General features: G+C 46.3%; 1 protein-coding gene across 1 annotated transcript; it reads right to left on the bottom strand.

The window, feature by feature from the left end:
* Positions 1-13,054: 13,054 nt before the first annotated feature.
* On the bottom strand, positions 13,055-55,244 carry LOC144180044 (ATP-binding cassette sub-family A member 2-like). Its single transcript, XM_077708451.1, has 7 exons — positions 54,764-55,244; positions 38,438-38,683; positions 36,660-37,135; positions 34,502-34,689; positions 28,149-28,322; positions 27,005-27,218; positions 13,055-13,234 (listed from the first exon to the last, which is right to left on the bottom strand). The coding sequence occupies exons 1-7, from the start codon at positions 55,242-55,244 to the stop codon at positions 13,055-13,057; spliced, it is 1,959 nt and encodes a 652-aa protein (XP_077564577.1).
* Positions 55,245-72,089: the final 16,845 nt, after the last annotated feature.

Here is a 72,089-nt window from a genome sequence, read left to right as displayed (position 1 = left end):
CGGCAATCTGGTCCCCTCACCAAAACTGCCTAATCGTCCAGCTGGAATCTATTCAAAACAGAGCCAGATTTATTACACGCAAGTACGACCGTCATCTTAGCGTTACCCAAATCAAACAAGAGTTATTACTTCAGCCGCTAGATACCCGTCGCACTATTGCGCTATTATGCCTTTTTCATAAATACATAGTTCGCGTCACACCTAACCCGCTTCCTCTTAACGCCCCAGTACGTACGTCACGACGCCTTCATAATAGTCATAGTTTCACGCGAATTTTTGGCAAGACGCTTGCTTTCAATTCATCTGCATTGCCTCGAGGAATCATGCACTGGAATGATCTTCCTGACCAAATTGCATCCATACTTAGTCAAGATAGCTTTAGCGAAAATCTGCACCGACATTTTTCTAGTAATTGTTTAATGATGAATTGCTAGAATATTATTGTTACTGTTTATGGGTGTTTCCCCCTTGTATTTGTGTTTTTGTGATGTTTTTTATTCCACAAAAACCCTGTGCGTTTGTGATCATTGTCTGTTAGAAACGTGTATGACGTGTTTCATTTACGTCTGTAAGCCGATTACCCAAACTCTATATTGTGTACTTGTCTTTTCTTCTTTTTCCCCACTATTTTTTTTGTGTTCTTTCAAAAATGTAACCCCCCTTACTAAATGCTCTGCAATGCGCCTGTAAGGTATAATAAATAATAGAAATAGGGCAGTCGATAGCGTCCCCAATGGCTGTCAAAATGGCTGCACAGTTTTCGCCTTTGGTGACTGGAACACCCTTGATTTCGACATTAGCGAGTCGAGAGTATTGTTCCAGGTTAGCGACACGCTTTTCCAGTGGTCAATTTGTAGCCATGAGTTCTTTGTTAGACGCCACGGGCGCCTTGTAGGACGCCGACTCATCCCGTTCCTTCACCATGTTGTTGAACTGTTCCCTCATGAATTTTATACTCTCCCGCAAATCAGCGACTTCATCAACATCTTCATCTTTGTCTTGTGTTTTCTCCTCAAATTTTGAAGCGAGGTCTCTAACCAAAGTATCAAGCTCTTCAATTTTCTGTGCAAGTTCAGCGTTAGTGCGTATTTTGCAGTTCATCAAGGTTAATAGAAAAAATTTGATGGGGCAGCAGTTGCGGCGGGGGAAAGGCCAAAACGTAGACTATGCAGTACCGAACAACTAACCTGCAAAAATGCAGCACGAAGATTAGGTGGCGTTCAACCGCCGTAAATGCGCTGCAAACTGTCGATCTTGGGCCTTTTTGTCTCCTCAGGTGAGGTCACGTGCCGGCCACGCAACCGCAAGGGACGCTGAGGAAAGGGTCCCGTGGCGGGCTGGGTGGGGATGCTGGCGACAAATCCACATAGCTAGATCAAGGCACACCGGTGACAGCCTGCAAAAATGCAGCGCGAAGATTAGGTGGTGTTCAACCGCTGCAACTGCGCTGCCAACTCATATTTTGTACTATCACGAGTTTGAGAAATCTAACTTCTGCGTGTGTGTTCCCTCGTGTGTTCAGCTTGAATAAAGAGCGGGATTATTGCTCTCGTTCCTTTGGCTCTCCTGATATACCAACCGCCATAAATTCTCACCATCTATTATGGAGGGCGATTGCGTTATCATTGATTATTTTTTCATTACCTTGCTGATATCAGCGGCCGATGAAAGTGGTGCAATTGCGCCTTGTACAACCCCAAGAACATCGATTCTTGGTATCAACGCTGTGAAGTTTTAACGGCACCTGGTAGCTAAGTGGCTCAAATTGATGGAAGGCCTGTCCGCTTCTTGTACGCTATAAAACGTTCACGAGTCATCTGAAAGCTAGGTTTGCGATTTCGGTAGCTTAGTTTTTGGTTGCTTAGTTTTTCGGTAGCTTATTTTTTCAGTCTGAATAATGTTTGGTGAGCCCTGATGTTGTACAATTCCACTAGCCAGAAAGGGAATCAGGTCAGAAAATGATTACTTATAAATGCATCTCCGGAGCTCTTGTGCCCTGGAAAATTCACACGTAACGGGCAGTATGACCACTTCAAATGAACTGCCTACTTTAAACCAACATTCAAGAGATATTTCAGACTCACAAAACACCCAATTAATGTGAATACGGTACCTTTGGATAACGCTTGCGCGCCTCCTGGCGTTTTCGGCGGCTGAAAGGCGAACCTCTAAAACTGGCACCATAGCTTCAGCCGTGGTGGCACCTTCCAATCGGATGAAGCCCGATTTGAACTACTTTTCGTTTCGCGGATCCCAGTATACATCCGCCGGCGTAAGCTTCCGGGCTCGTTTGTTAGCCGTGGGTGGTCGAGGAGCATTCTGTGGATAAGGGGTTTGACTTACATCCGGAACCTTGCGAGGTCCAGGTCTTCGAGTTTTTGGACCCATGTCGGTGACTGTTTAAGGACGCAGCTTCTTGTTCGATGATTGCGTGACAGCACGAGTTAGCTCACGCATTGATTGCAAACTAATTACCAATAACCCAAAACAAATATTTCATTCTGCTCCTCACTGCATGACAAAAAACACCCATAAAACTTAAGAAAGCGAGGGTGCTGGAAATTCGCACCGGAACTAAATGATTTCTGCAAATTGGTTTACCGATGAGACTCCATTTGTGCCTGGTTATAACATTTTTTGCTCGCTACAAAGAGTTCTTGAAGTGCGAGAATTTTGTTGAACACACCAGTTTAATTTGGTGACATAAAAATGTTCAATGAAAATGCGGGATGTGTGTGGCAAACGTTGCCTATAAAAACAAGACGAGGTATTTATTTTTTCCACCGTCATAATACTAGCGTTCCTAGTTCTCGGGCTTTTTAAAGAAATGCTTTAATGAGATTGAGAATCGTTTATCTAAAACCGCATCAGAATAAGACTGAGGCGTGATCTACTGAGTGTTGTTCTTCCTTTCTTTCTCTGCGTGTTTTTCTATATTTTGCGATTAATGGTGTTGGCATGAGTGTTGTCGGTTATGACCGAAAATATGAATATTTTAATGCTCGACACTGCGGCTGTGGTTCGTGGACCCTGATTACTAGTGCTTTAAAGACAGGTTTGGGAGTAAGGTTATGTCATAAAGTCATGCCACATTTTATTACCACCACAATCGCCTATTTACTCAGCTTCGACTGGAACGGTCGCCCTCAAGGAATTGAGGCCTGTCACGTGACTACGACGAAGTAGACGGTGGCTCATAGCGGGTTCGACTGGAACGGTCGCCCTCAAAGAATGGAGGCCTGTCACGTGGCAACGACGAAGTAGACGGTGGCTCATAGCGCTTCCACCTTCCCCCGATAATGAAAACGACAGGAGTGGCACACAGCCTAATTGGGACTGACGTGGCCACTTGTACATAGTTCACATCACCTTGTAGATACATCTGCCATTCACCACCTGCAGTGTTTCATGCGAGCTGCATCGTTCCTCCAGGTAATTATTTATTTATTTATTTATTTATTTATTTATTTATTTATTTATTTATTTATTTATTAGTAATACCCTCATTGCCAATGGCATTATAGAGGGGAGTGGTTATATTAATAAGTATAACAAAAAGTAAACAGAAACCGCGAAGGAAAAGCATATCGAATATACATTTTTATGCCAAATTTAGCAAAACAATAAAAAACGCAGCAAGCACGCATAACTGCACACAACAAAACATTATTTACACAATGATGACTATGGTGTCACGTGACGGATGATGAGGTTGTGTTGACCAGCTCAGAGAGACGGACGCAGGGAAGCCGTTGACCGGTTTAACAAAACGCACATTTAATGCACGCTTGGAAACACCCTAAAGCAAACCACTTGATAAATTATTGCACTCAAACCCCTAACTAAATATCCCAACATACAATTCAAACCAAAACCCAAAAGTCTCTACAACAAAGTTCATAGTCCAATCCAGGGACCCCTTTCCTGGCGTTACTAATTGATCATCATGTCTCTAGTACTCTCTATAACTAGTCCCTAGTTGTGTCCTAATCACTTGGTCCTTATTGGATCACCCTACCCCGCTCGTCGGTGCTGACGTGTCGCACCATTGCGCGACCGCGACTCTGTGGCAGCCGTCGTCGCCGCCTGTTTATGCCGGCATTCGATGCGCGTGGTGGTTCCTTGAACGGCGTGGGCTCCGCGCGTCCTGACGTTTCTCGGCAAGGTAGGTCTCGGTACGAACGTAGGTCTCGGCACGAACGTAGGTCTCGGCACGAACGTAGCCTTTGGGGGCCGTCGAAGCGATGGTCGGCGGAGCGTAGACGCTGGCCGCAGGCGCCCGACTGCCGTCGCTGTGGCCATGAACACAGGTTCGTGCTGCGCTTAGGATGCCGCAGCCGATGCGAAGTCCGCCCGCTCCCGCCCAGGCGTGGTAGGGATAGTCGGTGGCGTGGCTGCGCCCCCCTGGCTCGTTCCTTGAAGCTCACGTGCTCGTACCGCCTACTGCTTTCTGGCCTCCTTCTACTTCTTTTGCCCCCGTCTTTTAACCACCCTCGGCTTGATCGCGGCACACTCTCATTTCTCCTTGCCGTTTCGTGTCCATATATGGTCATCACGCCACTTGCCTCCTGCGCGCGGTCTCTGATTGACTGACCAGTGCGCTGCCATATATGACTATGATGCCTCGGGGTTTCGGAGAGGCGCTCGTTCATTGGTGCGCTTATCGCGGGCCGTTCAAAGTGGCGTTTCCTTGTTTCTCCCCCTTTTATTTCCTTTTTCGGCAATTTTCGATGCATCCCCTCTCTGGAGGTGCCCTGACACATCATACATGGCATTTTCGAAAAGCGTGTGATTTACAACGGTTGTTGTAGGCAAGGGGAGGAGATTTTATTCTAATGACGTACGGGGAATAAACGACTGAAAAAAAGCGTTCGTTCGACTTGATGCTATGCCGACTTTGTGAGCATGATCAAGGAGGGAAGAAGCGTGAAATGGAGGCAAAATTAGTTCGTCATGCAGGTGTTGGTGCTGAAATATTTTTTGAAACAACGAAAGTCGGGAAAGTTTACGTCGAACTGCTAAGGATTAAAGGTTGTTACGCAGAAGCTGACGGTTCTGTTATAGTTAGGCGAAACGAAACGTGCGGAATGTTTTTGCATCATTTTCAGTGTGTTGATAAGGTTGTGTAAAGAAGGATCCCAAACAGAAGAGGTGTATTCTAATTTAGACCGAATAATTGTTTTGTACAACAGCAGTTTAAGGGAAGATGGTTCCTTAGCAAGATCACGCGTACGGTAAGCCAGCATGCGATTTGCATTGTTAAAAATATGTTCAATGCGAACGTTCCAGGTGAGATTGCCTGTGATGTTAACACCGAGATATTTAAAAGATTGCGCAAAGTCTAGGGCGATGCTATCAAGGTAGTAAACAGGTAATGTGTTAAATTTTTCTAGATACACACATAAATTCACTCTTACTAACATGGAGTTCGATGCGCAACTTTAAGCACCATGACAATATAGAATTTAGGTCACTTTGAAGGGTGCATGGTGAAGTCATCGTCACAGATTTTTTCCCGGAACCATACGCAATCATCGGTAAATAAATTCATATCAGTTGACAATCACGACTTTAAATCGTTAATACATATTAGAAAAAGCAGAGGGCCGAGAATAGAACCTTGTGGCACAGAAGATTGGACAAATGTACTATTAAAATTTTGGTTGTTAATCAAAACCAACTGCGACCGATTAGTTGGAAAAATATCAAGCCAATGTTAAGCTGATGTAACTTGTATAGTACTAATTATTGGCACACATTGTCGAATGCTTTTGAAAAGTCAAAATATATCGGATCAGTGATCGAGCATGGGCGATCAATGAGCGATCGAGTATGGCATGAAGCTTGAGCGGGAAGGATACCAACTGTGCTTCACATGAGTAACGTTTGCAAAACCCATGCTGTGACCGCGTGCAAAATGAATTTGATTGCAACAAACTATCAAGGTGGGAAAAAGAATATGTTCGATTATTTTACAAGGGATGCTAGTAAGTTAAATGTGCCGGTAATTGAGGAGTGAATTTTCGCTTCCTGATTTATGAAGAGGAATCACCGTCCCTACCGTCCATTCCGAAGGCAAATAACTTGTTACGTGACTGCTGAAAATTTTTTGTTAAAATGAATGATGAATATGCACAAGTGCTCTGCAAGATTTCAGGGCTGATGTCGTCCCAACCAGAAGCGGAAGAAACTTTGAGTGATTTGATTGCTTTAACAATTCAACTTAGTTCAATAAGTATTGGAAACATATCAAGGTCGGTAAAGGTTTCGATAGGTGGCATGCAAACGTTTTCGTGCAAGGAAAATTACGCACAAAGGTTTCATTAAAAGTGTTAGAACACTCCTCCGGAGGAATTGCGACACCATCGGTGTCCGTTATATGAACGCCATTATTTTCACGAGGACTGATGGTGCTCCAAAACGTTTTAGTGTCAGCAACTAGCATAGCGGATAATACGGTACGAAGAAGTTTTATGTGGATGACCTTAGCGCCACAATATAGTTATCACTAGCCAGTTTGTAAGCCGCCCAATGCGCATCATTCCTAGACAGTTTTGCTGATTTTTACAGGCGCTTTTTCTTGTTAAATAAGCGTTTAAGATTGCTTGTACGTCAGGGAGCATTACGGCTCGAAGAGATAAAGTGAATAGGAATGTATTTGTTCGTAAGCTCATTTTTTCGTGAACAAGTTCCAGCTAGTTCCCACTGTGCGATTGTACAAACTGTCTAAAAAAGCGTCCAAAATCTGCATATGTCGTTGTTAATTGCTTGGAAATTAGCACAGTTATAGTTGCGGATAGGTTTACTTAGTATTATTTTTGGACGCAATAAATTTTGACTAAACGTGAGTAAAGAATGCTAGCTCAAACATGGTGGATATACAAGGTTAGAAACAAAATCAGGTATGGTTATAAGTACTAGATCTAGAGTGTTAACTGTACCATTCGTTATTCTTGTCGGTTCCTTGACTAACTCAGTTAGCGAAAAAAGAGCACAAGCACACCAGATCCTTAACTCCACGTTTCTTTCCCTCTCCAAGAACTACAGGAAGTCCTTGCCAGCCTCACTCAAAACACAAAATCTCGTTAACACCACATCACCAACAAAATTTCCAGAATTGCGAATCCATCGGATACGTAATTTTTTAACTGATCGCCACCAATTTGTACACTGCGGCAACAATCATTCCGATCTGGCTCGAGTTGTTTAAGGAGTCCCCCGAGGTTCTGTATTAGCTCATTTGTTGCTTTTAATTTTCATCAATGACTTAGCTTACCAAGTAGATGTTGCAATAAGACTCTTTCTAGAAGAGTGCATCCTCTATAAGCAAGTAAAGCACGCTCAAGACCAGTGGAATCTGAATAAATCGTTAAAAAAGGTAGCCTAGTGGTGCGACGACTGGCAAATGAAGATCAATATCGAGAAAACAGTCTGCGTGCCAATTACTAAGAAACTTTCAAAATATATTTCTTGTACAATTTTAACAATGTGACAATTCAGAGTGTAAACCACTATAAATACTTAGGCGGAACCATATTTCCCGATCGTGGCTGGACGAAGCCTGTCTGTCACGTCACAAAGAAAGCATTAAACAAAATATTTTTTTATCCAGAGGGCACTTTATTTTTCCACCCATGAAACCAAACTTCCGGCATACGTTGTGTTTTCGCGGCCTCTCTTGGAATATGCAACTGTTGTGTGGTTCCTTCACACCGCGTCCAACATTACAACTCTGGGGAGGGTTCAATGCAAAGCAGTGCGCTTTATATACTACAGATAGGTTACAGCGCACTGACTCGCCAACTGAACTATTACGTTGGGCTGGGCTTTCAAGCCGCGCACAGCTTCTGTGATTGCAGTTTCTATGTCAGGTAATTCACAAGCCATTGATAATAAACCCCGGTTCCTTCTTGACCTTTTGCGACGCTAGACCGAGAGGGCAACGCCATTTTTTGGAATTGGAAGAGTATTAATTTAATTACAAAACCTATTCTTTATTTCCACGCAGCTTTCGGGAATGGGATGCATTAGGCCCTGTTACCACTCAACAGGCAACCACTGAAAAATTTCTACAGCTTGCTGAAGAAAGTGTGATAGGCTGTGTATCTTGAGGGATAGTGTTCGTACTTACCTTGTATGTATTTGGTGTGCGTTATTACTGTGTGAATTTCCCAAATACATTTAAATCTATCGACTGTGATGCTTGTACGCATCCTGGTGTCTGTAGTGTTTGATTACGCATACTTGTTCTTCTTACAGTATTGTTCTGATTATGACTACTCTGAATGTGCACTGTAGTACTGCGATAATAATTGGCACTTTGCTGAGCAAGTTCCGTATCTTTTCTGTAACATTGAATATATATGCTCACTTCTGTAATAATCCCCTTTGGGGATTGACAGTACTGTGTAAATAAATAAATAAATAAATAAATAAATAAATAAATAAATAAATAAATAAATAACTGAATAAAAATAAATAAATAAACAAATAAATAAATATTAACACCAATTACATAGGTTGCTCGCAACGTTCTTAACAAGCATTGAGAGTCTGTGAAACCAATCTGAAAATAAAAACACGGTGACACCGCTCTCATTGCAGAGCCCCACAAGCTTGTTTCCGCTGACAAATGGCGACTGATATCACTCGCCTACCATCATAGGAACCCGTTCCGACAACTTATGTATGCTAGCGTAATGGCATACCTTAAACACTCCGCCCTTAGCCCCTTTCTCATTATTGGCCTTAAGCAAATTTATCAACACAGAACGTGATCATCCAGATCAAAGAACAATTATTGTTTACCTTATCAAAAGTAATCTCAGTAATATCCTCAACCGAGCAACATCCTCGCACTGGACGTGCAAGGGCATCCAACACCATTGTTCACGATGCAGTCTTGCAAAGCTTCCAAACGTTTGCAGGCCAGCTTCGTCCAGCTTCGTACAAGCCTTGCTACACACGAAACAGCTAGTATACATGGTATTAGCATGAATCTTAGCTGTCAGGTCATTCTATTGGGAACACTATGAGCTATCACCGTGCCCGCCGTGTCAGTCCATGCGTCCGAACCTCGTAGAAAAAAAACCGCCCCAGGCGACCGTCGTTTGCGGCACTACGACCCGCTTCAGGGTCGTGGTGTCTACATGTAAAATAGAGAGCCGGGCTAGTTGGTCAACATAAATTGTTGAAATGTAGGCCCGAACAGGACATGGACAAGAGGGGGGGTGGGGGGGAAGTTGACTGGGCGCCTGCTATCAACTCAAGTTTATTAAAAAAACACATTTATGTACCTCCTCAGATTCTACCAGCCAAGCCTCTCTCAGTATCTATGAAAACCAACGACACTTCTTATATAAAGAGGGTAGATGGCGGGGTGAGCGCCGTTTTGGCCTCTCTCTCTCGTATGCGCATGTGTAGCGGAGTACATGTCTTCTGAGAAGGTGTGTGTGTTTTAAAGCAAATCTTTCTACCTCTACCTGCCAACGATTCTTTCGCGGCGTACGGGACTATAAACTCCCAACGAAGCGGAGGTGGTAGCGGGGGTGGGGGTTCACTCATGCAGCACACTGTAGATGGCGCGGCGAATTTACCCAGCGGGCCCAGCGGTCCCTGCTCGGCGGCGGGCGCGTCGGCTGTACTACTTTGTTGTCTGCTTTCACGACGGTTGTTTTGGGCCTGTTTTGGCGCAGCGTCGGGTCCATTGCGTGCTTTGTTTGCACGGCTTAACTTGTTCGACGGCACCTCCTGCGTAACAGGAACCCGACGCAATGAAGTGGTCGTACGGCAAAGATACATTAAAGATTGGTTTGCAGGGCTGGAAAAGAAAAGTTAGAGACCGCCAGGTAAAGACTACCATTGCCGCCAGACATCTTGCCGCCAGGTAAAAACTACCATTTGGGCAGGCTTTGCCAAGAATGGGACTCCCTTTTCTAAATTGGCGAATACCAATTCGGTGGTGTTTTACGAGGTATTACAAAAGGCGAAAGGAGCCACTGCTTCTGCTAAATGGCGTCTATAAAAGTTCCGTCACCTTTCTTGCAATTCTCAAACGTACTAAACTAACTCGTTTTAATCGGCATAAATGGGAATAACTAATCTCACATGCCGAATCCTTTGGGTGTCTGCGCTTGTGTCGCGCGGTGGTGTAGCCCCGAGCTAGCACATCAGGATGGCTAGGTTCCACTGTCTCACCGTTTTCTTTCTGTCGACACACGGCCGGGCTACAGCGGCGGCGTCCGCCCCTCTAGTACGGCGGTTGCCGACGATGCGGCGTTCGGGACTCGAATCTCCGGTAACGGCTGGCAGAATCTCTGGTTTCACTCTCTGTAGAGCCATGTGCGTGAATTCAAGTGACACCGCATGGGCAATGATTGTGGGTGTCGTTTAAAGCTTTGCTTTTCCATCACATTCAGAGCGTGGAGTGGCGCCAATTTTTTTCTTTGAGAATAAACGTCAGTTGATAAGTAAAAGGCGGAGTCGTTCCCTCTCCTGTCCCTAGCGTGTTCGCACTTAATATTTCGATGTCAACAGGTAGGAAAATTCGAAGTGACATTTTGAGGGGACACCCTACGTGCCCTTGAGAAGTCGCCACCAACCGGTAAATGGGGCCGGGATTGCGAAAAAAAAGTGTCACGGCGCACAAAATACCTTCGCTACAGCCTTGTTTCTTGGGAACACGTATATTGGCACAATTGCAACCTCACTAAGCCCACGGCAACGTCTTTCTGTACAAAAGCCAGACCATGCTGCCGAAGAAATTCCTAGCACTCTGCCGGGCGCTGATTGGGATAAAACGTTAGCGTGGAAGTGAGTAGATTGTTAGCCGGTATATTAGACACATCTATCGGCATGTATCCGAGCGGCCGAAGGGGAAGGCACTCGGCGAGGGCTGAACAATCTGCATCCGATACCAAAACGCCGCAGCTGTCAATCGGCTGATTTGTGACGACGACTTCACTCCTGTCTTCCCACAGGCAGGCTGTTGGACGCTCGGGCAAACAGTAATTGGCGTGGATGTAATGGTATTTAGCTCGGTGGGACACAATACTGCTGCAGCTGCTGCCTGCCCAAAAGCTGTCGCACAACAGCGCTATTATGACGGTCTCTTTGCAGCGTTTGACGCACGACCAACTTGCACTCGCAGGTACGGAAGTTTGGGTTGACTTGCCACAGAATGTTCTCACACCTATGAACTGACGAACGTTAACCCGGCACAGCCTCCGGTATATAGTCACTCGAATACGCTTTGTGGAAAAAAAAACAGTGTGCAGCCAGACAGACATGGGGGAGTAGCGGCCGCCAGCGTTGTGCTCGGGCATACAACGACGCTATAGCAAGGGGGACGCGAAGGCGCTGGAATGGCTGCACAGACAAATGTTTGACGGCATGGGCACCACGCAAGTGTGCACAACCCATAGGCTTCCCGACATTTTGTTGAGGATTTTTCTTGCTCGGCGACATTTCCTTAGCAAGAAACGCTCAAAGGCTCCGCCAATTTTCACGCCTTGCCCAACACTGCTCTGATCTAATTCTTCCCTAACGCACCATCTGTATTTGAAACACCTGTCACCCGTTACCCATGTTGCGGCACCCGATTGAGCTTAATCGATAAACCGGTTCGCAGGAAGTTTTGTTATTTAATTTTGCGTGTCGCATTTCTGCCACATGCGATGTTGATGATTTGTCGCTTGGTGTCGATTATTTCAATGCTGAATAAATTAGGTACACATAGTAACGCCTGTGGCTTCAAAATAGTGTGTTGAGTGGGTGGGCAGTATAGTCAGGATGGCAATGTGGTTTCTTCACGCAAGAACGAGTCAAGGAAAGAGAGCGCTTTGCCATAGTTTGTTATATTTTTAAAATTGGAGTCAGGGCTAACGCATTTGTCTGAACTCAGTATCTGGAGTACCGCCCGGTGATATTTGAATATCTAAGGTTAGGATTGAGCATGGCTATGAGTCTTCCGTTGTGGTAAACAGATTCCACCTAGACGAGTCCGGCTTTTGCCTCCTTTATATTTGTTAGATCTTAACAATCAAGTGTAAATTTCTGGGTTAGCTTGGCATTAGTTTTTTCAAGCTAATATTTTTCAGAAGGTTAAATTAGCTTTGTTTACGTTAGGAAACGGCGGTGGACGTCGCATTAATGAAGTGTTAACAGTGCCGTCTGATGGATCTCTATAGAAGAAGCCTTGCCTTAAACATGCCTACTAGCTACAGTTCAATTCGGCTTGTATACCACGTTCACTACGGAAACTTTGGATACTTCGCATTGGATTCAGTGTTGCTCTCAGCCAAGAAAGTAATCCAGCGTAAAATACGCACGAGTATGCGGGCATTCGGCGAGAACTTGCCGTTGAAAAAAATTGTGCACTTCTCACGACCAACCTAATAGTTCAATTTTTCGGACGATTACCCAACCAAATGAACGAAAACATTGAGAGCCCACCGGCTCATGGAACTAAGCTTAAGAGAAAAACTTACAAATAGAAAAAAGTGTTCTATGGCAGCGGAGCCGGTTAACGTTGAAGGCACATCATGCTCAAACTAAAATAAGTGTACTTGAAGAGGGGATGTCCGGACAAAAGCGGGGCCACTTCAGGTTAATGGAACAGTGCAAACAAAGAAACTTAAAGCAGGCAAAGACATTTGCTTCATGGATACACTAAATATGAAAAAATAGTTGCAAAACGTTACTCTTGTTTGAGACTAGGCAGCTGAAGGTCTATTGAAGAGGACGTATAATCGCTGTGTACACAGTTAATCAGAATATAATAGTGCACAGGTCACCCGTTGTGTTCACTTTATTACACTTTATTAAGAACGTTTTTGTAGGAAAGAAACTTTTCAAAAAACGACGGCCTTCATAGAGTGTTTATTTTTGGTAAATTCTCATGAAATTTGCTTTTTTGGACCTACAAATGAACAAATTATCGACACATACCTCAAGACGATACCCCTGGATATGTCTAATGTACGCTGCGATAGTGGGAGTAATCAGGGACCAACAATTGATATTCGCTGATGAGCATAATTGTGTTACTGGGCAGTCAGTCCTTAATCTCCAGTTCAGCCTCTTCCCGAGCCTTCTTGGCGAAGCCGAGGAACAGCTCTTCGAGGTTGGTGTCCGTGACGATGATATGTTCAAATTGAAATTCCTTCTGTAGTGCTGACACCCTGCCGAAGAGCGCACTCCAGGCGGGTCTCTGGTCCAAGAAGTATTCAAGCCTCTGAAAGGAGCATTTTTTTGGAAAAAACAGAAAGAAGTGACAAATCATAGTCTCTCTTAGCACGTTTCCCACGCACTACGGGTATGAAATACACTGCGCTTCAAAGACATCTTTAATCGAAATCACTGAAAACGCATGGCTTGCGTATTGAGACAACTGCACATCACATGTGATTTATACAAATGCCCGTGGTCGCTATGTGTGAAGTGGAAACACTTATTTACGTTTTAACAGCAAATACGTTCTACCAGCAGACCTGCTTTGGCCGACACATATCCGTCCGTTATAGAGAGTAACCTTGAAGCCTAAAGAAAAAATGCGGTCAAAGAGGTCCCGTGAATCCAACCTTGGACCTGTACGCCATGAAACCGGCAACCTAACCACTGGGACAAATCAACTTTTTCCTCTAATGCTGGGCCAGACCAAACGCCTGACAGTTACGGGTTAGGAGCAGTGGGAAACAAAAAAAAAATTCCCGCGCCTTCCCGCGAGGGGAACACGAGTAAATGCAGAGCATTGGGGCCTCAGTACTCATTGAAGGCAGTGTTGCTTCCATCGCTTCTTCCGTGATGCTGGAGTAGCAGACACGAGTAAACGTGGGCACGAGCGTCAACCAAGGAAGGAAGGAGCAACGCAGTGACTGAAACACGAGCGACCGCTAGCCGCCATATTTTCAGCGCGCGCAGTAGAGGGAGAGCAGTACGGGGGGGAGAGCGCGCATGCTCAAGCAGCGCGCGCCCTTCCACGACCCACCGCGCTGCTATCACGCACCTGTTAGGCCGAGACCGCGACGGAGCGAACGGGCTGACTACGACGCATGCGCGCGCCAGCTGCTGTTGAGAGAGAGGAGGGAAGGAGAGGCGCACCTGCTGTGGACGCGAAACTGTTGACACCGTCCGACGCAGGAACAGGCGAGGCAAAGAAATGCTCTGCATTTAAAACATGTGAAGCCAAACGAAAAGAAAAAAAAAAAAAACTTCGCTTTGTAGGAATCGAACCCGGGTTCCTCGCGTTACGAAAACGGCGTCTGTCCAATTAAGCTATCACCGCATCCCTGGCGTATACATTTCCATTGGGTTCGTAGCGCGGGCGTTGGCTTCGGAATTGGCCGCGGGTTCTAGAGCGTCGCGACAAAACGATCAGGGCCTGCTACGTTCAGCGGCAAGTTCAGAAAAAAACCTGCGGTTGATTCCTCTGTCATAGACATCGGTAAAGCACGGAAGTGAAATATGCAGCGAATTCTGCAGCTGAGCATGATTTGCGGGTCGGTGGCTGTCTTGTGGGTGTGCTTGGCGAGCGACGTCCTTCTGGCAGGTCGCTTCGGCAAAAGTGTACTGACGCTATTTCCAAGGCGGATATGAGGTCAGTGAAATCTTGGTGTATCCAGGCATAAAACAGTTCCGTGTTAAAATATAAAACGCGAAAACCAACAACCCCAAGTGCAACCTACTCTTTAGTACTAAAGGTTGCTTTCCCGCAATAACCAATGTGTGCAGGGGTGCACCCTTTACAGCCAGCTTGCTTTGTTGTACTGGCGTCACTTCCGTGACGGATATGACGTAAGAGAAATCCTTCTGAATTCCGGAATAAAACACTTTCGTATTAAAAATGTGAGGTGAGGACACAAGGAGCGGATGCTTGGCACCTTACTAAACAACTGGATAGCAAATGTAGGTCATCTCAACGGACCAGGGAAGGAATAATGTGGATCAGAGGAAACGAGCTTTGTTGATAACAGAACAAACTAAAGTAAAAGATATACTTCAAGTAAAGAAAGCACGAAATCGGGCTCTGACCCCGTAATGAAGTGAAATTAAAATTTGTGGGCTACCAGGGTGACAGAGAAGACACCCAGATACGCGTTTAAAAACAGGAAAACGAATTACTCGATGGAGGGACGAAATAAGACACTTTGGAAGCAAAACAACGTATTGGAACGAGCTAGCTGTTACCCCATTTGTAACAACGTTAAGCACATGAACGAAGACGAATGACGTAGGAGACAAGGACCGGAGCTACTCACAACAGAATTTTAATAGCGACAAAGGCCCATATAAATAAAAAAGAAGGACACGCTCACAGGACCATTTAAGTTCATCACACCACTGCGCAGCACGCATGTGTCAAAAACATCCATCCTATTACACCAGCTCTTTCGAGGACAAAAATAGGGGCGTTGTGTTTACGCAGTCAGTAACCCGCTGCATTTCCGCGGCTTCAACATTCTCTCAAACGCGCTCATAAGCGTCTTAAAATATGATGGGGCACGCATGGTAAAGAGGCTCACAGTCGTCGCGCTCTTGACATGGTTCGCCAAATTATCATGTTTGTCGTCTTGTACGTTGCTCAAATGCTCCCGTAAGCGAGTATTCATGCACCGCCCCGTCCGGCCAACATATGCTCCTTTGTAATAAAGGGGCCACTTTTCATGATGCCTTCCGCGGAACGCACGCACTGGCTCTGGAAAGTAACGAGTGAGGCATTTGTTCTTTTTCCCTTTCTCAAGAGGCACGTTTTCCTGCGAAGCCTAGTTATTTTAGTAAGGGCCGATATGACTACTTTGACGCCCGACCTTAAACAAACAAGCCATGCAAACCAAATACAAGTCTGTGTTATTCGAAATATTTCGTTTTTTGTGCAGCTCATTGCTTTTCCGGTAGCAAAAGATGCTTTAATCACTGATGAAGATATCAATTTAGGTAAAAAATTTAATTCTACCACCAAATCTTGGGTTTCGTCACGTCTTACAAAACGCCACGTGGACGGGGTTTCAAGCGGACTTCAAGTGCGCTCTTCAGCCTGCAGCGGGCTGCGAAGTCTTGTTTACCGTCAGGCCTCCTGGATGACACAACCATACTGCTCCGCACCGCTATTCGCTTTTGCGCTGCTTTTGACCGTATTTGCACCTGTCTTGTAATTGTTTCGCGAAACATGTGTTATGCACGACGAATAGGGTCACATACGACATGTCGACATGTCGCTTTCGCTAATCGGCCAATGTCGGCTGAGACATCCGCAAAGCGCGACAATGCTGTGCAGCTATAACAAGCACAGTGCGCGCAGTACGAAGAGCAGTACGCACTGGTACTTCCACATTTGCGTGTAATTTGGTAACTCCCATTTCTTCACCCCACCATTCTTACCTATAAAATGAATGTACATTACACTTATGCGAAAACAGCTCGTTATGTCAGCTTATAAGCCCTGCCTGACTTGCATTTGCTTTTGTCGCTTTCAGCTAATCGCACGACTCTGCATATGACGTCCTATGTATTGCGGAAAGTGACCTAAAGAGTCGCATAGCAATTCCATTTTTTCCTAATTATGTAGCTTATTCGAACAGAGTTTACGTTAATAGTGGTGCAGTAGGATTCCAACGAGGCAAGCTTTCGAATGAACCAAACGTGTTTTGTCTGCATGGCCCCCTTACGGATGTGCGATATGCGATGCATATCGCATATCGCACAACTTTATGCATATACGGGATGCACATACGAGATGACCGCTACCCTTTTGTCCTTTTGTGCCACATGGCTATTTTCCTCTTTCGGATATTGGCGCGTTTTTTTTTCCTTCGTGCGAATCGAATCGGCCAAAGCCAGGATTATACTTTCCCGATATCCTGCTAATGTATTGCGCAACACCTGAGAGTCAAAACTGAAGTTCAAGAGGTGTTTGCACGATTTATTCAGCGCGTTTCTGAGACAGCTGCTGGCGATGCTTCTCCTTACTAGCTTAGTGTACGGCGACGCTGACGGTAATAATGATTTCTGGCTACCGGGATCGTACAACACACACACATGCATACATACATACCATACATACATGCAGGCATACATACATACATACATAAACACATATATACATACATACACGCATACATATATGCATACGTGCATACGTGCATACATACATACATACATGCATACGTGCATGCATCCTTACAAGCATACGTGCATACACCCTTCCATCCATACATATATACATACATCATGATCATCATCTTTACCATACATATATACATATCATCATCACCGTCATCACCACCAGCCTATCTGTGCTAGAGTGTACTAGAAGTTTTAGAGTCGCCCGCCCGGCCGCCCGGAGAGATACTGGTTTCGCACAGAAAATAGCGGTAGCGCTGTAGTCAACCACCATTGAAAGCCGAGGCTGGGCGCGCTCACGGCCGCACGCCCGGTGGGGCCAGGAAACGCTGCTACTTTACCCGCAGAGCGCTGGAAATTTGTTTTGTGGCCGTCCAATTGCCTAAATATACTGTAGGTACAGTGAACTGTGGGTAACGAAAGGAAAAATAAAAGCTGCAGCTCATTTTGCGTTAGTTTTGCATTTCCTGCTCGATAAAAACGAAAAAATTACGGGTTTTCCTTTGGTGCGGCATTCGTAGCGGATTGTAAAAACAGTAATTGCAGCGACATTTTCGCTATTCCAACTTTCAATCGAAAAGTATTTTACGTGAAATTGCCGGATATGAACCAGTTCATGATTATTTTATGATTGTGCCCTTATTGTGCTGTTTGATGGACATAATTGGTCGACACAAATGGCATGAAAAAATATGAGGCCTGGGATGATGGCCGTCTTTCCCTTCATTCGTATCGCCTGGACCCCTGGCCATGCCTCCCTTGCTGGTAATGAGCACACGCTCGCCCGCGAAATAGCCCACCGGGCATCAGGGGAAGCGGATAGACAGATCCAGGGTGACTCCACGACATCAGCTTCCATCATCCCATCCCACAAACCTCTCAACATACACTCACACTCGCCTACTCCCGCTCACAAAGAAAAACACTACCTCCACCCCCACTCCCTATCCGGCGACCACGCCACGCCATGGCGGCAGCTCCAGACACACACGTTCCCAAGCTTACACCCAACACACCCCTTCTTTCCCAAACAATCCTCCAGCAACTGCCCGGATTGCAAGAGCCGCACTTCCAACCTCTACCACTCTGTATGGGAGCGTCCGCGTCCACCAGACGGGCTCACCCCTATACGCATCCCCATTCTCTGCTCTTGGAAGGCTGCTCTGTCCAGCACTGCCCCGCAAGACCAGCAACGGCTGATCGAGCGGGCCCGCCGGACAGCGTCCGCCATTGGAGTGCTGGACTGAGGACCCCACTCATCGAGGCTGCTCTCCGGCCAACAAATGAGTTCAATAAATGTTTTCACCACCACCCCCTTGCCATGCCGGAAGCAGTAGTTGGTCCTGCAGACTTGGCACTCCGTTTACAGTACACACTTCCTTACCGAGTGCCTGTGACATAGTAGGTTAATAAAATGAGAAAGCCCACTAACGACAGTACAAGCATCAACGGTAGGTGTATCCCAGAAGAAGGCAGTTGGTATTTTTGTTCCAAATAGAAACGTAATAAAACAGTAAACTTTTCGGAGCATATAGAATGTGCGCCCCGCTGCTTTTGCTTCATGCGCAGAGTGAAGAAGGGGAAGAAAAAACATTCCTGGTGCTTGCCCGTCAAATTAATCCCTCGTTAACTCGAACTCTGCTATCTCAAAATATCTTCTCGAAACTTTTTCTCGTCGTGTGTTTACCTTGAATAGGCTCTACGGATTTCCCCGCTTTATCTCGAAATGTTTTTTTTCGGAGGACCACGGATATCTCGAAATACTGGGAGACAGGACACAAGGCAAAGTCCGCTAAAGTCAGCTGATAAGGTCCCCGTTCGAATGATTACTTCCACTACACGCCCAACGCGGTAGTGAAGTGCAAGTTTACGCGGACTACGCGTCCCCGTTACCGGAATTCTGTCTCGCACGCACATCACTGAGATAGCTGTGAACGACGCAGCTGATTATGTGGACGAGGAGGAGCCCCCAAAAGTGCTTACAATAGCAGAAACAACATACATGCTGCGTCTGCTTCGTAACAATTAAGGTAGAAAGTAGCGGTGGCGACCACCAATTCATGCGATGCATAGAGAAGCTCGAGTACGCTTTTCTGGGATGTAGATGCGAACGCGAAACAGACGAGCACAAGACAGTTCTTTCTTCTGCAATAACAAAATGTTCTTTTTCCTGCGAATTATTTTGCCTTTATCACAAAATCTCCCCGTGTGCAATAGTGCTGTTGTTAGCAGCAGTAGCTGTTATTTCAGGGACCTGGCGATAAATTTTCTGCATTTGACTTAACTCGAAAGAGCGCGCTTATCTCGAAATTTTCAGCTAACTTTACGACTTTGAGTTAACGAGAGAATACTGTATACCGACAACGTTTTTAGAATACGCACCAAAAATTGAGAAAGCATCTTTGCGGGAAGGGGGGTTGGGGGGGGGGGGGGGGGGGGGCTCGTACTCGACTGTTGAATGTTTGCTGAAGCGGAGTCGTGACGTTCTGCGTCTATTTTCTAAATCAGCTGACCACAGGCGCGGGCTCGATTCCCGGCCGCGGCGGCCGCTTTTGTGATGAAGGATAAAAGCTGAAAAGCCCGTGTCTTCGAGATTTCGGCGCACGTTAACGATCCCCAGGAGGTCAAGATTATTCGGGAGCCATCCACTACCGCTTGCCTCATCGCCTGTGTAGTGCCGGTTCGTTAAACCTCATAATCCAAAATAAATCAGCTGCGCAAGCGCAAAACACCTCAGCGAGTAACGCAAATCTTACCGCGCGCAGGCTGGGAGCTGGTGCCTGGGGGCCGGCTGTTAAGTGGTCGACGACGGCAGCGCCACCGCTATACCGGTTTTATTTTCTGCGCGAAAGTCGACCTGGCGGAACAATGGGAGATGCCGCCGCTCCGGCCACTCTAAAACTTCTAGTAGACTCTATCGGCGCCCACTGCAGGGCAAAGGCCACTCCCATTAACCTCCGATTACCCCGGTACTGTGCTAACTGCGACCAATTTATCACCGCACATTTCTTGATCTCATCTGCCCATCTAACGTTCTGCAACCCCCTGCAGCGCTCGCCTTGTCTAGGGATCCACTCTGTTACCCTTAATGACCCACGGTTATCTTGCCTTCGAATTACATGCCCTGCTCACGTCCATTTCTTCTTCTTAATTTCTACTAAGATGTCTTTAACACCAGTTTGCTGCCTGACCCACTTTGCTCTCTTCTTGTCCCTTAATGTTACACACCTATCTTCTTCCGCTCCATTGACCGCTGAGTCGTTCTTAATTTAAGTTGAACCCTCTTAGTGAGCTCCAAGTTTCTGCCCCGTAGGTGAGTACCGGTAAGATGCAGCTGTCATAAACTTTCTTCTTCAGCGACAATGATAGGCTACTATTCATTATCTGAGAATGTCTGCCATACGCACCCCACCCCATTCTGATCCTTCTATCTCTGCCTCATGGTTGGGATCCGGGGTCACAACTTGACCTAAGTAGATATATTCGCTTACCACTTCAACTACCTCCCGCCATCCCAAACCGCTGTGCTCTCCTGAGGTTATTGATCATTACTTTGGTTTTCTGCATATTAATTTTGAGGCCCACGGTTCTATTCTGTTCATCCACTACGGAAAGCGTGCTTTGCAATTCGTCCCCGGAGTTACGTAGCAAGGAAACATCACCAGCAAATCTTAGGTTACTGAGTTAACCCTTCTTCCCCCCTGCTCCCAATCCTACGTTCTGAATACTTCTAGTAAACATGCTGTGAATAACATTGAAGAGATTGTGTCGCCTTGTCTGACGCCCTTATTTTATAGGTATTTCACTTTTCTCCTTATGGACGGCGATGGGAGCTGTGGACCCATTCTAGATATCCTCTAGTATTCTTGCGTAATTGTCATCTACCCCTGGTTCCGTAATGCCTGAATGACTGCTGAGGTTTCGACCGAGTCAAATGCTTTCTCATAATCTATGAAGGCTATATATGGGGGTTCAGTATACTCAGCGCACTTCTCTGTTACCTGATTTATCGTGTAAATATGGTCCATTGTTCAATAGCCTTTACGGAACCCTGCTTGTTCTTTAGGTTGACTGAAATCTACGGTTGCAGAAAATCGGTTAGCGATTACCTTGGTAAGTACCTTGTAGACGACTGACAGTAAGCTGATTGGCCTGTGATTTTTGAAGTCCTTCATGTCACCTTTCTTATGGATTACGATGATGTGCGCGTTCTTCCAAGCTTCCGGTGCACTTGCGGTCATCAGGCTTACGTATACAGGTTTGCCAGTTTTTCAAGTAAAATTTCTCCGCCATCCTTCAAGAGGTCTGCTGTTATCTGATCCTCACCAGGTGCTTTGCCCCCTTTAATTTTTTTCAGAGCCTTCTTTACTTCTTCGGTCATTACTGGTGGGATGTCTATCTCCTCTGAATTACTTTCTCGTTCGGCATTATCCTGTATGTGCCGGCTACTGTACAGATACCTATAGAACTCCTCGGCTACTGTTACTATTTTATCCCTATTTGTGATGACATTGCCTTGCTTGTCTTTAAGTGCATACATCTTATTTTCCCCCACGCCAAGACGCCTCTTCACTGCTTTCAGGCTACCTCCGTTCTTTACAGCGTATTCGATCCTCTCCATATTATACTTCCGTATGTCAGCTGTCTTAAGCTTATTGATTAACTTCGAGAGGTCGGCTAGTTCTATTGTGTCAGCTGCGGTAGAGATTCTCATGGTTTGCCGTTTCCTGATTAGATCTTTCGTCTCCTGTGAAAGTTTACCAGTATCCTGTCTAGCCATAGTGCCCCCTACTTCTACTGCACACTCCGTGATAATGCGTGTAAGGTTGTCGCTGGGTTCGCAGCGACAACCTTACAGAAAATAAGAGTTCGCAGTCAAGAAAACCTCGGATAGCAAAAGGGAGGTTGTGGTGGATCATAGCAACAGATGAAGATTTTTTTTTGAGTCAGAAATAAAGTAGTGAAAAAATGCCCGCTGGGTGGGATCCGAACCCACGACCTCCAGAATACCGGTCTGGTGCGATAACCACTACACTACCGGCGGGGCTGTTTCCCCGGCACTTTCTCGGATATTTAGGTTGAGCTATTTTTTGTTTCCTGCACTTGGGGGTGGTAGCCAGCTCCACTCGGACTACTCGGGGTGAAGGGGACCTTCTTTTTAATCCCCGGGCCGTGACTTGAGTGTCTACAACATGTCGAGAGTGGTCGGACCAGCATTGAACCCTCTTAAGCCACCTTTGGTACAGAGACTTGCAGAACAGAGGCCCTCGCTAAGCAAGTAGCGAATCAGAAAATGGGAAATGAGGGCCTCGGTGAAATAAGACAGAAAATAAGGGTTGGCAGACAGGAAAACCTCGCTACATACATACATACATACATACATACATACATACATACATACATACATACATACATACATACATACATACATACATACATACATACATACAGACATACATACATACATACATACATACATACATACATACATACATACATACATATAGAAAGAAAAAACTTCGAACACGGTATAGATTGTTGACAACGTTCCAGCAAACAGGCTCGCCTTCGCCAAGCCAAACCTTCGCCTCGATGGCACGATTTATATATGGGTAGGTCCCCCGGAGAGAAGGAAATGGAATCTAGTAACGGGATTGGTATGGGAGTTTGCAGGGGGAGATATTGAGGAGGAAGTAAGGTTGTATAGTCTTAGCAGTGAAGTCGGTAAGAGGGAAGTCAGGTGTGGTGGATATTCTGTGAAATTCTTGTAGGGAAAGGGTGAGAGGGTGTTTGTTGCCATGCCGCTAGGCCTACAGAAAGGTTTTCAGAAAAGGCGGAAGAAGAACAGGTAGTGAGAGAAGTTCATATCAGAAGGTACCTGCAAGCCCCTGGTCAAAAGAAAAGGAACAAAAGGTGGAAAATAAAGGGAAAGTAACAAGTTAAGGAAAAACACACACACACGCACAACACACACGCCGAAAAGCAATAACTTGGCAACGGAAATGGCACGTGTCGCCAGCAGACATATTCTTGAAACAGGCCTTTTCTGGAATTCAAAAACAAAAAGTTTAAATTAAAAGCACGTAGGGGGCACAAGAAAAGGGGAGAAAAAGGCTGCAAAAATAAAAATAAAAATAAAATGAAATACATACATACATACATACATACATACATACATACATACATACATACATACATACATACATACATACATACATACATACATACATACATACATACATACATACATACATACATACATACATACATACATACATACATACAAATAATTTTAAACACAAATCCTAAACTACAGATCGTCCGTTTCAGGCACATCATGAGTGACCTCAAAAGAGCTATGGTATTCCTTGAAAATCCCCGGTGTACTCACTACCCCAAAGGGAAGGCTTCCTCATTACTCTTCATGAGCACCAAAAAGTCATCGACATTCCTAAAACGTTTTTGACTCCTGTGCCCTTTAAATTTTCCTCGAAATTCCTGTTGATGTGAGCCATAAGGAGGCCACTCAGTGCGGGAGCAACGCAGGGCCGAATACATACTCCTTTCGTGTGTAGTAACCACCCTCTTTCCACTGAATTACGTGGAACTCACGTAGGATTTAAACGAATACAAAACACTTGAAGACTGACTGCACATTCATTCGAAAAACGCACAGGACGAAACCCCAAAATCGAATCTTCAACACTCGAAAACATCTCGATAGGAAAACTCGATAGCACATAAACAACTGGTGTGGTTTTCGACTCAGAATTCGTAGGAGGCGTTCAAAACCATTAAGTGGATGTAAAAGGCATGTACTACACACTCCCTCACGAGCTGATGCTATCGAGTGTTGAAGATGTGATTTTGCGGTTTGCTCCTCTGGTTTTTTTTTTAATAAATGTGGTGTCTCTGTTTATGGGTTTTTGGATTTGTTATAATTCTATCCGATTTCAACGCACGTACCACGGCGTGAGGTTGTGGCCATACATAAGAAGGGAATGTGTGTTGGGTCCTACGTTGCTCCGGCACTGAGTAGCCTAATCCTTGCCTCACTTATTCAGGACTCTTGGAGGCACGTTAAAGGGTACAAGAGTCATAAAAGTGTTTCTGTATGTCACTGAGTTTTTTTTGTTGCTTAAGAGTAACGAGGAAGCCTTCCCTGTGGACGTGGCCGTACACTGTGGTTTTTATAGGAATGCCTTAGCCCTTTTCAGGTCGCTTACGAGGTGAACAACGGGTAGATGTATATGACAAGCGCAAGGGTTTCACAAGTTTCGAATGGTTATGACTATTTAAACAGCTTAGTTTTCGAAGCCTCTGCGGGACGCCCTACGACAGAACGCCGGACTCTACTTCGGTCCGTTATCTCGTGGCACCGCCTGATTCTGGCAGTCGTGTGACATCGACCGTTGCAGCGAGCTACGACGACAAGGCAAGCCCCTGAAACCGCTCACAGATCCACAAGAGGATGATCAGGTGACCGAAAAGTGCAAAAAAAGTAGTGGTCATCCGGTATATGCATCGCATATCGCTCAGCCTTAAAAGGACTGGTTAAATATTGGTCGTGAACGTTGTCATATCGGCCCCTGATAAGCTATCTGGACTTTGTCGCAAAAGGTGCGCTGGGAGAAAGGGAAAAAGTGAATGCCTCATCAATCACCTGAACTAGTACGTGCATTGCGCAGAAGATATTGTCTACAAGGTGTGCTTTTGTTGCCAAAAAGTGTACGTATACGGGAACATCTCAACAAAGTATAGACAGGCAATGAGGCTAATTTGGCTAATAAACGCGCAGAGTGTGACGACTGTGAACCTCTATACGATGCTTGCACGGTCATACTTCGAGACTCTGATCAGTGCACGAGTGAGATATTTGATGCCACGGGAATACAGCGGGCTTCCGACTGTGTCAGCACGACGTCTCTATCTTTGACATCGAAAGAGGTGCCTTTTTTAGATGGACGTTCTTGACACATCCATGCGTGATGGGGTGCGTTGTGGGGTGGACAGTGGCGGGATGAACGCCTGTGTCCTATGAGCGTGTTCTCATTTTTAAGTGCGAATGCACTTCTTAAGCGAGCCTGAAGCGTCCGCCGCCGTCCGCATAGCAACAGCTGCGGGTGCGCGCGCTCCTGGTCTTCCTTGGCAACGGTGGGAGATGGGCGCGCGCTGCCTGGCCGCTGACACGGCACATACCCACGTGGGGGATTGGCCAGGAATCTCCTTGTCTTCCTTGGCCACGGGGGGAGATGGGCGCGCGCTGCCTGGCCGCTGACATGGCACATACCCACGTGGGGGATTGGCCAAGAATCGGGCGTGAGAAGGGCTAATGCACCCGCTTAAAGGAGTACTGACACGAAATTTCAAAGCTGAGATCCGCTCTAGCAATCAAGTACAACGACAACACAAATAGGTGTCTGTGAATAAATGCATCTTTCTTTCTTTGTAGTTGTGTGTGTGTGTGTGATCTCTCTTTCGCGAACATTACCGAACCGCGCAAATTCAACTCGTGCATTCGCACTTTCACATTCTTCCCCTCGGGGAAATGCGGGGAAATTTTTTCTATTTATATGTCCGTTCAATGCTATTAACATTCAGTTGTAAGTAGCGCCGGTCCTTGTCTTCTACATGCTTCGTCTTCTTTGCTGCGTTTAATGGTGTTATAATCTGAGGCTAAGAATGGATTCTAGCGGCGCAAGACATGGGAATTGTTGGAGGTCGATGGGAGATTTCCAGCTGAAGGGTACCTCGTGGACGTTTACTCAATGTGATAATGCAACAGCCGGTTCTCCGACGAAGGGACAGGGCCCACCAGCTCTGCTGTTTCTCCATCCTTGCACCAGTAATGCACGCTGCGCCAATGTTTTGTGAAATTCTTTAACCACTCCATTTCAAAAATCAAGGACATCTATACGTAGCGTAGGAGTTCTACTTACATATATTGGGGCAGATAGGGTTCCTGAATCTCAATGCGGTGGGGCTACTGAAGTTGGACTACCGGTAAATGGTTAGTAATATAAGATTAATGGGTTAGATACACCCTATTTTACCGTATTTTTTTCATGGGTCCCAGTTTTCGAGTTTTTCTGCGGACGTACAGGACCCCAAGGGTGTCTATACAGAAAAAAATGCCACACCCTACGGCGTAGCTCATATATATCGTCTAGCTTCACCATGTTGCTCTGTCCCTTAAACCTCCTGCAACGCGAATGAAATGAAGTGGGGATGTTGCGCTCCTGTCTTCGCGTAGAAGTTCTTGCCGCCTACCAACGCCGCTTTATCGCCTCCGTGCAGATCTGTGGGTTGCCACCGCGAATGCGCAAGTACTTCAAAGGCCCCATCAACGACGTGCTCTTCATGAAACACGGCGGTGCCTCCTGGTGCAGGAATAGCGGTGATCATTTCATGAACTGACTGTTTTACCAATCCCACTGATAGTCGTCTGAAACAATGTATTTGCGAACCAGCATGACATTCCCTCCTGTGTTGCGTTCTTGAAAGTGTGCCCATCTTTTGAGCCTCTAGTCGTACCAGCGTTAAGTCGTTACCCTGCTCATATTATGTACGGCGAAAATTGTGTTTTTTTAACGTGAGCTGGGAGGCTTTTTTTCTTTCTGGTCAATGTCGGAACTATTATTTAAAAGCGCCTTATAAAAGCAAATGTGGGCGAAGCGCCTTATTCAAGCATTCAAACAAATATGGTGCTTTTATATTTCGTGGCTATTTATGCTAGCCTAACTGCTTCATCTCAATCCTGATTAGTTATGTTGGTCTTATGTTATCAAGGTACAATAAGAGGAAAAGGAGATTATTTCGAACATTCGTTGGAGCTTTTTAGAGGCCATGACCAGGTTTCAATTTCTTGTTTTAAAACAGCCCTCACGTGTTCAGCGTCCAGTTGCTTCGCTCCAGGAATTGCAGCGCTGACGGCCTTGTTGAGGTCCGCTGGGTTGACTTCTGAGCCCAGAGGAACGACAAATTGTATGGTGATGCCTTTGCCAAACTTGGTCTTCAAATGCTGCAATGTCCCAATGCACGTCATCTGACCCTTGACCATTATGCCGATGCGGTCGCAGGACAGCTCGCATTCCGCCATGCTGCAACCATGGAAGGAGGCGGGAGATTGCACCTTTGCGCCTTTTACAGATTATTGATTCTATATCTGTGTGTTATTTTTAGCCTGCCGTTTTTAAAATCACGAGTAAAGTCCATTCGCACTGAAAAAAAGAGGTTCGTGTGGTAGCGTGTCATATCGTAAGGCGTAAAATTGTTCCATATTATGGGCCCCTCGTTTCGCGAGCCACAAATTGTCGAATTTCATTCCTTACGTGGTTATTGCTGCTGTAGTTGACGCATATATGGAATCCGATTGAAGCGTGTTGCGAATTCGACTTCGGCATCTGCTGGGAATGCTTCCTTATTTTAGTGTGAGAAATTATATATCATTTTGATGTTCAACGTACATTTGCGTACATAAGAACTGCAAGACAAGTCTGTCCAGGATACCTGCAAGCGGTAATCTGGTTATAATGGCTGAAAGTGAGAATGGTCGCAGACACTGATTGTGCTGTTTTCTAGCCCTACGGAGAACTTTTCTGTCTTTGTAGTGCCGGCATGGGTGGGTGTCTTCGTGCCACCAAACAAAAATTACCAAATTGTTATTGTTTGATGACCAAGCTAATAAATAACGGTGTGATTCCTCAGTGCACCTGCTTTATTATTCTCGTTTGTTATCGCGAACCACAATGATCATTGTACACCCCTAAACACTCAAACCACATTCTTCAAAGCAGTCCATTTGCAGTACACCCAGAAAACACTCGTGCGACAATCCAGGTCTTCACAAAGTACTAGGCACGTGGTAGTGACGCTAACGTTGTTGAATTAATTTGGTACGGATGAACGTGTTGTATAGTTTGTATATGGCTCAGTAGGCGTTTTGATGTGTTCACGACGTATTGTTACTGACAGCGACCTCAACTTGCACTTATAGAAATTGAGAGGCAAAAGGAAAGGTCAGCCCTCACTTGTGCGAGGTAAGCACAATCGAAGTGTTGGTGGACTCCTTGAGCTCATTCATGGTTTCCCGCATGTTGTTCCGCGATATGACGTCCACACCGGCGTACGGCTCATCCAGGAACACCACCGAGGGGAAACCCATCAAGGCCACAGCGATGCACAGCTTCCTCTTTTGGCCACCGCTGGGATGAGGTAGAAGGTAGAGAAGAGTGCAATTTTAAATCGCTGTGCTATAGGTATTATTCACTTTTGTTGGTTCATCAATAGAGTTGTTCATATTGGCTTGAATGTCCTCGTAGTTTCGGTTCGCTCACCCTATCCGGTTTTTAGAACTTCCTCATTTACTAAGACAAACGTTTTCAAGCAGTCACTTGCATGCGTTCAGGCTTGATAAAGCTATTTTTGCCGTACAGTAACCAATGATAATGTAGGTACAGGGAGGTTCTCCGGTATTCCGCTGCCAGTAGTTAGAAAATAGCATGGATTGTTCATTTAGGACACTGCCATATCAGAACGACAATGATTTGAATTGATAATATATTCCGGTCGCGCGGCATAAAACAACGAAAAAAATAAAAACTCGATTCAGCAGACACTTGGGCGCACTTCGCTGAAACTTCATAAAAACCAGTGTTTGTGACGGGGAGCCGCCAAAACAAGCTAGTGCCATTACAAATTAGGCAATATAAAAAGAAAATAAAGTGACAGGCGAATACCTATTTTCTTCGCAATGCCTCCATAGCGTCATCGGTATCGGGTTGTGTCCTGAGCAGGTGACCAACACTACTGCCAATACGCCTTACTCAATGAGTGTAACTCGGATTGATTAGGCCCTGCAATGCTGCTACAAAGTTACCCGTGACTTTCTTTTTAGGTTTTTCTGCAACGACTCAACATTTCACACTCTGCAGCGGAAAAATTGACCTTTCTGAAAGTGCGTAATATATAGTTTTCTGTAAGAAAGTGCTACAACGCGCAGAACGAATGTGACAAAGGTATCAAACCTTATTAAAAAAAACATAAAGATGTATCCTGTTTTTCTTTCTTTTTTCTTAAATATTTTTCGAGCAAGAAGAGCAGAAAAAAGAATGTGGGGAGCAAGAAGGAACTATTTTCTCTAGAAAAATTCATATGGCCACTTTCTTTCGTCCCCTTGCGAATTTTATCTTGTACTGGACGAGAATAAATAAATATATCTCTGGTAAAACGAAGAAATACGTTCACAAGCCTGTTCTATCCAAGTCAACATAGTTTGAAGAATGAATAACTTGACCACGAAGAAATATTAGCAATATATTATCTGGGGGCTATGATAGATATTTGGATATGAAATGTTTTACAGATGATTCGTCCCAAGGAAGCGTAGCCTGTATGCAAAATATAACTGTGATTGTCGTTCTAAAGCTCGGTACGCTTTTTCAATTTCGACCACCTGCACGTTTTATTTCAGGGACATCTTTACCAAATTTTGTTGTATGTCTGTATGGCGGACAGGCCTCCTATATACAAGATGTACGTACTGCTCCTTTCTCTAGTCGTGCTCCCTTGTTTCAGTATGAAAAGTCCTATTATAGAAGTGGTGAATGGGAAAGCTGTACCTTACTGAACGTGGGGAGGTAGGCAAATGCACTAACTGAAGTTGCAACAAAATCACAGCCGAACAACGCCCTTAAAGGAACTAAGGCGAGAAACTTAACCACCCCTCCGTAACTAAAGTAGAGAGACGTACGAAAGCCTTCTCACATTACAACGCGTCACAATTGCGTTAAATAGTTCGCTAAAAGTGCACCCAACCTTGGCTGAAAGAGCGCCCAACAGATCGTCAAAACGTCAAAGACCGAAATTGCAACCGAAGAACGAACCCATGCGAAGATTTTTCCCGCACTTAGTAAGCATATCTACGACCTATCTAAATGTATACCGACAAGGGCTTATATAGTGAAAAAAATTAAACCCGTTCCACTAAATGTGAAAGCTGTCGGAAGTGCCGAGCAGTAATTCGCCACAATGAGCTGTAGCGCCGTTCTCCGCCCACGGTGACCACCAAATGCAATTCCAATTTCCCGCCTTCGCAGTGTTCGCGCGCGCTCCCTGCCTGAAACTGCGCCAGCGAGAGTGTTCTCTTTGTACTTTTCTCCCCACACGTGCCGGCGTTGCACTGCGACATTTTGCATTTACCATCGTAAAAACCAACCCAACGGGCGTCCTTAACTAAAGGAACGCGGGCGCTGCCGGTTAATTACATATATATATTTTTTCAAATGCACCTGCAGTTTTCTTTGCGATAAACAACGGGAAGATTTATGACAAGCGCCAGCGTTTCAAGAGTTTCAAACGCTTATGTATAAATAAACCGCTTGGCTTTCGAAGCCTCTGGGGTACGCCGCGAACAACAGCGTTACCCCGGGACGCCGCCTTGGTGCTCTTATACTTGGGTCGAACGAGTGAGCAACGACGACAAGGCGAGCGCTTAAAGTGCGCTGCACTTAAGAGTACTATTATACTCCTTTTTCACGATTGATCCTTGCATTGTCTTATCATGACTTTTGTTATTTGAAGTTATCGTTTTGACACACTGGAAGTCCAGTTTCATGCACGCGCCGTCGGTCCAGAGATCTCACCAGAGCTTTTTGGTCGACGAAACAGTCTACGGGGAAATGCATTAGTTTTTTCACAGGACTCCATCGGCGCCAATAAGAAACAAAGCTGACTTTACAACGACATTAGGTCTGGGTGTCATGAGATAGCCGACAACTGTTTCCCTTGTGCAGCTTCCATAGCGGCGAGTTTCATACTGATCCTGAGTAATGCTGGATAGAAGCACTACATGTTAGCAGGCAAAAATCACTTGGTAGCAGGAAGCGCCAAAAATCTGCAGAAATTCAGAGAATTGTCTATTAATGCGCACCCTTCTTACGCTTGCCTTGAGTGCGAGTGCTCATCAGCCAAATACGGCTATGAGTAACGATGATGATGATGATTTCTATTGGTTTCCCCTTTGTATCGGGGTGATGACATGTCATCTTACCAAAAAAGACTAATATACCTATGTTTTACACTTTTGGTTCAATACTAGCGCTGCTTAGGGCAGGCACAAAAAGCTTATTAGGCACAAAATACTTTTTTTTCTGTTAGAGGTGGTAACTGTCCTAGGCAATATTCCCCTCTCTGCTTTTCGTCCACCAGCATTCTAATCTTCTTTTCCCCCCCTCGACAGCCTTGAAGTTAACTTCCTCTGTGATACCCTTAAATCCTAGTGCTTCTGAAAGCCCAATATTCCCTTCATGTAGATTTGGATGGATACCCTCACATTCTAGCACGATGTGCCGCATAGTTTCTGTTTCTTTTCCGCAGACCACGCATACCCCATCATTTTGTGAATACTTCCCCACAAAACTCTTAGTTCGCAGGCAACCTGCTCTAGCCTCAAAAAGCAAAGCACTGCCCTGGGAATTATCGTAGAAATTTTCCTTTCTGATGTTCATCTTCTCAGCCCTGTACATCTCTAACGACGTTTTGGCTTCCATTTTTTCCCTCCATTTATTCGTTTCAATCTGCCTTGCCTCTTTTTTGGTTACGTTGGCTGTTTTGGATTCCCCACTGTTCTTTCCGTATTTCATGGTTATCCTTCTAGTCTTTCTTAACCACTGCGTGTCCACGCTTTTCAAGTATAGGTACCTAAAAACCTTAGCTGCCCACCTTCGTTGATCCATTGCCCTCAACCTCATCTCAAAGCATATTTTACTCTGAGATTCTCTAACTTCAAACGACGTCCAGCCCATATCTCCCTGAACTGCTTCGTTAGTTGTTTTTCCATGCGCGCCTAAGGCCAGACGTCCTACCGTTCTCTGGTTTACTTCAAGGCGTGATAGAACGTCTGATTTTAAGCAGAGTACAGCATTCGCAAACGTGAGACCCGGAACCATTACTCCTTTCCACATTCCTCTTACTACTTCATATTTGTTATACCCCCACAGAGCTCTATGCTTCATTATAGCTGCGTTTCGCTTTCCCTTAACCTTAAGTTGCTCCTCGTGAGTATTTAAGTAGTTATCCCCTTCATTTATCCACACCCCCAAATATTTATATTCCTTGACTCTAGGTAATTCGCCTTGCTGGACAGACACTACGTCGGTGGTAGCGTCATTGAAAACCATTATTCCTGATTTTTCTGCACCGAAATTTAACCCGAGGTCAATGGCTTCCTGGCCGCAAATATTTATTAGCCGCTGCATATCGGCTTGGTTATCAGCTAAAAGAACAATGTCGTCTGCGTATAACATTCCCAGAATATGCTGTTGTACCACTTCGCCTTGTAGCATATGGGTTAGGCTAAACCCTAGTTGACTTTCTTCCAGTTTCTTTTCTAACCCTGCCATGTAAAGCATGAACAGTATTGGGCTCAAAGGGCATCCCTGTTTCAGTCCCCGATGGATGTTGGCCTGCTGGGCGCATTTCTGTCCTTCCCAAGTAACAAAAGACGTAAAATAAATTTATTTTTTTAATGTTCCTTTTGTTTCTTTTCGCCAATGCTTGGAAGGAGTGGTTCTCAAATGGGAGTCCGCGGCTCCCATGGGGTCCGCTAGAGCATTTCAGGGGTCCGCAAAGCCTCCCTCAAATCTCCCCCCTCCCGTTGTTTTCTCGATTTGGCCAGAACTTTCTTCCTATGAAAAACAGGTAGCTTCGCCGCATTTTATGTACGTTTTGTTTCTCCGCGTACAACGTCTGCCTTCCGCATTGCACGCCAGCTATGCGAAGAAAGAAAACGGACCCACTAAAGGCACCATATAAGTGTTTACAGACTTAAAGATTTATGTACAAATTGTTTAACATAATGACACCCAAGAACATAGGTATGCTCAATCGTGGTATTCCCTATCAGTTTCACAAGACCAGAGTGTTCGCCGGTGCAGCCATGGATGAGAACCATTGATGTAAAGTCTTACCCTTATAGTGATAAAGGGCGTCTGCCTCGGTAAATATGGTTTTTTATAACGTCAGGCGCACTTCAGAGTTGGTGATTAATGCTATTTTTTGTATTTGTGACATTATTTTGCGGAGTGTGTTTGTTTGTCGTTTGTTTTATGGGGTGATATACAAGATGCGTAAGTTTGTTCTTTTTTTAGAATATTTTTGTAAAATTGTATGGTTTCTATTTTTTTACTTCTCGTTTTTTTTATTTCTGGCCGACCAGTTATCTCCATATGGCTTACTGAAACGACTGAATACTTTACTTCCACAAAATATGCATTTCTGGGGAAGTGCAGGGCGTTCTAAGGTTCACTAATTCGCGCTATTTTGAGACGTACTTTGAACTTATTTTGCGGACTGTTTTTTTTTTATCAGAGTGGATACCAAAAGTAGGGTCTAGAAGAAGGGGAAGGCCATTATTCCGATGGAGGGATGAACTAAGCAAATTCAGAGGTCACTGCGAACTCGATCAGCGGAGGACAACAGAAATTGGAGGTTAAAGGGAGAGGGCTTCATCCTGCGGTGGGGATGAGTAGGCTGATGATGTTGGGAATAATATTTTTCCAATTATTTATTTTTCGTTTTTGAAAATCTTGTCTGGCCAGTTATTTTGATTACGCCATATAACGATTAGGTGTGTTACTTCCGCCAAATGTGCATTTTTGTGAAAATAAAAGGGGGTTTACAGGGTCCAGACTGTGGGAGTACTCTGCAAAAAGGCTTAGAATGCTAGCCAGCCAGAGCCAGGGGATGCCGGACTAAGGATCCCCTCCACCGGGCGGGTGCTTTACCAAGTTTTTATGCGCTCAATATTCGTTAATGCAAACACAGACACGCTGTACTTTTTTCTTTTCTGCAGCATTTAAGAATGGAATGGTGGCGTATATAAGTCACTAAACATTTCTTGAGGTGCCGTTTTGGGAGACGTAAGAATTCCAAGATCCTTGCGCAATAGTCACCTAAATGGAAAAACAACAATCATTGCGCTGTCACCCGAGTACAGCGAAACATTCAGTAATTTGTTTTTTGTAATTTGTATCCAGATGAACAAATCGTATTGCTTTTTTTGAAACGATAGTTTAGCTCCACCAAACTGACGGGCGCATTGAAATTAGTCTGTTCTCGTACGATTCCATTGCTAGTCATTCTTGCACTGTGTCAAATTAAAGAACTGTATAATGGGCTTTACGGTTCCACGTAACACGTTGCCATGAGGTGAGCTGTTGATAATTAAGATTCGATTTACCTCGGTATATACGTCATATTCTTCCGCACACGTGGGCATTATTGCGCCTTTATTACAAAATACTATTTGGCAATCGCCCAAGAACCCGCCTCCCCCCCTCATTGCCGACTGGATATCGCCATCGTCACTCAGAGGCGTGATCACCTGTAGTGCTCGCAAAGCTTGCTGGCTTGCTCTTCCAGGTCAACCACTTTGATGAGCTGCTCGATCATCGGACCGAGCTCCGTGCTTGGAACGCCCCGTAGTCGGCCGAACAAGCGCAGCGTCTCGTACGCATTCAGCTTACCCAAGAGAGCGTCGCTCTGAGGGCAGTACCCGATGAACGACTGCCACTGGGAATAAATTCGAAGATGTTAAAACTCGATCCTCGGCGGCATAGGCGACTTAAAATCAACTTGTCTCATTGTCTCTTTACGTTTCCAGTACACTAAAAATTCCGTGCATATTGTGAAAAATATAGGTAGAGGTCTCCTAAAACCTCGCTATTTTTTAATTTCATCTAAAAATAATGTGTTGATACCCCTTCGCTTGCGATATGCAATCTGTAGCGGAATTTTACACATTATAAGGGTGAAATTAGCACGACATTACACAACGCACTGCTTGTGCACGGATTCTTTCTTCAAACGTGGTTTGCTCAATTTTGCACTTTATTTCCGTTTGCAGGCTATTTGTTAAGCCTCTCTTTACAAATGTCTAAAGCTGAGTATGCAACACACTTAAGAATCATTAGGCAGTACACAGTATGAGACTTTCGGCGTTTACGTCATAAACAGCAAAATTTGTTTGATGTCGCTTAAACCATGCTGCTACTGAACTTGAACGTGTTTTGACGGGAGGTTTTCCTGGCTTTGTGAGCGAGGGAAATGTTGGCGGTTTGAAGAGGTCTCTCAAAGCTGACTTGACATGAAAGAGCTGAATGCTTCAACATACCTCTCAGTAAAATGCCCCATTAAGAATGTTGGTATGAGAGGCCTATGATACCTGCATGATAGCGGTGCTATTCTACAAGCCAATATCCTGGCTCGGCTTCCTTGACACGGAATTATCGGCAAGCATTCAAAATCAGCTACAAGCGAACATTGCCAAGATGAGAACTGGTCAGTGGAGAATCGACGCACTAATACGTTTCTCGACGCGGCCCAACTCCCACTAGTACGCTAACAATATTTGTTTGTCCAGTTGTTCCACATAGAATCAGCTATGTACACAATAGCATGTGCGGTCAAGGCAGAAGGGACGGAAATTCCGACTTGCGTCCACTTGGACTTTCTCCGAATTCCAGGAAGTTTAGTACAAACGTTGCAAATAATTTTCGAGTTTGCTTAGTCGGACTCAAATCTGTAATTCGTTTGAAACAATCGGTGATTGGTGTTGGTTTTTGTAGAAATGTGTTCCATCAAGTGTCTCTGACTTTATGCAGTTAAAAATGCGGTCCCCAAAAGGCCCTGATCTGCTTCATCAGTAAACGAACAAACAGTACTTTTGTATGTATTTCTAGTACGAATAGTAATACTGGTACGAACAGTACTTTCATAACTATTGCGCTACATGAACGTGTACTTCGTTGTGCTAGTTCCTCAATGTTTGTTTCGTGAGTTCACCTGAAAACAAGAGCACCGCACATGAAACAATGAGGCAGAAGAGAACTAAGCTCAGAAGTGATGGATTCGCTAAATATACAATGCCTGACAATCCCATGTTTAGCGTCACAGTTTAACTTTAAATCAGCTGGCTGCTCATTTCGTAAAGAGCATTGCTATCAGATTAGCTATACATGTTTGCCGATTTGACAGGCTTCTAGTAAGAGGACGCAGGAAAGCCCTTCTCCTTCTGACTGAGCCGCTTACCATGGGCGAATATTGGCAACAGTGGGCTGGCATGGATGGTTACTGGTAACAACCTTTGTGCCACAGCAGAGGCGAAGAAAGAGTGTTCTATTTCGGGCATTAGCCCGCACTTCTATGCTAACTGGTCTGTGCAGAATCGACACACTAATGCGTTTTTGCCAAAAATACAAGAGCATACGGCATAACATTGCGCACCGTCTTGCCAGATAGAAAATACGTGGTCACTACGCATGGCCTTTCAAAAAGCTGCCTGTTTCCATATGCCGAGCAGCTTTAATACAAAAATAGCCGATATAGGCTACATGGTGGGCAAATACGATCCACTACTGTTTTATCAACCTCCAAAATTGTACATTTACGACATGTTTGTACCTTTTGAAGATAACTAAAACTGGCACCCGAAATCATGGTAGCTTTTTAATGCAGTCATACTAGTATCAAGGCAGACTCACCTTGCGGGGCTGCTTCGAAAGGATCAGCGACTCCATGTAAGCATTGCCATCTGTCATCTCCTCAAGGCCAGCCAGCATCTGGAACGTGGTGGTCTTCCCAGCACCGTTGATTCCAACAAGCCCGAAGCATTCGCCGGGGCGCAGCGCCAGGTATACGCCACGTACCGCGTAGAAATCCCCATAGAACTTGTGCAGGTTTCGCACGAGCATGACGTGCTCGGGAAACTTTTTCCTGCGGCATAGCTGATTTACCAGCTCCTTCTCCTGGTCGACGTCGTCATCCAGCACGTTCGTGTGAAGGTCGCGAACCTTGGGTTCACCGCCGTATGCGCTCTCGAGCTTGCTGATCACACAGCAGAAAACCGGAATGGCCAAAACGAGCATGATGGCCAGGTCGAGCAATATGCTGTACCAGTTGAAGGAGAAGGGCGTTGTCACGTCCCACTCTCCTCTCTCTTTCGGATCAATCAAGAGCACTGTAATTTGATGCAAGGACAGAGTAAGGAAGAGCGCAAAATACGCGGCACAAATGCGCCTTCAAATAGTTCTTTATTTCAAACTGCGATCACTTTTCTTCTGAATATCACGTAGTGAATGAGACGTTGTTTCAAGTGAAGAATTACGCATTGAATTAAGGCGAATTGGTTTACGGGGGTAGGCGTCTGTCATATTATGATTTGAAAAAAGTTGAATTGCTCGCACCTTTATTGGCTCAAGACAGAGAGGCAATTTCAATAGCGGTATTGTAATCACTGAAGAAACCTTGGAAGCTTCTCTTTGTTAGCGGATCATCGGGGCAATATACATCGAGGAGGCAGTGATGAGCGTGGCGATGCAACCTGGTTTTCAACTACGGAGTTTGCGATCACAGACTACCGCAACAGTTTAGACAGCAAGTTTCTTGTTTATGTTATATCTGACGTTGTTCCATTTTCTCAGGTGCAATCACCCAGAAGTTAAAAAGTTATAATCTGGGGTCAGTCCAACAAGTTCGCTCTTCATAATAAATGTTCAGCTTTGGAGTAATGACACGAAATTTTAGTTTTCCGTTTCTTGCTGCTATGGGTGAATAACAGCCGAGTAATGATATCAGGGCACATTGAATTGTCGATCGCTGATTAAGTAATTATTTACAGCCTCGTTTATTTGGGTCTGTTTCTGTGTCTACTCAAACAACACTGAGGCCGCCGCCATACCCAGAAGGAGCTGATGACATCCTCGTTCTCACCTCACCACGGCCGGTCTCTCTCGCACACATGTCGCCAAGATTGTTGGGGAGAGAAAACACAAGTAGCTAACAATCTTTCTAAGCGGATTACTTACTGCGTGAACGCCTGAGTTTACTGAAGTTTCCTGTCATGATTGCTCAGGAGTTTTTTCTCCAGAACGATCGAAGTAGGCTGGTTATCAAGGTGGTCCTTGGGATACGTGGCAAGCTTGAAACCATTACACTGAGATCGAAAAAGACTGGGACATGGGAACGGGCCTTCTTGACAGCGTTAGCGTGTACGAGCTCGCAATGCTTACACTTAAAAATTAACCACGATGGCAAGTACGCCGTAAATGGGGGGTTATAGTTCACGTTATAGATCCGAATGGGGCATATGGTAATTCGTAGATCACCGCTACAGCGCGCCTAATACCCAGCTGTAGCTCTGGCCCATAAATCCGTAAATATTCAGTGAAGTTAAAATTGTCCTTCAGATAAACTTTCCCTCTTGTGATACACGTTCTCCTGGCCCACACATCATTGACTTCTTAGCAAGCGGATTTCTTACTCTTGCAGCAGTGGATAATTCCAGAACCGAAGGGGCTGATTTCTTTGCAGAACTGCGTGTTTATTTTCGTGTCCCGGCTTTCTTGCAGGCGCATCAGCTCACACATTTCTGCTTCCAATTCCAGGTTAATGGCTCGTATCGTTGCGGCTCCAAGTGCGAACGGTGGGATGAACAGCAAGGGGACCCGCGGGCCCGCGCTGCGCGTTGTAATGGCGAGCAGTATGAACAGGAGAAAGGCCGCTGGACCTGTGAGGTGAAGGTGTTCCCTCGGTTTAAAATGTATAAATCAGCCCGTAAATAAAACAGAATCCTATTATTTCCCAGGAAGCCTAAGGTGGTCACTAGGCTGCTGACCACGTGCATCAATGGACAACTACCAAAAATGCAGGACAACGTAACAGTTGCAGTAAACCGTGTATAGGAACTATATAATCACTCTTAAGACAAATTTTCACAAAGAAAGCCCAAACGTGTCTTAACTGAGCAATGATGTGTGTCAATCCTACGTACACTCATGGAAATATTGAACAAAACTCCACATAATGAGCAACGTAACAAATACGAACTTTAAATAGAAACAGGCACACGAAACGATGCACGCAGAAAAATCAGGCGGAAGACATGTGTATTGGAGATAACACCAATCTGAGGAATGTATTAAAGTTAAATGTGAGAAAATCCTATGCATCTAACCTTAGCCGCGGTTTACATGTGCTATTGGGCCTGAACAGTGCACTCCAACTGTTAGCACGGGAAGGAGCGTGAAAAGGTTGATGTTTTATGATTTTTGGAACGGGCTGTTAACGAAGTTATGAACGTTATGAAAGCCAGGGTATGAAAGGCAGCGCAAAAATTGCACCGGCTAAAACTAAATTGGAGGTCACCCTCTTTGCAACCTCTTGTTAGCAAAGGAAGCACTCGCTAGTGCAGCAATAATTACCAAAGACTGGCATGCTCGGAATTGTAGCGATTAGAAATAATGTTTTACTTTTGCAATGAGCGCACTCCTACAGTAGCACATGCTATTCAAGAAGCAACGACACATTTCTGAACTGGACGACGTGAATATGAACACAGTTTGGGGAAGGGTACCCTGATACGGAATTCTCTACAGGCCCTTTAGGGTTCAAACAAGACCCAGACAACTACACTTTGTACATATAGCATTGAGACTGCCGGTTTCTTGTCGTCAAACCAGTGGTCCCGTAACTTTGAGAGCAATTATCATCGCACAAACACCTGGAAAATAACTCAAAGGCAACTCTCCGTCATTGGAGGAAACGAAATGTTTGAGTTGCTGCTTCCCTAGCCTTCGCCCTCCCTTCGCCCTCCCGTATCACACACTTCGTTTTATATAACCCAGGTTGAGCCGCCCTGTTAAGGGGGTCTTTTTTCAATATTGCTACCAGCTCTCCCACAGGCAAATATCTAGTTCATTTTTATTCTCTTTTAGTAAAGTGGTTAGTGTTATCGGCGTTCCTGCTATGAACAAAATAGATCAGAAAATGAAACCTTTGGGTAAAATTTGAGCAAGAACAGAAAAGTGGTTTCCAAATGAAAAATAAAAAAAAACAAATCCCGCAAACGCCTGGCAGCGTCTTTCTGACCTTTGTTATGATCCAAGGTCAAGCAAGCGCTTCATGCGGTATCGGAGCGTCAAAGCAAGCACCACCGACCACGCGTCGCTACTTCGCCAAAAATAAGAAAGGTCTCGTGGCCTTGAGATACCGGAGGGTCGGGATTGTCCGCGCAGAGAAATATTTCAAACCACTGTGTGATGGCCGAATCGTAACCACAGGAAAGCTGAATATTCACTTGCTGTTTGTTCTCACCTATTTGTGGGATTCATAATTTAAAAAAAATTACTAGAACATCGTTGGTACAGCACGTACACGTGATCCGCTTGAAGGGATATTTGAACCGTTAAGGCGCCTGTAATCACAGTGTTTTGTTTCTATGTGAGTGTGTGTGCAAGAGGTAACATTATATTTAAAGTTTTGACGTTTTGACACTTGCCCTCACTGTAAAGGCGATAATCTTTCTTGGGTTACTGAAACGCAAAAATTTTGGTCTGGCCTTCTGTCTGCCTCTCTGTCCGTCGACACGGCCTGCGGGCGACAAGATGAAATTAAGATGTTTATAAATGGTGAACCCTTCCAAACTATTGAAGTTGCTGGTGCAAACTTTGCATTTCCCCATCATTTAGAGCCAGAAACGAAAACAAAAAAACTCAAGCCCATTCGAGGCCAAATGTCAAAACTTTCCCAGTAGTCACGGTAAGCAATGATGCACAGAAGGGCTCCAGATCCCGAGCAGTAAAATCCAGAAACAAAGAACAAAACTTCCGATTGTGTTATTCTCGGCGGAATAAGAAACAAAAGATAACAAAAACCTGCGCGCCGGCCCTGCTGATAGTGCGCCAGCAGTGCGAAGGAGGTATTATCGAACCGTGTTTATTAAATTTCCGTTGAATTTATCGCGAGAATAACAAAGCGGGAGGGGTCGAGCGGGAGGGCTCTTAGCGGAGAGCCGCGAACGGGTAACGTCGAACGGGCGGCCGACGGCTATCGTCTTTCAGGGGCTGTACAGCAAGAAGACACGAGGCCAAATATTTAGGCTTAGGATTTTGGATTGTTCATGCACCATCAGGACAAACTTTCTTGCCATAGTAGATAAAAGAGTTTGTACCTTTTGATTCTCTTCTGACACCTGTTGGCAATGTAGCCACAGTTTATAATTGACGTAAACCTATGCCCATGGTTCAAAAAATGTACGACGCCGTACGATGGATTATTACTACGCACTGCCACTGGACTGTGTATTGTTTACTTAGGTACGTTCACTGCTTCCGTCATTATCCAGGAATGCTGTAAATTATTAGCTTTATTGTCCGCCATTTATGCTCCACCGACGTATTATCCTTTACCGACGTCTTATTATCCTATTATCCCGACGTATCCTTTCACAAGATAGAGCAGATTCTGATTGCGCTTCTGCATAAGTGGAACAGTTTCCGCTCTTCTAACCACCTTTTTAAAACAGCGCTCAAAATTTCTTTGGGAAACGTGTTCCCCGTGAAGATGTGAACATTCACCCCCAGTCTGTTTTACCCGTGCGAGTGTCGTATCATACGTTTGCTGGAACATATGTAATTTTTAGGCCTTCCGATTGCTTCACCGAGGCTGATGTCTTCTGTTGCATTCTCCGTGCCTACTGTTCATGATGGGAGCACCCACTTATCGGTGCTAACCTACAATGGAACATGTGTGACTTGCCCTATATAGACTGGATGCGTCGCGTTGACCGTGAGGATGGTGTGGCCGGGATCGATGTCCTACAAGATCTAGACGGCGTAACAGTAAACTGACTCTGGTTCCACAGCGACGACATTGCGGCTATTATCACAGGTCTTCAACTAAGCTGTCTACGCCAACCTGTCTCGTTCCCGTAGAAATTACCTGCCTCCAGCAGTTCAGAAGTTTCGACCTGCCGTCATTTGGTACGCACTTGTTTAGAGAATATCAAATCCCTTATAGACAAGACGGCTCCTCGCTTTAGCCGGGGGCAAGTTGTAAGGAGGAATGTAGCCAAAGGCACAAATATTGCCAGGGTAAAGAAGTAGATTTGGCGAGGGCCACAAAATTTCCAAACTAGATCTGTACGGACGCAAATGACTAGAATCATTAAACTTATTGTTACCTGGACTAATGACGATGCATAACATATTACACTACCCCGTTTCTTGTTCTGGTTGCTTTCCAAGCGCTTTCGTTCTGGTCCTCTGAACTTAGAATAAACCTTTTTACACACCAGCTTTCTTTCGGTTATCATCTTCAGTTATATATTTTGATTTTCTTCTCTCGATACGAGAGAAGAAAATTCACTTTTAAGGCGAAGTTCTCCTCACTTCTTGCCCCAGAGTTTTAGGGGGCTGCAGATTTTTGGGTTTAAACACCACTATATTGATTGTAACCCAGGATAACGCTAGCTGGCCGTCGGGAAAGGGGGGGCGGGTCCGAAAAGAGGCACTCGGGGGGCGCCGGCGAAGATACAGCTGTCAAGGTTAGCTTCCCCGGTCAGCGTCGTAGTGGTCGCCGTAGGCGGCGACTTGTATACGGTTCCGTGGTTACCCGTTACCCACCTATTGAGCTGCTACCTTCTGTACAGCTGAAATGCATAAAAATTGAAATGCTTGCTTTTTGTCGAACAAAGCGTCTACACAGACAACTCAAACCCACACCTAAAACATAATAAGGCGATGCACTGGAGCAATTTTAGTACTCTCCGAAGATGCATTTCTCAACCGGAAACCTGCAAGGCCGAATTTTTATCCAGCTGCTTCGGTTCATGAGACACGTAGCGAAGTAGTCACAGGGCGAGTTCATTTGGTGGTGGCGATCGCCCGCGTCCTTCTTGAGAATGTCGTCAGAAAGCTTGTTGGTGCGGGATAGACGACAAAAAATGTATGGGTGCCGCAAGGGATCGCGAACCAGGGCCGTAGCTAGGACGATTGTCATCCCTTTTATAGGCGTTGTAGCCACGTCTTTCGTATTGTCAGCGCCGCCAGCGGCAACAGTAGAAGTGAGCACAAATACCAAAATAGTAGCAGACCGACCGGGAAGTGCGGTGGTGTCAGCAAGACGGTCGTCGCGCGAAGTTGGATAGTTCGAGTGCGGAATCGAAACCGCAATAACAGACGGCACAAATGCAGTGTCACTGGCTGTACAGTTCAACTGTCACTGGTGCCTACGATAAGAATGCTCGCCGTTTGACATAAAAATATAATGGGGAGGTAACAGGTGTTGGCACGGCTGGCGGTAACGGCTTGATAAAAGGAGCCAACGCCCCATCAACTGTTTCCCGAAGCCCAAGTGCGCAACGCGGCGACCAATAATGGTAGCTAATTTTTGATGGGTTATTGCAGAGCTCTTAAACTATACACAAATCATCGTGCGGAGCTGTCCAGTTAAGAACACGTTACGACGACATGGGCAAGTGCTTGGGCTTGTTTGTCTACATTATGGGCTGAGACCGCAAACTTCTTGATGTCTTTCATAATGGCTAGATCATCGTCAAGTGGTACACAATAACTCTTGCCTGCTGTCAACACATGGTTTCTAACTGGAGGCGTGTCGTGGTAACCGGAAACGTATGGAGATCGTAGTTTTACGGCAACTCTCGTTAAACAAATTGCACCAAGATGGTGCACTCCAGTACGTGAGTGAGTGAGTGAAAAGTGTTTTATTGTGACGGTGAAGTGGGAGCGGTTCCCTATTCCAAGCACTCATGTGATGAGCAGGCAGCCTTCGCTCTAGGGGCCAAAAGTGTCTGGACATCCAGATCGCGGCTAGTCACCAGATTCTCCCACAGCAAAGGGGTGGGAAGGTGGGATGGAAGAGGGGGGCGAGTGGGCTTTTACTTGCACGCTAATATGATATGAGGAGGAGTGCCGGGTTGTAAACAGAACTTGCGTTGGGAACATACGAAGGAGGCAGAAGGGCTGAAGAAAGGTATTCCTACCCATAAGAAGTGTTATGTACGCAGGTATAAACGATGCTCAGCGGTCACAGTTTGATGATAAATGACACGGGCTCCCACGGGGGCCCGGGGGGGGGAGGGGGGGGGGGGTTGCAGAAAGTGGCAACCGATGGCAAGCGCTATGCGAACGCAAGAAAATTCAACCGAATTCGGCATCCGGAGAAAGGTAAATTAAGTAATCTCGCTACCTTTTTATCCGCATATTATGTCACAATCCTGAAATCTATTGTCCTGCAACTGCATTGGCACCATTTGCAAGCAAAAACGAATTGGATATATCAACCGGCTGTGTGGTTATGGAGGAATATGTAAAAATACACCGTTTACCTGAAATCCCGATTGCCTGTATGAAGTGCGTGTAGTAAAGATATCTTATAGAACATTGCTTGGGTACCTGAGTAAGCTACTTATCTCAACAAAAACTAGTTCAATATCTCAAATGGCGTGTGATAAAAATATCTAAAAACGATTCATCCTCTTTTCTCTCTCTGCGTGGTGTAATTTCTAAAATTTTTAGCAAGATTGAGCTACAACCCTATAATCATGGCGTGCTCATAAAATTTGAAGTCGTTTGAACCAGCAGTTTGGCTAGACGTAAACATGTTAGGGCTTCTAGTCTCGTCAGGAGTGTCATTTGTAAATAAAAAAAATTACCCGCACCTCCCCGAGGGGGATCGTGAGGATGCAGAGCATCTTTGTTGCTATACCGGCGTTAATTGCGTTGTTAATTACGGTATTACGTTGTGGGGTGTTGTTACGATTCGTTGGCGTCCATTTCAGCGCATCGCTACGTACATCAAACCGAAGAACGATGAAGAACTGAGCGACCGGCGCACGCATGGGCTTATAAAGCAACTCCCGTGGAGAGGAGCATGAGAGAGAGCGCGCACCCGGAGGGAGAAGCGCGCCAACCCGAAGACGACGCGAAGAGGAGGAGGGGAGAGGAGGTGCGAGCGCGCGCTAGCAGCTGGAGTGGAGAGGAGGATGAGAGAGGGCGCGCGCATGCGCGCTTATCACAGCTGGCGTGGGCGGAGCTTCGGAGGGGAGGAGGAGCGCGCTCCAGCGCACAGATGGCATGAAGAGGGGAAGGGGAGAGGAGGGTGTGAGCGCGCGTTATCGAGCAGCTGTCGGAGGAGCAGCGCGGACGGACGCCGCACGGCCGTCGACGCAAGACAGGCCCCCGCTATAAGATGCTCTGCATCTAAAAGTGGCCCTATTGTCAGCGTCGCAGGCCGAAATCCTAAACATTGGGTTTCTTCATTTGTATAAGTAACATACGTTAGCAAAAGCTAATTGGAAAAATCAATGAGTGATAGATAATTGGAGAATCGTTAGGAACACCCATTGTGTTCCGAAATGCGGAAACAGCTCGATAGTATTGGTTAGGACGGAATCATAAAACTACTTTTAAAGCAAAGCTTTTTACCTCTACCCACCAAGGGTTTTTTCGCGACCGTTGGTGTCAACAGAAAACTACCGCGAACAAATAAAAGAATTTACTGGCGTCGCCAGGAATCAAACCTGTAACTAATAGAGTACCACAGCGAGAGCCCGTCGTCTTACCGATTTAGCTACGAGCACCCCCCCCCCCTTTTTTTTTATTTAATACCGATTTAGCTACGAGCCCACGCGGGGACGGGGAAGGCAGGTGGTGCATTCACCGAGCTCATCTAAGGGTTTATCCCCTGCATTCTCGCTGATAGCGTCATGCGACCTCTCGCGCCGACGTGCGCTCCGCCCACGGCACGTCTAGAGGCTCTGCGCGCGCCTTGCGGGTGTGATAGAAATTACAAAAGTTGAAGGACGCTCACACCAACTGAAGGCCTCTCACTTCTAGTTCACCCACGTCCTAAAGCCTGTGACCTCCAGTGCTCACGTAAAAAATCACAGCTCCTTGTCGCCCGCCGTCACACCAAATGACACATAAAGAACACATTCAACTACCCCTTGATCCCCAGCACAGAATGTAACTCCCCTTGATGTACTCCCGGACTCTTGTCGACAAAAATTAACGATTCTCCCTTTGCTTAAAAATATCAACCCCTCACACGACGGGGGTAGCCGACAAGGACGGGCTCAAGCGCTAAAACCCATCCTCGGTGGGGATCATGAAGCTGTCTACACAGACGCCTCCCAACATCGACAGCACTAGTACGTCATCATCGTGGCTACCTCCATAACCAACCTCCTTGCTTGTGTTGCACTCAATACCGAGGGCATGACGGCAGCAGAAGAGGCAGCCATCGCCTTGGCACTTGCTCAACCAGGAGTACGTAAGGTAGTAACCGATTCCAAACAAGCCTACCAGAATTACCAGTCGGGATTGGTGTCCCGACCTGCACTGCGTGTACTTAAAAACCAACTCCCCACATGGTTGCTTTCAGCTCATCTGGAAACCCGCTCAGGCTTTCATGAAGGGCAACGAATACGCCCACCAAGCATGCACTTTTACTCCCCGTGCTACGGAGCTGCACGAGGACAGTAACCCGCTTGTCTCGTTCAAGGACACAACACAGCATTATCGCCTTCTGAGAGAGACACTACTTTCGCCTTACCCTGACCTTTGCATAGATCAACAAACTACCCTACGGCTCATACAATCCGGCTACTTCCCACACCCTACGCGTCTTCACTTAATGCACCCAAATCACTACGACGATGAATGTAAATTTTGCTCAAAAGTAGGAACACTCTGCCAGATAATTGGGCTGTGCGACTGTAGCCCTGAGCACCCTCCTCATTTTCCGTCAACTACCGAACAAGAGCCATTGGAGATGCTGCTGTCCATCCCCTCTCTGCCTACCCAGCTTCAGCTGGTGGACAGAGCACATGCGGCGCGGACTGAATATAGGCGACATTAAAGAAGGAACCACTCCCCTGGGCCCCACTCTGGGCGGTCCAGAAATATTAATAGAACTATTTCCTCCTCCTCCTACTTCTGCTCCCGCTTCATCTCTGCCGCCTATCTCGTCGCCTCCGCCCACCACGGCAGAGACAGAGAATTGAGATCGTCTAACACCGGGTTTTTAAAACATTTTGCACTCATGTGCTACACCAATACAATTCAACCAAGCACCGTTCATGCATCATGCATTAATTTAACATTACCAGGAATATCTCTTCGAAGTAATAAAGCGTGTGGTTAAGTGCAGTTCACTTCTCTCTGGATTCACTATATGCAGAGCTTCGTGAGTGAGTCCCATGAGTGATGTTTGTGGGTGCCCGTTACAGCTTTGCTTTCCAACCACATTCACAGGTTGGGTTGGCGCCAATTTTGTTTTGTTTTTTGTCAGGTTCAATAAGGAAAACCCAATAAACTTCTTCCATTGCTTTTCCACTCCCCATATGGGACTGTCTCAATTAGGCAGCTAACAATATCTTGTGACCTACAAAACTAACATGGATTAACTTTTGCTTTATAGGTTACGCTCGCGAACTGTTGTTTGTAAACTTTGCGTTCGTTCACAAAAAAAGCACTGCGGTTATAAAGAAAAATGCCAGTGCAGCTCCTACAAAAGGTTTTTCTGCACTCACCTCCTATGGCGAACACCCCAACAATTACGGAGTGCGCGGTGCTTTCCGATTCGATGCGGTCTGTGACAAGGTATGGCAGAAGTATCCCAATAGGAGCGAATGTGAACACGATAGTCACTAAAGACACTGAAAGAGAGAGGAGAATACATATGCACTTCATCATCATCATCATCACCAGCCTATCTACGCCCACTGCAGGGCAAAGGCCTCTCCCATTATTCTCCAATTACCTCGGTCCTGTGCCAACTGTGACCAATGTATCCCCGCAAACTTCTTGATCTCATCTGCCCATCTAACTTTCTGCCGTCCCCTGCAACGCTTGCCTTCTCTAGGGATCCAGTCTGTTACTCTTAATAACCAGCGGTTATCTTGCCTTCGCATTACATGCCCTGCCCACGTCCATTTCTTCTTCTTAATTTCTACTAATATGTCTTCAACGCCAGTTTGCTCCCTGACCCACTCCGCTCTCTTCTTGTCCCTTAATGTTACACCTATCATTTTCCGCTCCATTGCCCGCTGAGTCGTTCTCAATTTAAGTTGAACCCTCTTAGTGAGCCTCCAAGTTTCTGCCCCATAGGTGAGTACCGGTAAGATGCAGCTGTCATACACTTTCTTCTTCAGCGTCAATGGTAGGCTGCCATTCATTATCTGAGAATGTCTGCCATATGCACCCCACCCCATTCTGATCCTTCTAATTATCTCTGCCTCATGGTTGGGGTCTGGGGTCACAACTTGGCCTAAGTAGATATATTCGCTTACCACTTCCACTGCCTCGCCACCTATCTCAAACTGCTGTGCTGTCCCGAGGTTATTGATCATTACTTTAGTTTTCTGCATATTAATTTTCAGGCCCACGGTTCTACCCTGTTCGCCCAGTGCGGAAAGCATGCTTTGCAATTCGTCCCCCGAGTTACTTAGCAAGGCAACGTCATCAGCAAATCTGAGGTTACTGAGGTATTCTCCATTAACCCTTACTCCCACCTGCTCCCAATCCAACGTTCTGAATACTTCTTGTAAGCATGCTGTGAATAACATTGGAGAGATTGTGTCTCCTTGTCTGACACCCTTCCTTATAGGTATTTTACTGCTCTCCTTATGGAGGATGATGGTAGCTGTAGACCCATTGTAGATATCCTCTAGTATTCTTACATAATGCTCATCTACCCCATGGTTCCGTAATGCCTGAAGGTTTCGACCGAGTCAAATGCTTTCTCATAATCTATGAAGGCATATGCACTTAGTGGTAGTAAACGTTTATTGAAGCAAAATTGAAAAGGAAAACGTGGTGTTCAATAGTCCATAGTCCGGCATGCCTCTTTACCGGGCTGACTCAATAGCCCCAGAAACCAAGGCCCTCTGGCTGGCCGGGTCCGGGCTGGTCAGCTCAGTCGCCTACTGCTCCGGGGTGAGGAACGGGGGGGGGGGGTTAGGTTAGTGGGGATAGGAGTAGGCTAGGTGGAGTGTGGTGAGTGGGGTGTCACAATGTTGGCATTTACGGGGGTCGATAGTGGGTGCGATGTGGTGAGGATGACATGATTGTAAAAGGTACCGGTCTGAAGGTGACGGTAGATTATGGCTTTCTGGTTGGCAAGGAAGTGGTGTGGAAGGGGGTAGACCCGGCGGGTAAGGGTGTAGTGGGACAGAAGGTCATTGTACGTATTATCGATAGGAATTTTGAGGAGGACATGGTCGTTCTTGCGGGTTGATGGGATCACTTAGAAACAAAAATTTCAGTAGAAACATGTGTCCCTGGAAAGGACATCACTCTGGCAAGAATGCGACCAATTGTTGGCATCTCCTTGACAAAAATTTAAATGACCCAATTTACCTATAGCCAACATCATTAGGTCAGCAACAATCAAGAAGCAGCACCAAACAATTACAAAGGTCAGTCGTCTGGGGACGAGGGTTGCAAGTAAAAGGGATGGACTGAAGGATCAGGCCACCCTGACGCTGGCGCAGACTTTAGAAACTAGGACGATGTCCGGCACGACCTATTTGGGGCTGAAGAATAGTGAGAACAAAATGCTCCGTGAGCTCATCCGGATAACGTATAAACGCGCTTTGTGTTTTCCGTTGACGTCATTGACTGAGACACTGCTCCCGCAGGAACTCGGCAACTCTTAAGAGGAGCACGCGGGGGCGGGGAGGTAAGGGAGACCTAAAACTCACCGGGGAAGGCGAGGGGCCACCATGAGGAGGCGTAACTACGCTGACACAATAGAATCGGAGGGCGAAAAGAAAGGGATCCCGCCACTCCTGAGAGAACCAATCGAGATCACGTTTATCGCTCATTTCGTGGTATAGCTGCGACCTTGATGAGTTCTCTAGAATACTACAGGGGACGAGGTGTTCGTACAGGGGAGGTTTTTGAGAGGGCGTACGGCAAGTACCAAGATGCCAGGTTCATGGATGTGGCTATGCAACCGAGAAGAAAAGGCATGTGGTTAGGGTTGTCAACCGAGATTGGAAAGATTTGTTTGCGGCGACTATAAAGACGGCCGACACGGACTGACGGGAAGAGATTGCGCTGGTGGCTACGTTTGCTGGGAGCGTGTCGTCTCGTACATACTCCCCCTCAGTGAGACTGCGGTAACTCTGAGAAGGGGCGCCTGTTGATGGAAGCGTTTAATATCCTCCGTAAGATCGGGCACCCACCAGAAATCTGCATCATCTTGACGCAAGGACTAATCTCTTGCGGGGTACGCGGCGGCGCACGCCTTGGCACGAGAACCCGCTCTCCGGGCGTCCACACCGGCCGACCGCGCCCTGATTGCAATGCCCAGAAAGTATTGGAATACTGATTACGGAGCACTAGCAATTGAACAGGAGGAGGTGTCCATCACCGAACCGCAAAATAAATAGAGGGCAAGTGATCCTGTACAGGAAACTATAAACAACCGCGTTCCTGCATGGAACCTCATTGCCTACGATGTACCCAACAAGGTACGACTTGAAATGCAAGTACTGCTTCGTGCGGGCCACCCTATAACACAATATTTTGCAGTGCGCGGGCACCAACGTACTGCCCATTGTCCAAATAAAGCGAGGGGCAAGGGGAGGCCCAAATCTCCAGCCCGGAGCTTGAGGGCCAGTCTGGCTTGTGCAAAGGGGAGACAGACGCCCCGGGCCCATGGAATACCAAACTAGGGACATCCCCCACTCATGACGTAAAAATACTGGCCCCGCTTGCACTACTGGTAAAAGGATGAAGAAACAGGAAACCTGGCCGCCCCTCTCTCTTAGCCGGAGACCCGGCTGTTGCATCTTCCATTTATTTCCGAACTTGCCGCTTAAAGTCCTTCAATCCAGACAAGACCAGATTGCTTCGTCAGAAGATTTTCACATCTCTCTCAAAATGTACCACGTTGGCACTTGCTAGAACCTGGGGCCAAAGCCTAAGCCAAGGCTCATGCTACGAACCCACAGGAAATGCTGTGCGCCCGGAATGTGATACCTCAATCCGGCAGACGCCTACGTCAACACAAAGGACCGAGGTTTGATTCCGACCTCGGGAAGCGTTTTTTTCTTTCCAAGTGGCTGCACATGTTATTGCACCCCGCCGCTGCTAACCCGTAGCCTACGGCTTTTGGAGTGGTCGAAAGGTTCTTGGTATACCGGTCCTTGGTTCAGTTCCCGGCACCATCCTAAACATTTTTTTTTGAGGATAGGAGCATTTTTGGTGCTGCAGACAGACAAAGCTTGGCCTAAACGGCTATGCTCTTAAAACGGGTGCTTTAATATGGTTCTGTAATTAGTTTATTACTGCTACCATTACTTCCCGTTGTAATTCCTGGTGTTGGAGGAGCTGCGCTTCCGCTGAGTGACCAAGGGAGCACCCGGAAAACTGGTTCTCTATTTTCTGTATGGTTAGTCAGATGATATCACTTGTCAATTCTGAAATAAATGCTTTGCAACCTCCGGCAGAAGCTTGGTTGAGAGTTTGGTGCTAGCGTGGTAACGTTCACCATGGACGTAGCACTACTGACAGCAGTTCCATTCCCGTACTTGCCCTACTGTCGCGCAATCGCCTATGAATGTGTTACGAAGTTTCGGGGAAATCCATTCGTAGTAGTCAGTTTACAAATCCCTTCGATAAGCATAAATATTATCCGACATCATCAGTAGCAGCCTATTTTGTTCCGCAAAGGATACAACTCTCCCCATTCGCTTCCGTCCTGAGCCCTCCCAATATATTCATTGTATCCAAGTTTTCTTATCGCATCCATCCACAGTGCTACCAGTATTGCCATGGTTCTGGTCTACCTGTATCATGTCCAGTGCCCCGTAGGCCCACTAATCGTCCGTTCTCTACCTCACAAGTCGAGCGCTACTACGTTTTTTCTCTTGAAGTGACCTACAACGTCTTCGAAACGGGATATCTACACGGTAATTTTATCATTCTTCTTAATGGCATCTTCGACTGAGCTAAGGTTTCAGTGAACCTAGTAAATCCCGATGTTAGCGCTTGGTAGAAGTGAATAATTTTAGAGGAAGGAGGAAGAAGCCTTCAGCAGTATCAAAGCATTTTGAAGAAGAAACGCATGGGGTCAAGCCCACTCACCGAGCACTGCTATCGCAAACGAAAACAATCAACAGGTCCGATGCACCTGTGCTTACGCAATAAGGGAATGCCTATTCAGGCTTCTGCATATACTGGCTCCTCATACAAACAGCAGCACAGGCTTAATACAAACACCGGGATCTGCAGCCAATGCACGGGAGCTCCGTGGCCAGCGTCGAGAGCCGCATTTTGAGAATATTTGCCTTCTCTGTTTCGTTAGGCCAACACTACAGTCAAACCCGGCTATAACAAACCCGGATAGAGCGAATTATGCTATATATCAAACAAAAATATTTCAGTTACAGAAATACATGGGGACAATATTCCTTATAACGAAGTTCACATCCGATATATCGAACTCTGCGCGCCTAGAATGGCTGCCGAAATGCATGGTCTCGAAGCGGCGATTGAGATGTGGATTGGCCACGACCACGGAGCAAGAGCCGCGACTGAGACATTGCGCCTCGCACGGAGTGACGTGATGCCCGACACTTTCCGTAACTGTTTCCGACGCGCGGGACTCACGATGGAACCCGCAAATTCCGCGAGTCCGGACCAAGACAGCAGCATCGGTGAACTGTAGGAAGAGCTCGCCAGCGATGATGTCGCGAGTGAAAGCCGTCCGACGCTTACAATGAAGCGCTTTCAGCAGTCGATGTGCTCCGCCAATGCTTTTTTAGATTTTGGAGGACGCGGACTCGAACTGGTACAAACAATGTTTCGTGTAGAGAATGCTATGCTAGTTGAAGCCGCAAAAATGAAAGTGAAAACAAAAATCACCGCTTTTTTGCAAAGTAGGCAGCTAAGGCGGAAAGTAGCTTTATTATTTGCAATAAATGGATTATTTGGTGTATGGTAATGGCTAATTTACTGTGTTCGTTTCTGCATGCGGGGATGGCGGAGTTGGGAGGGTGGTGGGTGGCTCCCACGGATTGCGCACTCGTAAAATAGGTTCGTTATAAGCGGGTTCGGCTATATCAAACTATTGGATATATCGAACTAATCGCAGTGCATATTTCAGTTCGCTATAAACGGGTTTGACTGAATATCTGGTAGCCAAAACGTTAACATTGAGCACTTAACAATTTATAACGGGTTTTATTACCTTTTTCCTCCTAATACAGTGACTATGCTACTTTCTTTTCAATAGAATCAGTATATTTATGTGCATTTTCACAGTGCTTTTTGAGTACCTTGCATGCCAAAAGATTTCAAATCTGCCTTGCACCACGTGAGTTAGATAAGGACTCACAACCAGTTCGAGATAGGTACACTCACCAAACTCTTCTAGCCTTTTATTGCCTGGGATGAAGGAAGGGTTTGTTCCTGTCTTTTTACCATTGATTTCAACTGTCACGCATATGTTTTAATCATAAAACCAATATTTCTGCTCCGTTTCCTGAGGAACCGTTGCGAGTTTGTCGCCTAATCACTTGCACAGTACGACGTCGCATGAACATATCGAGTGGCTCAAACATGCCCTTTTCATTTCTATTCGTGAACTTCGCCAACTGAGCTTTGCAAATACTGCCGTGCCATATACTGTAAATCATTTTGGTAAGGTGGTATCTCCTTTTCTTCCGGCTCGCCAATACGGAACTTCGTATTCTTATGAAGCATTAGAGTTCGTCTATATTCGCTTATACGTCATCTAGTGCCCCTCTTGCAGCCGCCGCTATTCATGCTATTATTTTATTAGCAGGGCTGGCGTAGGTTAAGCCTTTCCGCCCACCTGCTGTCGGTCCTGCGTCAGGCAAGAATTGGAGCCCGATCCAAGACCCGCCGGCGGCCTTTACCGGTGCCCCTGGGAACTGCCTCACTGGAGGTTGCCAGAGGCACCGATAGAGGGCCCGCTGCTCTCGTAGGAGACGATTGCTCTTCCAGCCTCCAGGGGATAGAGATAGGAGAAGGCCTCGCGCCGCTGAGGTTTAGCTCTCGATTTCCTTGCGCAAATAGTGGAACGTGCGCGTCGAAGGTGGCACCGGTCTCGGGCGAGCGCCCGTTTACGTTCGAGCGTACACGATAGAAAGAATCTCCGCTGTTTCAGAAGATTTGAGGCTGAGTAGAGCAGGGTTTAATTTATCCAAGTTAAAATGCTTTACGTGCTGTAGCTACACCTTGTCTAGTGCCCGCGCAGTAGTGGAGGGCTTTGGAATATTTTTTTAACCACCCGAAGTTCTTCAACGTGAGCCATAATTTTCACAGACGGGCGCTTTTCTTTTGGCATCCATCAGAAAAGCGGCCGCCGCGGCCGTTCATTAAACCCTCGTCTTTGAACACAGCACAAAGCCTATACACTTATTCATTGTGATGGGTCTCAGGTAATATAACGCTTCCCTCCTTGCAGAGGCTATTATTTAATGAAATGCTCATCGCAATAACCAAATGCCACGTCAAAAAGTGCGTTGCACTGAACTGATTTCTTTACTACAGCAATCACTGAACAAAACTGAGGTGTCTCTAAATGGCCAGTCTGTATAGGGCTTTTTCCTTCCACCCTTTTGCACGTGCGTTCATTTTTTATAGGCTTTTCCACTGGAAATCCGGCAAGCCGGACCAATAATGTACGTACAAACTAACTAAAACACCAGAAAATTGTCCACCGGCCTCCCGTGACCCCGTGCACTATCTCAAACAAACAAGCCGCGTGTAGAGTAAACGCTTTTCACAGCACACATGCCGAGGCTTACACGTCGTCTGCAAGGCCAACTGCTGCAGGTAGATTATTGTTCCGTATATGGCTCCCATAGGAACAAGGTAGAAGACAAGGTCGAAGAGAAAGTGCGCCATGAGGTACATGCAACCTGGAACGCCGGTCATGAGCTGCAGGCCCCGGGCGCCATTGTGCGCCTCTGCGGCCGGGAAGACGACGAAGGAGGACAGAGTCATGCCCACGCTGATGGTCACGATGCATCCCCAGTACAGCCAGTTCTGGAGCACGAATCGCTGCAGCTGCCGCAGTCGCTGCTCGGTCTGATCATTGAGGACTGAAGGATAAACCAAGCCAAGGTTTTTCTCAGCTAAATCTTCCTCCGAAAACACGTACAGGGCCACGTCGGTGGTTATGGTCGAGCGCGGCTTCCCGGAGTACGTGCGCAGCAGAGCCGTGTGTGCCAAGTTATTAACGACAGGAATGCTGAACAGGCTGATCGGGTTGTACCAGGCTTCCATTCTGCGTCAGGGTAGCACATTATAGCGTTTTATTTTCCTCGCTAGCTAGTTTTATTTTTTTCGCGCAGTGTTGTGTAGCGAATGTTAAGTTTTTTTTTGCGCCAAATAATCATGTAACGTTTTTTGGAATATGATAAAGAAAACTTGCAGGTATTTTGTATATTGACAAGGAAGAACTGCGCAGAAAGCGAGCACAAAATAAGACGACTATACAGGCATGGTGCAGACTAGCAACTGGCTGTATCTTAATAAACGAACGCATTATACACAAAAATGCGTTCTACGCATGGGCGAAAACCTGGGAAATAACGAAGGAAAGGAGGAGAGCGACACAGGGAGCTAGGGGCTTGCCAGCAGGCATGCGCGATCACTTTTCAGACGTACTCCGGCGCAGTAAAAGCGTCGGCAGTTTTTTGCATGCAATACTAACGCCACAAATACCTGCGCAGATCTGTCGTCAATTAAAAAAAATCTGTAATATGGAGGAGACACATTTCACTTACTCTGTGTCGTTAAACACTCCTCCCATCGCGTACCGCGGCCCGTACACCAAGAAGTTTTCCTTCAACATCTCCAGCAGCTCCGTTTCAGGGTCGACGAGTTGGTCGACTGATATGTTTTTGCTCTCCAGGAGCGCCTCGTAGTTCACTGAGAAATTGGTAGGGTCCACTTGTCGCATGAAAGCATGGACGCCTGGCCCATAAAGGGCTTGCGCGCCAATGGGAATGCGCACCATAGTGGTATTACTGACATGGTACTCCTGTTGTCGCTCCAGGGCTATGCCGGTAAGAACAGCAACGGCCACCGGCAGGAGCCAACCGGTGAGAAAGAGCATCTTCGTGCGACTGAGGTAGGCGCAGCGCTTGCCGAGCAGAGCCACGAACTGCGTGCAACAGTCGGGTGACAGACTGGAAGGTGTCGTGCTCTGTGCAGCTGCAATGAAGGTATCATAAAGCATCACGACTTGTAAGGCACCATAACTTGCGTATAACATCCGAAACCAAGACAACAAGTTCGCACGCAAAAAGAGCAAGGATATATCTGGACATAAGAAAGCATTACTACGAGTGCATATCATAACCTCGGCAAAATTGGCATACACAAGCCTGGTGTGCTGTACAAAAATGATGGCCTGCATCGCCTACCCTGGTAGCCATTACACAAATAGTCCCGGTACTCGTTTATTGTTCTTAGTACTGCGTGTCGGTATTGTTGCGCCCTTCATTGGGAGAGCTCACGTCCTTCAACTTTATGGTGGGCGGGTTTACATTTTGTCATATATGCACGCACGGAAAAATAGCAAAACTGACTGCTTCTAAGCATATTGTAAATCACCATAGTACACTGGAAATGTATGGTCTAATATATGACATCAAAGGTATTCAAAGATTTCCTGCCGGGATCTACGAAAGGAGTTTTGGGGAAGTCATTCTTAACCACTAATAATAAAACTGGCGCAAACTAAGGCCACGGAACGTTGACAAAAAGCGTTGCAGAAGATATATAACACGATTTTTTAAACTTTGCTGGCAGTAATGATGAAGAAAGTCTTACGTATTGTGAAATGAAACTGCTAAGAACTAGGAACAATTCCACTATCTCGTCGGCCTCTTTCCCCTTCGACAGATACGTGGTAATCAGTACGCGTTCTTGAACTGCTAATAGACTCAGTATCCAAACAAATGCAAGAAGGAGGTGGGGAGACTCTTGTATTATTGAAATATTCGAGTAGTCTCCATGACGACGTCAGTTAAGACCAGTTTTATCCACGAGTCTTCCATCGACATCGACGTGCACACCAAATTCCACGTACTTGCTTTCGCTGCTTCTTTCGCTGCGAGTTTCTTCTGGGTCACCTCTGATGCCCACTCTGTATGTATCCTGAAAGAGTAGCCGATGAGACTGAGATCATTCCATGCAGCAAAAACTTAGCTAACATCATTTAAATATAAAAATTAATGCCCTTCCACTCTGTGGAGAACGGTGACCTGCAAAGCTGGACGCCGTCCATGGCGAGCACGAAACAAAACATGTTTATCATAACTTGTGACGGAGCACATTTCCTGAATGAACTTCTGACGGATCCAAGCTTTGTTCTTGCAGATAAACATTGAACTGTCTGTGTCCCTCCCACGTCGTAACCATCTTAGTATTTGTATAAGGCTGGGTTCAGACTGTTGCCGCAATTGTCATAATAACTTTAATTATGACGTCATTTCACGTTTCAGCCAAATAAACTGCGTGACATGGCATTATTTTACGTCCATATTTAACGATACGGGTTTTGCGTCGGTGATATCAACATAAGCTAACACACAAACAGAATCCGCTCTACCCCTAATGACTCCGTAAAGGTCTCATTGGGCCATTTAAGGTCAGTGTTTAAGCCTCGCACCATTACAACGGAAATGCCATCAATCAGTGCGGGCATGTAACCTATAGCTGCGCGTGCACGCCTTCCCTCCTCCCTCCCACTATTCTCAACTACGGACCTGCACACGTATAAACCGGCAACCGGTCATGTGCACGCGCTTAGAAGTGACAGACGCCGTCGGAAACATCCCCTGAAACTGAAAGCCCTCTGAGGAAGTGATATTGGCTCACGCCGGCGTTTTAAGCGGGCAATTTGCTGTTAATCCGGCAAGGATGCGCCGCAACTCGACGAGCTAAACATGAGGGATAACGGCGGCGCCAGCAGGTTTCCGTTGTTTTTGCACCCTTTCGCGCCTGTATTTGGGCCAACGCTTCGATTCTTGCTCTTCTTCCTCCAAACGAACGGAATGTATCCATCCCATAACGATTTAAAACCTGGAAGCCTTTGAGCTCTGTTCTCGCGTAATAACATCTGGCTCTCTATTTTCCTTTCCCCTCGTACGCATCTTACTTTGTGTGTAAGATGTCTGTGTAACAGATCAACCCACACCGGAACCACTCGATTGAGGAGGACGACCGACTAACAGCAGTGAGCCATGTAATTGCAACATCTAAATCTCCCACCAGCACAACCGGCATTTCATCGGTAGCGGCATGAAGCCTAGCTGTGCGTGCACGCCCCCTTTTCCTACCCTCGAACCGTGCATGCATAAACCGGCAACCAGTGATTGCGCATACTTAGGCGTGAAAGACACCGGCGAAAATGAACTGCCTTCCAAGCTGAAAAAGAAATATGGGCTCAAGACGGCGTTCCAACCGGAGAACTTTCTCTTCTGGCGGGAGGGATCCGCAGCTACTTGGCGAAGTGAATTTGAGTGGAAACGGTGAAAGCGGGTTTTGGTCGTTGTAGGGGGCAGCCCATTGGCAGCCATTACCTGAGCATCGCGAGAGCAGCGTCTGTTTATATCCGCGCAACCGCGTGAGCGAAGGCGGCAGCGGCAAAAGAAAGAAACGGAGAGGAGTGCCTAGCGAAGGGTGAAGTACATTACGACACGCGCGGCTACGGCGTCATCCAGTGGCCTTTCCCCCCCGTTTCATGTGCCGCCACCAAGGAACGCCCTCTCCCTGACACTTTCCCCAGACGCTGTTCCGTTCTCCGCTAATCCAAACCGCGTGACGTTTGCGCGGTTGGTTCAAACACGATATGCAGCAACATGTTGGCTGTTCCCTTGAGCGGGGCTAATCAGAACCACGTGACATTTGCGCGGGAGGTTCAAACACGATTTGCGACATGCTGGGCGGTGGCGGCGGCGCACTGCGAGGTAGCTGCAGAGTAGCGGGCGCCGCAGCAGGTTCGCTGATCACGCGAACACTTCCTGAGACGCAGCCGAAATGCGCCGTGACCGAGAAGGCTGCAACTCGCCCTGCGCAGAAATTTCATGTTATGGAGTGCAGTAGCCGTAGGGCCATTTTCTCCGCCCATCCGTGCTTCTGGTAATTTTTCACAAACATCTGATCACCGCACTACCGCCGTTAGCTGCCGACTGTGCAGCTTGCCAAAGGGGCATCGGTGGAGTCGAGGGGGAAAATAGTTGTGAAAGAGGTGTCAGCGGGAGTGAGGAGGAGCCCCGGAGCGGCGCCGAGTAAATCGATGACGGCGGAATGGAAACTGGGGGGCTGGGGGGGGTACACATATACGACTTTGCAGTAATAAGGGCAGAAACGGCCCCTTCTTCTTACTAGATGGCAGAATGCTTGTATGCGGGTTGCTGGTGAATTGTCAAAATATTGCGCGCCCTAAGCCGCACTCTCTAGGCACCTCAAGCATGAACCGGCCGGCAGTTTCGTGACTTTGGTGCCGCGAATGCATTGCATTCCCGGATCTTTTTGTGCTCTCAGGCGCGGAGCCCCACATGAATAAGGTACAGTTTCGACGTCAGACGTCGAAGGGACGTCAGAGCGAAAAGAATTTGAATATTCATTTGAAATGTGTCGTTTTAAACAGCAATGTATTTAAATAAACTCTTAGCTGCTAAACATAAATGTTTACGATAATCAGCAAAGGATATAGAAGAAGCAGAAAAATCAGGCGTAGTGGCTGATCGCGTATCTGTGTGCTTCAGGGGAAATGTCGCCAAATGAGAATGGTGTTACAAAACCCCTTTCTCGGAATCCCCCATTATCTAGGGAAAGCCCCGAAATTTTTCCTCAAAAGGAAAAACTCGACAGCAACCTCAAATGCAGTCGCACAGCTAGGAAAGAGAGCTATACAGTTTTCTCGCAAACTTCGTAGTCACAGAAATCTTTGTTTTGGAGTTTTCTTTCGAACAATGACAATCTTTCCGCGCACCGGCCACGTTGCTGCCGCTGGTCTTTCGGGCACCTCGTCCCCCCCTTTTTCTGCTCCCCCCAGTCTAAAACCACAACAGGAATGCCGCAAAAACTAAACAAGGAATAGTGTCGTACGACAAAAAGGTTTGTTGTAACAACATGAGTCCTGTTTTTACGACGCACCCATATTTTGTTAGAATACACATTTCTGTAGTCACGCAAAGCCAACTTTCTCAACGACAATTCTCAATTTTCTCAATTTCTGTAGTCACAACAGCACTGCCATTTACGTTACTCTTCACAATAGGCAATAACAATCAAACCGCGTGCAACTACTGATAGAACATCAGGATAACGAAAAGACAGGAATTCGGGATGACGAAACATCAAAGTCAAGACAGGAATACGAAACACGACACACCACCGGAATCCCGAGACGACAAGAATACGACAAGACGACAGTACGATACGCGAAAATACGACGAAACTAGAAAAATTTTTTCTTTCGTCTTTTTCGACTGGGTGCAAATGAAGTTTCTTCGATTGAATGGAATTACTCAGTTTCGGGATTCGGGCGCCTTCTTTATGTTTTGGGCGTGTGTCTTTTTTACGCTTTGTTTTCCGTCCAGCGTGGGACAGCTAGAGGTGACAGGTTTGGTTTAACAGCCGAGCTGCTTAAGCTTAAGTTCCATTCGTGACTTGCATCGCTCAAACTGTTGCAGGCAGAACGAGATAGAAATGTTAAAGAAAGCGATGCGAGCTGCCCCAGGAGAAGGCGGGCTAGCACTTGATGGCGGGGTATTGCAGTTGGAGTGAACAAACCTGTGTTCATTTCACCAAAAGGGGAGCGAGACAGAGAGGAGCAGATCCTTAAGGGTTGTAGCGACGATCACTGCTCTGCACTTCCGGCAGGTTTCACATTGAGGGATACTATTTTTTTATCGTGAAACTGTAACCCCATGTGTTCAGACCCGAGGGAAGAAATAAGAATGTATGCCACGTTAAAAAACTGCAGCGCTACATGACGTGCGCCCACAGCTCTCGCATCGCTTCATATATCTCTCCCGCCCCCTTCTCTCTTTTCATTTCTTTTTTCATGCCTGTTCGTCTTCCCTTTCTTTACACGAATGTATGTCGGAATTGTTTATGTTTTACTGTCTTAATTCTTGCTATGTGTGTGCTATTGTTTTGCCCCCCCCCCCTTTTATTCTTTTCATGCCTGTACGTCTTCACTTTCTTTACACGAATGTATGTCGGAATTGTTCCTGTATTACTGTCTGAATTCTTGCTATGTGTGTACTATTATTTCGCCCCCCCCCCTTATGTAATACCCCGCAAGGGGCCTTTAAGGGTACAATAAATGATGATGATGATGACGTAGGCTTAGGAGTATTATTAGGCCATGGCAAATTTTATTTTGAACACTATATGTTACGTACCGAAGCGTTAACAGTGGGGCCCACACCTATCCGCAGCCAATAGTGCCCGAAGGCAATACATACAGACTAGTCGATCGAAAAAGGCCCTAAAACAATGACGGGAAAAGAAAGCGCGCAAGAGCAGAAGAGACGACGACCCGAAAGCAGACAGGTCACGGGAGAACTAAGCAAATGCAAAGCCGGAATATCGAATCTTAATAAAATGTTCCACCGGGCACTTAACACTCCTTACGTGCTTTAAAAAAGGAAGCCTGGAATAACATATTGACAAATTGTTTAGTATTACACTGTATTTGTGTGTATTTGTCCTCTCGCACAGTGTTTGTCATTTGGCGCGACTTTGACCAGCAATTTTCTCGATATTCCCACTTTGCATGTACTTATTTGATTTCGTTCTTTTTGCTACAGCACGAGGCAGGCAATATTTCACAACTTCTATGTTTCCAATTGGTAGTTCTTGGAATTTTGGGAAGCCACCGATCATACCCTATTTGCTCTCTATTCGTGGCCAATCTCCTGAGTGGGTTTCTTTCACGAAGAAAACTAAAGCAGGTACACTCAATGTGAAAGCTCTCAAGTTCGAAGCAAAGATTTGCGAGGGGGGCTGTTGCGTCCTCTCTTCACTAGTTTCAATAACAGCCTGGCCTGGATAAGTAAAGTAGTCAAGAGAGGGTCCCATCCTAGCCCCTGAAAACTTCTACATACATTACTTTGTATTTTCAATAAAGGGACCTTGCAGCACTTTCTAACTTTTTTTGAAATTTTAAAAGCTCGCAGAACGTAGTCACCCAACAAACTCAGTACTTAGATTATGGGGTCGCAAGGTACTTGAGACAAAAATTATTCCTCTGTGCCCATCAGATAATTTGGAAACTCGCGCAAAAGATTTCTCTCTCTTTCCCGGTCTTGACGTGATTCGACGGTGCGAATTACGTAACTGAGGCCATTCAGCGGCGGTTGGCCCGTTTTCCTTCAGCTCCAGCAATGAACGCTTTCGATAGCAACTTTAAAAAGACATCCCCCTCGCGAGGGGCACGATCAAATGCACAGCATTTCCGAGGGGGTGCGCCGGCAAGTCGTATCTCTCGATCGCGGGACCCGTGTCGCCATCTTTTGGAGGCGCGGGACAACTTGTGGCGCTTTCGAAACAAACGAGAAATGAGTGAAGGATATAAGGCGCTTTCGGTGCATCGAAAACTGTGTCGGTTTCGTGGCTCGGTCGGTAGTGCGCCGGGCACCTTGCGTTCCGCCCGCGGCGTCATGGGTTCGAAACCGGGCGCCGGAAACTGTTATTTCTTCCTGGCTGCGGACTACGACAAGGCGCGCATGCGGACTACGACAAGGCACGCCAACGCCGCGTGACATTGTGAGTTACTAAAATGCTATGCATTTAAAATAAAGCCACAAAAACAAAGCAGAAACGGAATGCGTATCTCGTACGACCAGTCAATCACGCAGTGCCGCTTCGTGCTGGTGATAACTGTAGTATTCGTACTGCTTCCAGGCGCGAAGGTAAGAGTGAAAGCGTTTATCAAAAGTTTTGCAGGGTACCTTTATTATGAGGTAACAGATCTCTCATTTCATAACTTCTTTCTTATCTTCTATATCGTGTAGGCATTTGCGACTTAGCAACGGCATCTTTTGTGGCAACGGATCAAAGCGGAGATGACCATCAAAACTTTGCTTCTAGTGCTTTGAGGTTCGACTTTTTTCGCCAAATGCGACCCCCCAGGGTCGATTTTCCGATAACGCTGATTTAAATTATTCGGATGGATGTATTTCGAGCAAAAATATCGTAATTTTTTTGGTGACCATAAAATGACAACACATCGTTTGTGTCGTTACATACATGTGGTATATTCGCGAGTAACACAAGAAAAAGTCTAAATAAAAAAGCGGAACGCGCATCCGCTCCCCGCTAGCAGACGACGCTCGCTTTCCTAGCGCAACTCGCGACCGCAGCGCCGCGGTGGCGAGAGTCGCGGCCAGCCGCCTTCTCTCCACGGCCGCGGCGGGGAGATACGGAACTGAAACTAAAGCGTGGCAAACTGTTCGCATGGAGACGCAGTGAAACATCCCCCTCGCGAGGGGCACGATCAAATGCCAAGCATTTCCTGGGGCGCACGACGTTAAGTAGTTTGCGTTACGTTATTGTTGTTGCACTTGTGGCAACTGCTGACGAGAGAGCGCTCGTCAGCAGTAAAAATGGCAGCCTCGGTGCACGTTGAGTCCGAGAGAGGGGAGAGAGTGTCCTTGAAACGTGCCTGGGCGCGCTATCGAATGTTTATCGCACCGATAGCGAAACGTCTGAGCCGGGCATGTCGAGGCGAGCGGCGATGCGGACAACTACGGACGCCAAGAACGGGTGACATAGTGAGTTAAAGAAATGCTCTGCATTTAAAACGAGAGAACAACAAGCCGGCCCCTTTTGAGAGAATCGAAATCAGATAGACATCAGTTTCACCGGCCAAAAAGCGGGCAGCGCCAGGAGGACGATACCGAATCCAGCCGCTGCGCGCGGGCGCGTGGCCGAATGAGGGAGCGATAGACGGCCCACCGCTCTTATAAATTACAAAAAAGGAGAAAAGAGCCTCATCAGTTTCGCAGGCGCCCGTGGTCTGTGGCAGGCGAAAGAAACGAGAGGCGTCCGGGCGCCTGGTGGGCGATAACCAGCGCGCCCCTGGTTACCGGATGCGCAAGCAATAGCAGGCGCGCCGCTGAAGCAAATAGTAAAAAAGAAGAGCCATTGGCTCAAGAAAATATTTTGACGTATTTCCGCAGTGTGGCAGCGCATGCAAGCAAGGGACGTTGGCTAAAACGGCGCCACTTTTAAACATACAAGCGATGACGTGGATATACGTTATTGACCATTTTGAAGGTGTTTGCAGAGGACGTATATGCAAGTCCGTGACCCTGAAAGGATTAGAACAGTGTGCCCCTGTTGCGCCATGGGATTAACGTCGGTTTTGTAACGCGAGGTTTACAGTCTGCCAGAGGAAGCGATGATCTTTGTGAGGCCTCTGTTGGCCGCGTATTTGCTTGCTTCACTGCAAATCTCGTCGAAACACTAAGGTCGTCTGCCGTATTCTGGCACGTAACCCATTCTCCGCTCTTTGCTACCAACCCCACGTTATTCCCCTCTATATCTCATTTCTCTCTTGACTATTCGACCACAGTTTTTCTAATGCACTGTATTGTTCCCACCTCCGCAGTGCTGGCGCGCCATCTGCTTGCATACCCCACATCCTTGTCGTTATGTCTAGTTTGTTGTTCTGCCTGGAGCATCCCGAGCGGTAGTACGGTTCTTTTTGTCCTTGCTTTCGTGCTGAAGCCTCTATGCGTCATATTAAACGTGTGGTTTTTCTTTCGGTGGCCACTTTTTTTTTCGATTACTATCGTCAAAAGGAACCCAACAAGCATTTTTAATAAATGAAGGTAAGGAATGCCGTTCAAGTACACATATTTCGCCTCACATGTTCCCGCAGTTTTCTGCGCAGTAAATAGCCGGTCATGTATAGCAAGTGCCTGTGGTTCCAGTAGTTTCGAACGGTTCTGCATATATAAACCTCTTGTACAAGTATCCCATAAACTATTGGTCGGAAGGCTGAACCGAGGGGCAAGCGGGCGTCTTTCCGAAGCCTCTGTTTGTGTGCGTGTCGTCGTCTGACTGAGGTGGCCGGCGAGCTACGACGACAAGCCGAGCCCCTCCAGTGCTCTGCTGTTAAAGAACAGCAACAACTATTTTTGTTCGATGTTAGGCAACGTGCGAAGACCCTGGTTGAAATTGTATTGGTCACAGTGTCCTTTGTGTTTGCTTTGTATAGCAGTGGTCTTTTTATTGACCGTAAAATTGCAACGACAACGACGACAGTTTATCGCACAGTAGAAACGTAGAGCTTTCGCCTTAAATCCCAGCCACGGTTCAAATAATAGTTACGCAAGCGACAAACATTCTTACGCAACACCAGCGCTAAGAATCCCGTGGCAAAAGCAAGCTTTTTTACCCGACGCAGTATGCACTTTAACAAAAAGATGACTCTGACACAACGCTCAATATGCAAACCGAGAAATCGCTCCATTCAAACCAATTTAAAATCAACAACGGTGTCATTGATGATCGGAATAAGACATTTATAGCAGTGAGTGCTCCCATCGGAGAAAGCCCATCTTATATCAATATCAGAAATTTCGCACACAAAAAGTCGGCCTCGTGTCTTCCCGCTTCGTTTCAAATATCATCGAAAGGCGGTAGTCTGGTGCCGGCCCTGCTACATAACTGCTTCTACAGTCTCTTCCACTTCGCTTTCCGCTCTGCCCTTCGTGTATCCTCCCCTCCCATGACTAAATGAAGGTTTGCTGACTTATCAATTTTTCCGCTTTTTCTCTGCTCATATTACCCTTTGGGAGGTTTTGTTACTCGTCGACTAGGGGTTCCGCCTTGAGTTCAGTTTTTGGTTACACTAGCGTTTTTGGCACTTTTTAATTGTTCACCCAAACATCATATACTCCTATATTTTAGCCAACATCATATACTCCTATATTTTAGCCAAAACAACAACTCCAACATCAGTAACGTATTTATCGAATTCTCAATGTACCACTTTTGCTGAACAGTTTTCAGATGTGCAAAGTCTGATAAAAGATGTTCACTAGAAATGGCGCAGCGAATTTACCCAGCGTTACCCGCGCGGAAGTGCCTGCTCGGCGGCACCCGCGGCGCCGGCACGGCTTTGTCGTCTGCTTTAGCGATGGTTGTTTTGGGTCTCTTTTGGCACAGCTTCGCATCCATTGCGCGGTGCCTTTGCACGGTTTGATTAGCTTGTTCGACAGCTCCACTACGTTAACCCGAACCCAGCAGTAATAAGTGGTCGTACGGCAAACCTCCGTTAAGGATGGGTTTGCAGGGCGCAAAAACAGAATGTATAGACCACATACAGACATCTGGCCGCTAGAGAAACACTAGCGTTTGCGCACTGCTTGCCACAAAGGGGACTCCGTTTTCTAAATTGGTGATTTCCGACTGGGTTGCGTTTTAACAGGTATTGCAAAACCCGCAACTAGCAAATGGTTCTAATAAATAGCGTTTATATAAGTTCCCTCAGCTTTCTCGGAATTCTCAACCTTACTAAACTAACTAGTTTAAATCGGTATAAATGGGAATCACTAAGCTCACATGCCGAATTGTTTCGGTGTCTGCGCTTGTGTCCCGAGGTGGTGTAGCCCCAAGATAGCACATCACTATGGCTGGGTTCCGTTATCTCACCCTTCGAAAGACGCTCGTCTCCGTTTTCCTTCTCCCGACATACGTCCGGGCCCCTCTAGCCCGACCGTGGCCGACGCTACTGCTGCGTTCGGGAGGTCACCCCCGCAAATTCTTGGTAACGGTGGGAGAATATCTGGTTTCGCTCTTTGTAGAGCCACGTGCGTGAATTCAAGTGACGTCGCATGTACAATTGTTGTGGGTGTCGTTTGAAGCTTTGATTTCCAACCACCTTTACAGCGTGAATTGCAGCCATTTTTTAAAGACCACTGCAAATATCACTTATCTATTGAATTTCCGCCTCATATTTGCATAATCTTTCTTCTCATAATGTTTCTCGGGAACTCAAACCGACGTGCTCACAACACGCTCAGATCAGTAAGACAAAGGCGAGAAGAAACCGGGGTATAAAAAGGGCAATCAATGCCCAGATGGGACAGGCCTACATCGTCTAATTGAGAACCTGCAGCACATCGCATCTTCCCCTGGCAGCCCGTAAAACTGAAAAATGGCTGTGGCTTATCTCATCCAACCCTAGATGTGCAAAGCTTGGTTTAGCCGAGTTAAGTGTTGGTTTCATCGGTTAACCTTTGATTTAACCTTCTTATTACACCTAGGTATACAGTCGTCGTTACGCCAGCTATGACGGCGGCGCCTAGGTTGGTGGCGAGACACAACTGGGATTAGGCTTGAATAAATACACTTAATGGAGCAGGTCGGGCAGCTCACCAGGTGATATCTACTAGGTGGTCAGACTCCACTTGCCGACGACAACTCAAACCCTGACGCTCCTGCTCAACGCCGGCCCCGGCTCGCTCTCATCTATGCCAAAATTCGCACTGAAAAGGCGACAGGGTCGCTCCTCTTAGCCAGGTGCGCGACATCTCACGTGATGAGACGGCGACCGAGCTGCGGAGAGCACGCGCGCCAGCCGCCGGCATCACCAGAGGCTAGCACACGCAGTGGCGGCAGAGCTCGGATTTGCGGGTAACGCGATGCGTTGCCAAGGCTGCGGCGCAGCTTCCGTAAAATTAGGATCAAATTGCTGGCGATGACAAAACGTAGAGCAGCTAGATTTGTAAAACGTTGTTTTAAAAATCATTTGTGCTGTTTCTAAACACAGTTGCAACACGCCAAGCGTGATTCTAAACGCGCAATGCATAGCGATGACTGCGGCCTTTGTCGCTTGTAGCCTCCACTTCCTAACCCGCCGCGGTGGCTCAGTGGCTAAGGCGTTGCGCTGCTGAGCACGAGGTCGCGGGTTCGATTCCCGGCCGCGGTGGCCGCTTTTCTGATGGAGGCGAAAAGCAAAAACGCCCGTGTGTACGAGATTTCGGCGCACGTTAAAGATCCCCAGGTGGTCAAAATTAATCCGGAGCCCTCCACTACGGCGCGCCTCATCGCCTGCGTTGCGTCGGCGCGTTAAACCCTACAATCAATCAATCAATCAATCAATCAATCAGCCTCCACTTCCTACTGACTAAGTTTGGTGCCCACGCGACGCTGAAGAGCTCACTCACGATAACGCTCACGAACGTGTGGTGTATAAGCGCCAGCTTTAAAGCGCAGGGCGCTTTAGTGCTCGCTTTATCGTCGTAGCTCGCTGGCTGGACCCAAGTAGAGAACCACGGTGTTCCGTCGTAGCGGCGTACCCCAGAGGCTTGGAAATCCAGGCGGTTTATACAGTCATGACTCATAAGCGTTCGAAACGCGTGAACAGCTCGCGCTTGTCATGTATCTCCTAGTTGTTTAGCGCAAGGAAAACTGTTGGTGCATTTGATGCGACATATACGTGATGAACCGGCAGCGCCCGCGCTCATTTAGTTAGGAATTCTCGTTTGGTTAGTGTTTGCAATGGTAAGCGAAAAAAAGTGACAGTAAAATGTCGAAACATGCGTGAGGAAAAGCAAGTACAAAAAGAACAGAACTCCCCTTGGCGCAGTTTCAGGCAGAGGGCCCGCGAGCACTGCGTATGCAGAAAATTTTAATTGAATTGGCTGGTAGCAGAGAGCGGATAACGGTATTAGAGCCCATTCTGGCGAATCACTGCTCTTCATTTCAGACAGCTTTCACATTGCGTGGAACGGCTTTAATGTTTTTTTCCCAAATGTATTCACCCGCGGCCCACCCTTAGACCTGCGAACGTGAATTCAGGTCATATTATCATCATCGAGGCTTCTTCAAGCACCCTTTATGGTGTGGCCGTTAGCATACACGTTCCGGCTACCCATTCAACTGCGAACGTGAATTCAGGTCATCTTCTTCAGACCTCGTTAAGGTGGGCTTTCCTGAATAGTGTTTAGCATCAAGCTCTTCAGCCAAACGAATCCCCTGTGGCCTACCCATAAATATGTGAACGTAATTCAGGTCAGCATCATCATTAGAGGCTCTACTGCAGAGCTTTTATATATACATCGCACATTCAAGTCGCTTATTGAAAATTTCCCTAGAAAAAAAAAAATTTGCAGAAATTTAGAGAATTGTCTAGTAATGGGTCGAATTCTTCTGCCTTTTGTTTTTAATGAAAGTTGTTTACAGCCACGCTTTCAGATTTTTCAAATCCCGTCCGACCCATTGTCTCCATTTACGCTATTATAACAATTACCCTTCGCGAAATCTGCATTATTGTGGAAATACAGGGCATCACAAGCTTCCCCACTTTCCGTAATTTTTTAGGTTTTTAGTTTCTGAAAATTTTGTTTGACCAATATTCTTCGTGTAGGCTATTACAACGATTACAGGCTCAAACATCGGGAAATCGGCCATATTCGGGGAGTGCAGGGCGTTATGGCGCTTGCCATTTTTAGTATTCCTTTTAATTTCTCTTACTTCTAGTTTTTCTAAATTTTTATTCTACTACTTATCTCAATTATAACGGTAGCATTTGGAAATTCAGCGAAATCTGCATTATTTTGTAAATGCAAGGCGCTACACGGTTTGCCATTTTAAGATATTTTTATGTTTCTTTTATTTTTATTGTTTCAATTTTTTTTTCAACTAATTACCTTCATTTACGCTAACAAAGCGATTACACGTGCAACGTCCGCAAAATCTGCATTACTGTGGGAATGCAGGGCGTTGTACGGTTGGTAGTTTTCCGTACTTTTTCTATATTTTCTTGTTTTTTATTTTAAAAATTCGACTGACTAATTATATCAATTTACGCTGTTATAACGCTTACATTTCGAACTGTCGCGAAATCTACACTATTGTAAAAATTCTGGGCGGTCACGGTTCGCAATTTTCTGTAATTTGTTTATATTTTTCGTATGTTTTCAGTGTTTCAAAATTTCGTTCGACCAATAATCTCAATTTATGCTGTTATTAAGATTACAGGTGAAAGCTTCGCGAACTCTGCATTATTGTGGAAATGCCATGCGGGAAACCTTTTGCCATGTTCCGACATTTTTTAAAAAATATTTTTCTTATTTTTTGTTTTTCAAAAAATTTTTCCACAGTTTTATTATAGATTTTTTATTTGAGTGTAGAGGGGCTGTATGAAGTTCCATAAAGCCTCGCGATCATAAGAACACGTAAAGTTTCTTCGTGGCACAAATACAGCTGAGGTGTTATAAAACCTCCACTCACCTCACGTAGGCATCCTTCATGGTAGCAACCGTCACGCTTATGGCTGTGATGCCCATTCTAGCGGCTCCATATTCCAACTGCCGGAACAGGCCTTCGAAGCCATCGCAGTTGAAGGTGTGAAGGGCAAACGTCACGTCGTTGTCCCGCTCCATCTCTACCGTTGCGAGTGGCACCGTATTGCGCACAAGGGCTAGAGTGTAGGCGAGGTTAAAACCGGCCGCAGCTTTTCCGAGGGTCAGCTTGTAGCCCACCCCTGAAGATGAAATATAAAATAGGAGAAAAAAACGGAATTTAACACAAAAGTGTTTTATGCCAGGGTACACCAATATTACAGTCACGTCATTTCGGTCACGAAAGTGACGTCGCCAGAAAAAGTGCAACTGAAAATGCGGCGCCCAAATTCAATCCCGTGCATCTCGAGCACTTTCGCCTGAACGGGAGGTACGTGACGCTCTACCGACTGCGCTATATGAGCAGATACGTGAGGAATTTCTAAAAACGCGCCTTATATCCTTCCCTATGAATCATTCAGATGGTGCTGGCGTGTAGGAGAGGCGAAGCCAAGTCGCGCGTCATGAGGCTAATGAGTGCCGACAGTTGGCGTCTTGATGCCAACGCCTTCGTGTACGGGGGACACGCGTGAATTGAGGCACCCACCGGGCTGGCGTTTTTCTCATGACCGTTGTGTTTCAAGCTGCTGTTTCTGGGAATGCCATTTTTGGTTTGGTTGTCCCGGAATAAACCGGTTATTTTTTGTTTGTTTGTTTTTTTATTGCGTGTCGGCGTCACTTCGTCTGGCGGGGTCAGGCGCGATCCCTTCGCCCATGAAGGGGGTTCCTTTAACATTCAACTGCTCCGGTGAAGGCACCTTTCACTTTTGTGTACTATCCATTCCTATTAAAGAAGGATCAACGACAATTTTCGGGGGACTCTCTTGCATTGAAAAAGAGTTCAGCAAAACATTTGGCTAACATTTAGGCATCTTAATGTGCCCAATTTCAGAAAAACTGTTGAGGTATTTGTTTTCACGATATCCCTTCTACCCCAACCAGCAAACGTTCACAGCGTGAAAAAATAGAATAAAGCCCCACGGATAGTGACACGGACAAGCGCTACTTCCAACTGAAATTGATTTCGGAAAACACACATTTAACTAATTTCACTAATGCCGATCTGCCTGAACAAATCTAGGTAACGGCAGACACTGCATATTAAAAAAGCCAGCCTATCGTTCGAGCGAAAAAATAGCAAACGGTAAGACGTGATTTAGCGCGTTAGGATGCCCTGGTTGTAGCTGAAGTCATGTGCATTCCGGGCTCCCTCCAAGTGGGAACCCAAGAGTACGTAGAATGTTGACTTCTCATAACAACAATTAAAATTTCAGTAACTTAAATCCCATAAGAAAGCTCCTCTGTTTTTAAGTTGGCGTAGGATGTGTCGTAAACTGCTTGGTACAGGGAGTTCGACATCTCCACATTGCCAAAAGATTACTTCCTTTGCTGCGAGAACAAGCTGTATGCCCCAACATTAAAACTTTCATGCGAAGAAATCGCAACCACACAAACGAGGCTCCGTTAAAAGACGACGAAGGAGGCGCAAGGCACCCGGTGCCAAGGTCAGTTCCCCGGATACGGCGGCGAGCGTTCGAGGCAGAGCACGAGCTTGCGACTGCCGCGGGCCACCCGGAAGCGGCCAGCGACAGCGGCCGGCCCCAGAGAAGGGATCCCGTGAAGAACACCGAGAGAGTCAGAAGTGTGGAGCGTGACTGGGATGCGCGGGACTCGGGCTACCGGACCCGTGCCGTGCCACAAGACGTCCTGCACAACTGCAACCTCCAGGACATTTTTGCAAGCC

The sequence above is a fragment of the Haemaphysalis longicornis genome, unplaced genomic scaffold (genome assembly GCF_048455015.1).
Source record: "Haemaphysalis longicornis isolate Haplotype H1 unplaced genomic scaffold, Haemaphysalis longicornis Haplotype H1 scaffold_4, whole genome shotgun sequence".
Classification (NCBI taxonomy): domain Eukaryota; kingdom Metazoa; phylum Arthropoda; class Arachnida; order Ixodida; family Ixodidae; genus Haemaphysalis; species Haemaphysalis longicornis.
The sequence above is the reverse complement of the archived record's forward strand: the minus strand, read 5'-3'. Positions and strand labels throughout refer to the sequence as shown.

Coding starts and splice junctions, on each gene's coding strand:
- LOC144180044 (XM_077708451.1), bottom strand. CDS start 55,244: ATGGAAGCCTGGTACAACCCGATCAGCCTGTTCAGCATTCCTGTCGTT. Junction 34,690..36,659: donor TTTCGAAGCAGCCCCGCAAG/GTGAGTCTGCCT, acceptor ATTTATTCCCAG/TGGCAGTCGTTCATCGGGTA. Junction 28,323..34,501: donor AAGCTTTGCGAGCACTACAG/GTGATCACGCCT, acceptor ACCTCATCCCAG/CGGTGGCCAAAAGAGGAAGC.